Source organism: Numenius arquata, chromosome 9, assembly GCF_964106895.1.
Source record: "Numenius arquata chromosome 9, bNumArq3.hap1.1, whole genome shotgun sequence".
Lineage (NCBI taxonomy): Eukaryota > Metazoa > Chordata > Aves > Charadriiformes > Scolopacidae > Numenius > Numenius arquata.
In genome coordinates this window covers 22,821,571-22,893,659 of record NC_133584.1, presented here as the reverse complement: position 1 = coordinate 22,893,659, position 72,089 = coordinate 22,821,571, and the positions used below count along the sequence as shown (strand labels likewise).

Here is a 72,089-nt window from a genome sequence, read left to right as displayed (position 1 = left end):
AGAGTCTAAACTTCTCTCTGTAAATCCCACATTAACACCATACCCTGTGGACAGGGAAAGAAGACCCCTAATCTTCACTACACCCCATGAAGATGGGGAAGTTGAGGTATTCACCAGCTTCATTAAGTCAGTAAGAGAGGATTACAAAAGAATTGTTTCCTCACTTTAAAAGGACATTAGAAAACCTCACACCAAAGGCAGCTAGTGGGAACAAGCGGATACAGAAATGCACATACTTTCCTAGTTTTCTCAAGCCAAGGAGTAACGCTGTATTTCCTGATACAGGCCCTACACAGCAAAAGTGTCAGAATGGGATCCTTTTCAAAAAGGTTGTTCGAGTCCAACAAACATGAGAGTGACAATCTGCTTCATGCAACAGAACAGTGCATTATATATTCTCTTAAATGTAGACATCACATAAATTCTGGAGAACATCAAAATGGAATTCTCTGTGCACTGTTATGAAATGCGACAGTAGCAATAGTGAAGTGTTACATTTTTGTTGGGGTTAAGCGAATGCTTATAAAATAAACCCCTTTAGTTACTAGCATCACGTCTGTATACAAGCTTGTAGTTTTCATAAGGTTTCTTGCCAAAAATTTGTGACAAACTATGCCTCTGATGCCATTTTAGGCATAAATATGAATATTTTTATTAAACTGCATTGCTTCCTCCTACATCTGTTGGAATACTGTTACAGACTCATGGCCGTGTAGTAATGAAAGGTCTCAAAGTTCAGTTATATTGTTTTTAACACTTTTGCTGTCAACATAATGTTATTATCACACTTGCCTATCTGTGCAGCATTCATTGCTGGATTAGGGAGTACTCTATATCCATACACTGAGATAAGTTTCTTTATCAGAAATGCAGTTTTTTTCCCAGTTTCCTTTTCATTTTGATATTTCTTTAAAACACAGAAAAATACTCTTCCTCCACAAGTATCCCAAGCTTGCTCCTCAGAAAGAAAATGCCTGGAAACAAAGCAAGTATAATCAGATGTTTTTAGGCCACAATTCCACTCACCCTGAGATAGACGTGAAACAGATGAACTGCTCTCCCTGTTTCTGCACACTGACTGTAAGGAATACACAGATGCAAAAGAAATGGAGCCGAATCGGGGTCTTCGTTTCCTACATTCAAACACAGATCAGATGAATCTCACCTTGCCCGGACACTAGTTCTACCTTTCTTTGTGATGGCCAGCTCTGCAGTGAGATGCATCTGGAGCTCAGCAAGTGCTTACAGCACATGGAAAGACTGAGGGGAAAGCAATCTGCAGTGTACATTTACACATTATCATAAGACAAACCTTTCGGGATTCCCAGAATTTTACACCGGATACAGAACACCTGTCCTGGCTTGGGCAGAGGCTATGGGACATCTACATTGCAGTGAAGTCTGAGATTATTCTGAATATTAATAATTTGCTAAGTGCTACAGGTATATGCAACTGGTTCCCATCCCTGAAGGATTTACAATCAGACTCAGTCCTGCTGAAACTTTTTTGAGTCTTTGCATTAATTGCCATAGGATTTTATGGGAGGCCACCAGTAAAACCATCTAAGATACTTCAAAACTGCTTTTGTACTTTTTATGTACAAGCATGTACAAATAAAAAATCCATGCAAGACTTTTAAGTAATTTAAAAATCCATGCTCTCTGCAGTCCTTCCAAACTTATACTTGTTTACACTATGTATAGCACAGGTTTAGAAATAAGACCAATAATATAATTCAAAAGAAGAAAAAAATTAAAAAAGCCAGAGAGAATGGCTCCATATCCCAAAGTAGTCTGTGTGGCCTTTGCTCATCAGGGAAGGTACTGCAGATACAAACATGCAGCCCAAAGCATTTTTGAATAGCACGTTCCTGTGAATGCATTTTAAAAATACACATTAAAAAAGCCACTCAGAATGATTCTCTTTCACAATAAAAATAATTTTGCTCACAAGGGAAAAAAAGTATTCATGACCAATTTTACTGCTAATTGTTAAGTGTCCAGCTGTTTATCTTTATTGCCTTTTGTTTCAGATCTAGTTAACTGCGTGTTTTACAAATGAGTGGGTGGACTGGATTCAAGCAAATATTTTTTTTCAAGTCTTGTCACAGGCCACTACTGACCTCTCTTTTTTAAACCTGCATCTATTACTTTCCACAAGAAAGTCTTCACAGAAAGAGGAACTTCCTTATAATTAAAAAGATTTCTTTTATTTACTACTTATTATTTTATTCTACGTGGCAAGAACAGAAGATTTTTTTTCCTTAAGTAAGCCAATTTGAGTTGTACATTCCAGTTCATGAGGCAATTACGACTAAGTTAAGAGGAAGTTAATAGCAATGTTGTATTTGGTGTGTCTCCAAGCATGCTTTCACAGTTTTGATAGCTGACAGAGAGATGGTCATTTTGTGCAAGACAAAATCCACTTACCACTGAAGTTACTTAGCCAGATTTTTCACACTGTCTCCAGTAATAACCAAATGTATAAATGAATCCCATTTCTAAACAATAAGCCTTGATTAAATAAATGTATTTAGTATGTCCATTCTCCAACAGAAAGCACATTATTCTTGCACCGTTCTGGTGCACATAAGACAACATCTTATACTATGTCGTGCTAAGTTTGATGGCAACTCTCTCAAGCAAAGCAGTGGACAGGGAAATACTTCTCATTCATGCACTTGCCTGCTCCCAACCAAGTATGCAGAACAGCTCTGGAGCCAATGTTTCCAGGAGAATCTTTCCTTCAAGCCATTCTATCAAATGCACCAGTTTCAGTAGATTAGGGTGGACTTTGAATTAGACACATAATGGGACCAAAAAGCTTTGTTAGTTATAATACCTGAAAGAGCTGTAAGGCAACAGTCCAAGCATTGGTTCCAGAGTAATTTTTATTAGGATGAAATCTCTTACTGGAATGAATCATTACATATGGTTGCCTTTACTGCTTCTACTGATCCTCTTTCCCATGCACTCACTGACCTCTCTGACTTTCTGAATAAAACTAATACTGGAGCTATCCAAAGATATCCTTGGAAACTTGCAATCTAGTGACACAAGAGGGATATGTTTCCAAATATTGAGACAGTTATCCCCAAGGATATTTCCTATGGCAGGCCTGGCAAGTATGGAAGCTGCTATAGTCTTATTTTATGCTTAAAAAATGTCCAAGAAGTGAAGGAACTGGTGCCAAAAATATGCCCTAAAATATTAGAGGATGACAGAGCTAATAATAAGTTTTGAAGCTAGTGAAAAAACAGCTGAGAATCTATTGCTCAATGTGGTAGCTGGAAGGCAGGTTGTGTTGATCAGGAGAAAATCTGAAAACACACCTGAAAGACTTTTCATTGTCCACCTAAATACAGACTCTCAGTCACTAACAGAACTAAGGTTGACACACAAGACCTCAGAATCTCTCTTAATTTCTACGTAACTCTAACTTTAGAAAAACTTAATTTTGACTGATATGTATACACTCAATGCAAATCAATTTTGCTCTTCTATTCTAGGTTTCTAAATTTGCTTTAAACACAAGTTTTGGCATAAACAGTCCATGAAGAGTTGAAGGGAAACTGAGGCACGTAGCAGCCATGTGATTTCTCATGATCTCAGAGGGAACCAGTGGCCAAGTGTTCGAACCCACCAGTTATCCCAGTTATCACTTACAATGTAGAAAAAATAACCAGGATCATAATTTAAACTGATTTATCATGGAAAGTTATTTTTCAAAGTTAATATCAGTGGACTTGCACGACTTTTAACACGAACAGGGCAAAAGATGTCAAACAAACTTGCAGCAAAATGTTGCAAGCTTAATAATGTGCACTGAAATGTGACACAGTCCATGATGTCTAATCTGATTTTTCAGTCAACTTCAAGAAAACCGTTACAACAACACACAGCATTTGTCTCCGAGTTCCTGTCTTATGGAATGGCATACTGGAGCCAGGAATACCAAATAATTCCTAAGAACACTCAAAAAGGATTGAGTTTTTGAGCAAGCATATTTCTGTAATTTGCAAGAACAGGAAGAGGATGAATCACCTTCTGAACAAAAATAAAGCAGAAGCTTTCCTAGATTTCCATTTCTAAGAAAACTGGCTTGTGTGTAGGTGAAGTCTAGGGTTGGTTGGACTGTCCAAGTGGCACTTATCCTTCCCAGGTGTTCACCATTCAGCCAATATATCTGGTTTTCTGTCCCAAAGTACCTGTATACAAGGATGATGTCCTCTCACTGTGAGGGAGAAATTGTTAACAATTAGAAAATAATGTACAACTGTGAATACTGAAGGTATTATTTCCATTCAGTGACTGAAGACCATGACATTCAAAATGCATCTACCGCAAAGTACATCCCAAATGCCTGCTCCAGTGACAAGCTGATTAAAAAAGTCTGTATTTGGATGCAGTATTCCGCTGGAATATAGTTTAAATTGCTTTGTTGCAGATCAGGGACCTTATATATTATCTGACATTGAAGACACTCAGGACACAAAAACCTTAATTTTAATTATATTGATACTTTAAATTATTATTGTTTGCAGCTTACTGGCAATGACAGAGGCAGCAATATCATGAATCTGTTCTAATCCCTGGTGCTTATTCAAACCTAAAGGTTCCTAGAACCATTCATCAACTGCAGTCAAGGGAAGCATCTTGGAACAGAAGGGGGCATTTTACTAGATGTTCACACTCAAACACTACAAACAAAATTGCTTTGGGGTAGAAGCTTTTCATTGACTTTAGTCATTGCCATATTGAGTGTCAGTTTTCTTTTTTCAACATCAGAAGATCATTATAAGCCCTAAGGAGAGAAGCAGCAGGAAGGACGGAAGCAATACACAGTCTGAATCTGACTGCTGGGACACCAGTTAGACAACATAGAACTCATCAAGCTTTCTGTGTGTATTTTCTCAGCTTGTACAAAGCCAAGGAAATTGTTTTGTGGGGAGCTGAGTATATCATCCTGCGGTATTACTGATTTGGGAATGCTTGAATTTTTGAATGCCCAAACTCTGAATAGCTCTCAGTTTTGAAGGACAGGTAAGTACTACTTCCTGAAAATAGCGCCTGTAGGCAAATGGAGATCAAACACCAAGGCATAAACAGATCAAAATCAGCATTTGTTTCAGGAAACCTCAGCCCAGGTGATCTTTGCAGAAAGGATTTCTGCATTTGCCAATATAGTTTTGTTTTTTTTTTTTTTTCATAGTCAGGTGCTGCAAAACCCTTGGAGAAGTTCAGAGGTGGAGCTCACTCTTCTACTTAGTTCTTCCCTAGAAGTCACTTATGTGTGTAACTGCTTTGCTCTACCACAATGCTGGCTTTGTATTTCTCTATCAGAAAATCCTCGTCTGCCTTAAGAATCAAGGGGAAAAGAGTGCACCTATGATTTTCCAGATGGCTTCCTGAGATATTAATGAATTAAAGTAATGATTAAAAAGACAAAAGAGCCACTGTTTGTTAATCGAGTCTGCTTACAAAATATGCAAGGATGAACATTAGCCATAAGGAGTACAATATAAACTGAAGTACTGCACTTAAGAAAAGCCAACCAACATCTTTGAAAATTTCACAAGATGTTTTCCAAGACTCCTCTCAACATGTTAGAGACATGGTTTTCCCTTTCCAATCAAAGGTCTGAGGACCTTCCGTTTCCTATGTGAAAGAGTAACGTCTAGTAAATACAGAGCAACTTCAGCCAGAGCCCGATTTAGGTATCTATTTCTAAGTTCACACCACCACTTTTTTCATGTGACTGAGTGTGCTTGGAACCTGGTCCATGCTCAAATAGGTGTTCATACTGAATCAGAGCTCTAGGCTTTACCTAATTAGGACACTTCACAAATAACAATAAAAAGGAGAAATTTAATAAATAAAAAAAGGAAGAAAAAATTGATCACTGTGATGTCCGTAGTACGAGAAAACATAATATTTAAGGAATATCTACTATGATCTGTATTTTTAGTAATTTGACATACATAGTTTGGTCTAATAAGCCAACACTTAAATAGGAAAGCTATGCTTCCTCTAAAAAACAGAAAATTGAAACTACCTTGCAGAAGTTTATGAAAAATGGAAACTGTTTTGACTCTATTTCACAAGAAAAGAATTCATTGCACGAAGCTGTCAGTCACTAACATTGAGACACTCAATTTTCCTACAAAAAAATGCACAAATGGCTTTCATTATATTTAGCTGCAGCTTTAAGAAAATTTAATCAACTTAAACTGTTTAGTCTTTTTCCCTGATGAAAATCATAAAGTCAAATTCACATTTAAACCTGTTTAAACTGAAGCTCCTGTCAGCACCTCTGTTTATATTAAATCTATAGGCATGAAATGCACTAAAATAAGAATAATGATATAATGTCTTAAGTGTATAATGTTAACATAGGTCCCAGACAGAAAAGTGGGACAGACAGGCTGAACATTGTAAATTAATTTTCAATGTGTTATATTTATAGCTGTCATCTTTTCTAAATAGTTGCTCTTGTAGCTTTTACACATTCTACTTACCCATCTGTCTCTGTTAGTCAATGTCTATCCACCAACATTAGCATTTCAATAGAAAATTGCTACCTCCAGATTTTCAGCATGGCTTGGCACACTGGATATCAAGTTCTCCTGGTACTGACTTTCAGCAACAACAATAGCAGTTACCAGGAATGGTACACCTGAGACATCCCAGCCCTTATGCTTGTGATGTGCTGTCGCTAAAAAGCCAATGCCCCTCCACCTCTTCCATAAGTATGGAATCTATAAAAACATCAGGTAACAATAAGGGAAAAAAACTGCCAGGAAAATACTGGAATTTGTGGATAATTGATCTTAGAACAACAGGTATCTTCATATGAAGTTCCATCTGATCAGAAACGAACTACCTAAGAGGTCTCAAAAACTCACCTAAGATTTGGGTTTGTTTCCATATTCCATATTTTATTAAAATACCGTAAGATTAAAAAACAGACCCTAGAAAAACCCAACAACTATCCCATTCTAAACCCACGCTGTTAATAGTAGGGCCCTTTTCCTAGGCATTACAATCACATCCTCCAATGCTTGAATCAGTGGCTCAAATTATACAGAAAGCAGCAAATCTTTCAGATATGATGGCTCTGCCAAATGGGTCATTAATACAATTTCTCCTGGTGTATCTATAGCACAATGCTGCTTCCTGGTATTTGCTGAGACGAGGGTTTAACATATCTTCAATTATGCAACCAAAAAGACCTTTCGTGTTTGAAAAATGAGGACGGTACCATGGAAATAAATTGGCCAATTACTGCATTCCAGACACATCCAACTTTCATAGCGACTTTATAAAAAGTTTTTTGAAAGACCAGTAACCCAATTTTATATTTATGGGATTACAGCAATACTTTCTGGGATTTGTAGCTCTGAGTGCTACCAAAGCCAAATATTTTATAGAGCTTGTGATAAATGAGGCTTTAGATGATTTAAATTAGAGATTCCCTGAAATCATCTTAAAGAAACCAAAGGCAAAACTCTAGGGTACTTTGGGACTGGAACCACACTGTACATATTATAAATATGTAAACAGCTCACATCCTATACAAGCTAAGAGTTTCTGATATAGGACTCTAGAAACAGTCAAATTATATCAACGAGAAAAAAATTCTAATGCAATTTTTGTTATTACTTGGCATTTTTCACAGAGCTCTTTTCTTATCAAAAAGCACTGAAAAAATATTGGAAACTAGCTTTAGTTTGTATATCTTTTTAGGCATTTTTCTACTGAGAACTGCTGCAGCAACTGCATTTTCTTCTTATGCTTATCTGCTTGTTATTGTTCTTAGGTTACTATTTCCTCACTGGCTATACATAACAAAAAGGGTAAAAATTCAGGGTTAATGAGATAAAAGTTCATGATTGTCACATAGTCAATTTGTGGGTGCAAAAGATGCAATCAGTCAATCTATTTCCTTTTCAAATTAGTCTAGCACTAATCACAGTGTGTTTGCTCTATTCTGATGACTGAATAGGGTTTTGCATTTTTTTGTGCAGAAGATAAAATATATTGGCTGTGGGTAAAAGCGCCTCCATTCTGAAGTTGATAATAAAAAGGAGCAATTCATAACCATTATTTCTGGTGTCTTAATTTTGTTTTCAGGTATGTTACTGGAAGGTGCACTTTGAACTCAATACTGTGATACTTACCGAGGATCATGGATATTACGCTATTTAGTAAGGCTTACATTTAAGTGACTTATCTCCCATAACACTGAAATTAAAGGAATTTTTGTGAAACTATAGCCAATCCTAGTATAGCCAATATTCCTAGTATAGCCAATCAGGGCAACACTTAACACTACATTTAATAATTTCAGAATGAACACCACAGGTATTTGGGAAACGGTCTTTTGTCGTATGACCATGCTTGAGATTTCAGAAATTCTCCCCATGTGAAACTGGGATAGAAATTTGAGTGAGTCTATGCAGATTTTAAGTAATTTTAATTGAATCATTAGCTATGACAGCAATTTCAAACTAAAAAGAATTTTATTTGGTTCAGAAAAATATCAAAATAGGCTATAGCAATTTTTTTTATTGAAAAGCAAACCTGCTTGCAATGGAAAATCTATTCTGTATTAATGATTTTTTTTTTTTAAAGTCAAATCATTTGACGAGCTCTGTGTTTCAAAATTATTCTCACAAAATCTCTGGAAGCCTGCAAACTTTCAATTCATTATTTTAGACAGACGCGTGTAGGCAGACACACATGAATGTTGGTGTGTACATGCCTAGTTTGGTCTGAACATAGAAATTCATCCAGATTTCAAACACACGAACCTCTCCATGAATTAAAAGCAAAATTAACTGTTTTTTTCTGGATGCACAACATTCATTACCAATGTCTGGGAAGCTACAGATTTTGTAATGAAGATTATAACACGTTTCATATAAGATACACTGTGCTTAAAGTGAAGCGCCCTTGGATTTACGTTTTGTTAAAATGCTTCCCATAAACTCCTGACTGAAAATCAAAACTTAGATTTCTGAGGCTACATAAACTAAGAGTGGTCAAAGAATAAGCCACAAAGAACCTTACCATTGATGTTAAAGCTATGTATTTACTTCTCTAAGCTTTTATACTTGTTTTCCAAGTGGTCATTATGATTTGAACTCACAAAAGTTTCACTCTGCATTCTCTGGATAACTTCTGTTAGGGCTTGTTAATGTCTTAAATTAAGTAGAAGTGAAGCAGAAGTAAATTACACATCTGACTAATATATTAAAATACAGAAAACTTAAACACACCAATAACTGCTAAAGGCTTTATTACTACTACATTATGTCACTAACTTACCAGCTATTTAATCAGTCATCACACACTCATTTGATTGATAGCATTATTACTCCAATGGTTTTCTCTGTTACATGTACTATATTTTCGTAACATTCTTTGTCCTTTTCTCCAAGAAATTTTTCTATTTTGGCATTTATATTAGGAACTGGATTTGTCTCTAGTCCCTCATACCTTCTTTTCTCTTTTGACAGCATATTCTCTGGAAAATTCCCATTTTCTTACACAGCCTGCCAATCTGACCACTAATGTGGTTAAACTTTTTCACTGGTCTTCCAGCAATAATTTTAATGCATATTAAATTTCCTTCTCAATGGTACCAGATGTGATTCTTCAGTCAACTACTCTTGAAACACAGTATGCCACATCTTCCATGTTCCTTCCCATTTTTCACTTTCCTTAACCCCTGCATCCATCAGTGTCTATGACCTTAGTGGACCAGGCCCTCAACAAACATTAAAAGCAGCGTAGCTTCATGGAAGTCACTGGAATTTAAGAGCGACTTATACCAATGTCCTCATCTTTACAGTTCAAGCTACGTGAAACTTTATCCCAGCAAAAGTACACTGAAGAGAGAGAGAAAGATGAAGCAGACCCTTACAATGCTGATTATTGTGACACAACCACAATAATCAGCAGTCAGCCACAGTTTGTGAAGTGATTTCACAAACTTCTAAGACGTCAGCAAGTTCAATGAAGGGATTAAAAGACAGTAAAAAGGCACAATATTGAGGAAACTCTTCTTTCCTTTTGAACCCACTGCCTATTTGCAAAGGAATTAAATATGGCACACACTCTACTAACTCAAACAGCACGTCCTGCACACCCTGCCACACCATTTGCAGCACAATTCTCGAGTTTGTTTTGTTCTCCCTTGCCTTCAATAAATAGAAAGGAAAAAAAGATAGCAAAGCAGCTAAGCTTTCTGGAAGAGACAAGGAGGCGAGCCCATGCCACAACAGTGGGATCAAAATTCCAAAGAGGAAGGTTGTGTCCCTTTCTTCCTACGTTATCAGTTGCTAGCTCATCCCTTTCAGATTCACATGGGACTTTGGCCCAGGTTTTATGCTGTGAATCTGACCTGCCCCAGCTGCAATTTAGTTATCTGCATTCAATTTTTGTCTTTTTTTTTTCTTTTTTTTTTTTCTTTTTTTTTTTTTTTTTAAGAATACAGTCTAATCTTCATTGCTTGCATTTTAATTGCTTGGAAATGCCAAGTTGTTTTGGTTCAGTCAAACCACAGAGGCGACATTTATCACAATTGTTACACTGCGAACCAGTTCAGTTCTCACCAAAAAGAACTGTTATTCCCATCAGTGACATTTTGTTCTGAAAACAAGGCTACTGATTTGGCTAAAGGAAACAAAACAGCCTTTCCCACTCTGAGATAGCTACAAGACTCTCATCTCAACCATGAAGCAGAGGGAGGTGCCACAGAACCAAGGATGTTACAGTTTTTGGAGGACCATTTACTGATCTAGAGGCTAAATCATAGTACGTGAAAGAAAGATATTAATTTTTCCTAAATGCCTTGTGGATCAAATATTCAAAGTAATTATTCTTTTAAAGAGAAGAGCTATTATAAAGTGCTAGTTAAGGTTAACACGACCACTCTCCAAATTACATTTGTTATTAGTGTGGTAAGAAGATATCATTTCACGTGTTGGCCAGACTAAGCAAGGATGAGAGAGATACTGATATTTTTGAATAAGCAAAATAAGTCAGTTCTCTGATCATACTGCATTACCTGTCCTGGGTCAATGACACTGTGAGCCATCAGCAGTTTGTCTTGCTTCCTGGACAGCACATTCAGGCGAAAAGCAGACTCACAGTCTCTTCAGCATAGAAAAAGTCACCAGAGTTAATGAATAAAATATCTGGATTGCGTCAATAAACGTTGACTAGTTTACTCCAGTTTCTTCTCACCTTAAAAAAACAAGAAAGTCCAGCTGTGGAAGTTCACCAACTACATGATGATCCTTATGGGTCCCTTATGACTTGAGATATTCTATATGTGAAGAGCTAGAGTAGGATTTTCTCTGGATCGGTTGTGGTCTGCCTGAAGGAATGTAGACCAAAACTGAGCAATTTTAAAACTCCAGGATTCCTTGATTAACAAAATGATATACACAGACTGTGTCAGTCACTGAAGAATCATATCCATCTCTGAAAGGAAGAGTGGCTTCTGTTGAGCAGTGAGCAACAGTTTAAAGACAACAGCTAAGGAACATCATAAGGAGCAATGTTGGAGGGGGATTAAAGGGAGGTAGCATGTAATCATCCCAGTTGGAACTCAGCCTAGAGTAGCATTTCAAACTGTTTTTCCTTTTTCAAGAATAATTACTATGAAAACACTCAACCAAGACTGTCAAAACAGATGTCAATGTTCCATTCAAAATATGTAAAGGCCTTTCATTATGAAAAGGGAATCTGTAACTCAGCTCATCAGAAGTGAAGTTACAGAGTTTTTACATATCTGTTAGCAGTTTGTCAATTGCAAGAAATAAAGGTAGTACGCCAGACCCAGAAGTCCAGAAAGAAGAGGCTAAAATCAGATGGGGTTTCAACAGTCATTTTAAAAACCAGAATAATGCGTGCTTAGAAATAAACACAGTTCTTTGCCACCATTCATGGCCTTGCTGTGCCTTTTGTGACAACTGAGGGATCAGTGATTGTGGCATGGAGCAAACTGCTGGAATTTAAAGGGTAGGAATGCCTTTCACCAGTAGCACTGACAAACACTCTGCTTGACTGAACCAAGGTTATAGACTTTTAACTTCCTGATTATGCTAGAAAATATATATAAATAAGATGGTAGGTTAAAAGTGAGCTACTAAGTGTCTTTCAGGTTGTGAGTTGATGATGCATACCTATATTACAAACAGGACTTTTCCAAGAAGCTAGTGTCCTCTAAGAGTTTAATACGAACACTACAAAAGGTTTTTCATGTTCCTTTCAAGTGAAAAGTTCTGATAGTATCTACTCCTATTGAACCTTTTATTCATTCCAAACTTTCTTTTGTTCTACAGGTTGGGTTTTTTTCTTGGCAAACACAGGCAATTTATTTGGGTACAGCAGTACATCTTGACCAAATATTTTGAAGTTAAAATATTTCTTTTTGTTGGATGGAAAAAAAAAAGTGGCATTTCGGTTATCCTGAAATTATTTCTACCCTCTTGAAAGTTCTCCTGTGCCAGAATAGTAAATAAAATATAATATATTTAGGGCATGGAAGGGGAGATATAGTTTATTTTTTTGGAAAAAGCAATGAGGCAAACATCAGTCACAGCACATAGAAAGCAAAATTTATCATAAACATTACCAATGTCTATGTGTCTAAAAAAATTAGTGCTTTTTATAGTTATAAGCAATTATATGAAGAGACCATTTGGGGACGTCTATCAGCAGTGAACCTGCTAGTGGGCTGGCATACGCAAAGCTATTTATAAAGGGACAGTTCAAAAGCTAGGTCAAATTTGCACCAGTGGAAATTTCTTGCCATCACTGGAACTTGCCCAATATAAATTTGCCTTTAGAATTCTGAGTCTTTCCAGAACCAGTTTTCCAAACAGAACTAAATGAAAGAGCTAGATGCATAGATTAGTCAACCCCTGGAAAGCTGTCTTGATTTTTAAAAGCTGAAAACAGAGAAACAACCTCTACTGTACTACTGATCCAACAGCAGTTAATTTTAGTTTTGGATGAATGAGGACTAAATTTGCCAGACTCTAAAAGCTTGCTTTTTCCCATACTGCCTGCTTTCCTATATGTAACTGACACCGTGCAATTTGTCTCACTCTAAAGCTTGGATGGATACTATTGTATGTTAGAGGAGGTTATACAGCTTGCTATCTATAAGAGAAAAGAGAATAGAACTTGTCTGTACTACTCTGAATGAGATACGGCATTCTTCAACTCCTGGATTCTAAAGTCAGTGCCTTCAAAAAAGTGATGAGGCAGGGCCAAGGTCAGGCCAAGAAATCAGTCCACAGATCAGCGTTTAGATCAGTGGGGTCTACAGCTGGACACAGGCACAGGCAGGACAGCGCATCAGACAGGCAGTCCTACAACACAGTCGAGCATGGAGGAAAGGTCCTGAGCTGAGCTGGAATAGGTCTCTTGGGCCCAGGCATGAAAAGGTGTGTGTGCGCATGCATTTAGAGTCCCTAGGGGAGGCTGATCAGGGCCATTCACACCATTAGTGCCCTCAGGACCCTGACAGTAACAGTGAACAGTATACTGTTGAGAGAAGCTGAGATTTAAGATATTCTGAAAGTGAATAGCTAAACACGATCCAGAAAAATACTCAGTTGAATTCTTGAAGCTAAATATGTGCATTAAAGCAATCTTAGTTTTCAATTAGGAGGTATATTCCAGTAGCCCAAGCATAGGATTTATTTTATACAAAAGAAAGTAAGCAAAGATTAAATCAGAATCATTTCCCTCACCTCTGCTCTAAAAGCAAGATTAGTTCCACATATCAAGGTATGTTCTTTTAGCATGTAGAAATGTTCTTACTAACCTTAACTCTGCCTTGTTCTGAAATTGAGAAGCAATTCTAAAAAAATCATCAAGCAACATTACCCCTAAGCATGTCAGTGAATGGATTTGTAGATAGTCTTACATTGTCCTGAGAATATCTGAACACTTCCTAAAAATGTATTTGACTGCTAAAAAAAAATAATCAATAAGCACTTCCTTCCACTTCCAGATTAAAACACTCAACAACAGCCTTAATTTCTTTTAGTTCAATTCAGCTATTCTGGTGAATCTTAATTTGCTAGCCAGGTAGCCCCAGTTCTTGAAACATGGGCACAATTCCCTTATCAGTTTGCAAATGCAACATGCAAATGAGATAATGAAAATCAATATATAGGATAAGTAAAAGCTAGTTATTTTTGGTCTTTGTTTTACTTAAGGGTGGCAGCTGGAAGAGGTAAGTTGATGAAACCTGACTTCTGTATGTATGATTTGTATAGAAAATTCTTTTTCTTTATATAGAATATAAAAACAAAGGATATTATTGTATATAAGCTCATACAAGATAAACTTTTTTACATCATTATTGTCTTAAATAATTCATTGTCATTCTTTTCATAAAAAACTGTTGTTTTTTCCCACTCAGTGAGAGTAGGATTTAACTGATATTAAAGTCAAAAATTGTATGTGGAAGAGTATTATAGGCCAGGTTAACTACTGTACTCCATGCTACTGTTTTCATGCTGTAGTTCATCAGTTCTGAAAAACTACATCTGCTTCTCTCTTGTTCTTCTTATTCGTGTGACTTTCAGAATCAGCAGTTACAACTTGTAAAGAAATACTAAGACTTCTGTATCTGAACACCAAATAATAAAAACCTAATACTGAAAAGTTTTTACTCTAGTATGGATTAATGTACTTACACCGGGCTTTACATGTCCTGGTATAGTCTAGAGAATTGGTCTCAAATCATTCTCAAGAGGAGAAGGCCCATTTAGATTCCTGGCCATCAGAATTAAATAAACTGTAAAGAATCCTGAAGTTGGCCACTCTTTTACCTTACATTAAAAAAAAAAAAAAAAAAAGCAGTATGACTACGGTTTAAAAGCCTAGGACAGGAAATAAAAATCCATCATTACCAGCTGAAACTACAATGGAGGTTAATATTGGCAAGTTACATTTAACCAAGATGGGTTCTGCTCAGGACACTAGGGTAAACACTCTTATGCTTTCAACAAGGTGCCAGGGGCTATAAAATGATAACGTGGTCAGACTCTTGGGCCTCCCTCTCACAGAAAACAAATGCTTCAGAACATGTGTTTCTCTACTCTTCTGTCTCACTTTGACAATTACTACTCCACTTTTTTCTAGAGTCAAGCTTGCACTCAATGAAGCCTGTTGCAGACTGTCGTTAAAGGCCATTTAGGACACAGAATAGAGCACTTCAATTGTATTCAGTCTGAAAATGTGGAAGTCAGTTATTTAACTTAATCACAGCATAAGGTCTTCCTTGTTTAATCCCACTTACAATTGCCAAACTAAGTAAAACTAAATACAGTGAAAAAAAGAAAGCTTGATCCAGTAACACAGAGACAGATCCAGTTACTAAATATTGGAAATTAAGGGAATGTTATAGGGAGTAAATGTTAGGCATGAATTCACTCTTAGTTATCTGCAAAAGCCCATTCTTAGTACATTTGGTTCTCCAGTTAGCTTCTCTGCAGCCACAGAGATAGCAGTTAATTGCTTCAGTTGATTAGAAGTCACAGCTGCATCTGCGGCAAGAAGGCTACTTTTGAAATTAACAGTGCTATCAATCAACAGAATAATTTGCTAGGGTAAAAAGCAACTTGTCAGCTGTACACTTATCAACAAAACCAGCAAAGTTTCTCTGGGAAAACTCCTAACGTTTGATAAAACAATCTTATGCTTCTCTCCAGCCCAAAACATCAATATAAATCATAGCCTAGAGCTTTCTAACTATTCTCAACACTTTTGCCAGCTTTCTTTTCAACACAGTATTGTGTTTACTGAAGAAATCTTTACAGATTTCTCTAACTTATTTTAACATGCAGCATCAGCCACTTACAAGGCATACAGGTGCATGCTTCACCCACATGAAACTTTATGATACCATTTTCTGAATGACTCCACCCAACATAATGTTATCCATGCTCTTGTTCTATTTGGTAATTAGGCAAACCTGAAGTTAATAAGGACCTTGCTAAATGTCTGATAGTAACTACCATCACAGTCAAGATTCTTAAGAAAGCAAGAATGAAAACTTACCTGTCTTGAATGTTTTTACACTAATTTTTTCAGCCATTGCAACCCACAGTGTGCTTTGAGATTTTTGGTATCTCCTGCCAGACAGCACAGTTAGTCATTGAGAGATAATTTTTTTTTTTTTTTTAAGAGAAAACTCAAGCTATATGCTAGTATAGAAAGCCTTGAATTTAACTACATAGAGTATGGTAACTCCTTCACTCTGATTCACAGCCTTCAAATATATTTTGATCAATTTTGCCATTTCCCCACAGGGATTTTATATTTTCTAATTCTGAAATATGCTTATTAGTGCAGATAACAGGCTTTATTTCTACTATGATTACTGATAGTCTCTTCTCCCCCTTCAACTTGTGGACAGCAAAACCTTAAGCTGTTATTATTCAAATACTTGAAAGTAATAAATTGCTGTTATTTATTAATAAAAGTACAAATACTTACATACTTGTAATTTTTTTTTCTCTAGCTTTATACCATGTCTCAGTGTGATAACTAATGTTAATATTCTTTTTATGTACTTTGAATGTATCCAAAACTTTACACAGGAAAAATTGCTGATATTCAAGCATCTTATAAGGGCTGAGTTATACAGTTCAATTAATACCTGAAGAATTTCTCCATGTGTAACTGCATAAATATTGGGCTTGAGTTCAAGTTTTTGTAGAATTTACCCCCAAGTGAGAAGGCATCACAAATCCTGTATAAATATTTATCAGAAAATCTAGAAGACTCATTAGAATATTGACTTGTCTTTGAATGTGCAAGGTTCAATGTTTAGATGGTTAATTAATGACAGATTAGTAAACATAAACATAGTCTTTCTGACAATAAGACCAGTGTCAAGTTCTCTCTCAATGACTGAGTACACTGTCTTGCAGTTATGTACTTTTGCAGTAACCACTTAAATGGGTTAGAGAATCCCAAAATGCTGTTGCATCAGAGCAGGAATTTGTCTAATGCAATGTAGTGACACTCTAGTGCCTGGTAGTGGTTGGCAAGTGGCTAGATACATCAGGCAGAATTCCCACAACAGAGAAAGAAACAGAATTTTCACTGCAGGACAATACATTATCTAACTCTCAGGAGCTAGAAGTCCAGCTACTACTTACTCGGCAAGAACATTATTGCCCTTCAAACTTTGGGAAGGGCAGGGATTTTATTAACTGCAATTAGAAGAGAGTTAAGCCAGAGATGAGTACATTATAAACCTCCCAGGTGTTGTTATAAATAACGTAGATATTTTTATGTCCCAGTCATATCTCATACATTATTTCTTAAAGCTATACAGCACTTCCTACTCACACAAATGAATACATACAATGTCATGATGAGTATTCTTGTTACAAGTTATCATTATCAATTAAGAATGAAAGATAAGTCACTAGATTCATTTGTTTTGGTAATTACAACTTTTAGCATGTTAGAAGGTCCTTTCTACAGCAGTGACCTTTCTTCAAGGGCTTCATGATGAAGTTTAGAGTTTACAAAAAAGACATTGCTAGGAAACAAATGCTGAAGTGCCTCTGCTTTGAAGAAATGGGAAAATGGAAGTGCAATTTCCCTTTTAATGAATGATTAACATCATACTTTCAACAGCTGGGTAGTGGGGCACCTTACAGTCAAATATCAACGTTATCAGCTGATTCTAACTTACAGCAATAAAACTGGACTACATTAAATGGGTTTAAGGTGGAGAAGAACATCAGCATCATAGTTAAGGTTATCAAGAAGCAGAACCAATCCAAGGGAAAACATCAGCTCAGTCTACTCTATATTAATATTTATATGTTGAAACAAGTCCACTAATTCTTTTGAACAAAGATGATAGTGTTATGAAACACAAATGTATTTTAAATCTTAGCTTTCTAAATTGCCTTTTAATGTGTCTTTCCTGCCACAGGACAAAAGGTTTCGGTGCTACTATTTTTCTGAAATGTTTACATTTTTCAATTTAAGCAGACTTGATTCAGGGTAGATATTATAATTAGACAGCTGCATCTACATAGGCCTACGTATTTTAAGACTGAAAATATACACCTTAATCCTCTCAAGATATTTTTTCACAAGTAAGAGAACCAAAAGAAAGAAATCCGTTCTTTACAGGGCAACTCTAGTAACAGTAAACTGATTTCAATGTTACTGCAAACTGTGTGCTGTATGCTTCAATATTCCTTCTAAAGTTAGAACTATTTCCAAGAAGGTATCTGGCAGAGGGGAAACACTGACAATAGCTGTGGGTTGACAGGACAAAGATGACATCAGAAAACCTGTTGTGCTATGAACTCCATAGGATCAGTCAGCCCACCAGGCTCACCATGTGCTTTGCTGCATTATTGATACAAATTTTATTCCTCAGTATGTTTTAGAATCTGGGTTTTTAACTAAAATAAATTAAAAAAAAATACGGCATTGAATGAAAACCCTACTGTTGTCAGCTATAGCTCTATCTAGTTGTTCATCAGGTTGAAAGCAATTGTTCGGGTTTTTTTAACTCTCATGGATCTGATTTGCATTCATTTAATTCTCCTGTCCCTTCAGTAATTAAAGTTTTAAAAATGCTTTTTGTTAGCTATGATCCAGCATCTCTGAGTGCAGCACAACTATGCTTCCTGTATGGGTACTGACCCATAACTGTGAACAGATGTGCTGCTTCGACACAGACGGAGGTTACAGATGTTCTGCTGCCAGAAAAAATGCTGTTATTTCAGTGAAGCAAGAGGAACTCAGAGCACCTTGACCCATTCTAAGGAACACCTTACCCTTTGCTTTACTGTTCTGCCAGGTTTTTCTTCTTTTCATATAATGTCGTTGATGAAGCTTTAATGTGTGGGAGACAAGGCTATTGCTGTTTATCAAGCCCTTTGAAATGTCCAAAAGCTTTGCCAGAACCGGGAAGCGCAAGTTTTATTGAACTGACTCTGCAGTGAACTCTCTAAGCCAGGGTATTTTTAATCTCTCCACCCCCCATCCCCTCTCCCCCTTTGGTTTTATAATAAGGCAGGAGCTGACTCAGCAAATATGTCCTGCTCTTTTCATTATCATTTTAAGAAACCTAGAGAAAGGGGATGCTGTATAAAGCAGCCTTTTCTTTAATAAAGGAGAATGGTGTCTTCAGGGGGAAGAATGTCTTCAAAAATAACTTTTTAGTAGCTTTGACTTGCCTTGCTTCTGATCTAGTTTCTCCTTCACACTGAGGAGATACTTATGACAGCACAGAGGGGCAAAAGGAGGATTAACGGTTGACCCTTCCAGTTAAGGGACAGTCAGAACTTACTCATGCTGCTACCATAGCTATTCCTTGTGAATACCAGTTTCTAAGTTTGCACAAATTTTGAACTTAGTTCTATATCAAGAAAGTTTCAGAAAGATTTTTAAGAGGGGGTCAGTCTGCTAGAAGCAACAAACCTTGCCAAAAGAAAACATTCACTGGAATGAAACTAAAAGTGCTCTTTGTGATTCCATAGCATTTAGTCAAGCAACACAGCATTTCTTTTAAAGTCACAAATTGGAAGAAATTTTTTTCTTACCTATTTCAAATATATGTAAGATATGCTGCTTCTATGTCTCTGAAAATTAAAAAGAGCCTAGACCAAAAAGTTCTGCAAGTGAAGTGGCCTTCTGTGGTCTGTCTAAAGTATTTTGGGATACAGCTGGTAATCTAAGCAGTTCTTCTTAATTACTTACAGTTACGTTTTACATTTATCTTTGCTCACCTTCTGGGAAAATAATTTAATTGAACTATTTTCACAAAGTGGCACAATAACAGATTATTCTAGAAGGACAGTGAATTCTTTTGCTTTCCAAAGAATACTACACTAACAATTATTAGCCTCCATTAAAACACTGAATACATGTGCTTTAATGATAAAACCCTATAAAATTATTTAAGTGCTATGAATAAAAATTCACCTTTAAAATAATTATTAGACAAAATAAAGACAACCAATCAGCAATTAAAGGACTTTAGTACATGTTAGTATTAATTGAGGAAAAGAAATCCTACCTGACAGCTTCGGATGATTGCTTTACAGAGATGGCACAACTGCATGTATTATTTGGGGACTTGAGGAATCTTAAACTGCAAATGCCGACATATGAACAAATTCACAAAGTAGTAAGCTCAAGCAATAGGAAGGCTATCAACCTTTTTGATAAAACACTGCAGCTGCACTGCCTCAAATCCTGCCTCCCTTCCTACCACCAAATACACCATATTCATCAGCTCAGAGATTGCATCCACCTGCAGAAGACAGAACCTTTACCGAGTAAAGTGGCATTCTTCCTTAATAGCTCTGTATATAGGAAAAGTATGCTCTGACAATAAAGTGGAATGGTCTTACTAGGGCTGACTCTCCAGCCAACTGCTTTATTTGTAAAGCATATATATGTTTGGTTATACAGCTCCTCACGTGATCACTTGCTATAATTTATGAATAGATTCATGTTTACTGCTGAAACCTGTTATCAATCCAGCTCCATCTTGCCTAGAAGAATTAGCTTTGCAAATCAGGAAGGTATTAAATCAAGGGCCTGTCTTCATCCCTGAAATAGCCATCCAAATGATTGAGTGCACAAGACGGATAAAGGGGTATTAGGAGAAAAAGAGCCATTTTAGCCTTTAAATTGAGAATGGCTGTGATTGTATATGTTGACCAGGTGGTGTGGTACTTCTGGTTACAACTATTATAAGGTACATGTCCTTCACTGCACATATAAAATTGAACTTCTGTGCCTGTCTTAAACATAGCTGATTACACTTATTGTTTTAATTGATACTAATTTATGATATGCGTTCTTAACACTTTATGCTTATGCCCCTATATTCCTATAAAAAGCAAATAATATTTGTGTTTTCTTTTACTTTGCAAAAGGCATATGGCTACATGACGGTGTTATTTCTATTTTTAATCCTGAAAAGCATCTCAGTGAAGATTCATTTGAGAAATTGAAATTTTAAAAATTATTTGCATCTCAGATCAATTTGGAAAGGAAATCTAAAGATAGAAACCAACCACTGTAAAGAGATGAAGAAAGAAAGTCTGGCTGTGTAACTCTCCAGATGCACCCAGCTGTTACTAGGGATATTTCTAATTCTGCAATCAGTACTGAGTCTCACAGAACTAACTGGCTTTCTGCAGATCTACGAGGTTTGTTGATTATGACTTTGAACTCAGATAGTCCAAGTAAATAACAGCTGTTCTTCAGAAAGAAATCGGACTTACCAAAAACAACAGCATAAGAAGACCTAATGGTTTATGGTAACAACACTACTGCATGTAGTTTTATTAACCAGACAGAACCACTGTAAACAACTAGATTAAATTAGGAGTACTTTATGTGAGATGTGTAACGTTCTAACTGAAGATGGTTTATATTCTCTTTAACTTGTCTTAATTGCAATCAAAATAATGACAGAAATTGCTAATCATATATATCACTTTGGATTTATAAAGCATCACAGTCTTAAGAACAATACTGCAGCTACAGAGACATGTAAGTATTTTTAAACTCCAAAGATAAAACAGAGGCTAGAGATAGCTATCAAATACAGAGCAGTTCATCTCTAAGCTGTAAGTGAAAATCCTCCATGTCTCTGAAACTTATTTATCCCTTTAAGATGATCTGTGACCAGCCTGTTATCCCCTGTTATTCCTTAATACGTTACAGGGTCTAATCAGTTGTTGGCACCACTTTGTGGGGTAATGTACTATTGCAGTGTGAGGAACAGTAGTGCTATGTCCTTACGTGAGTAAGGAGTAAAGTAATGGATCTCAGAATTGACTATTAGGGCCAGAAAAATTTATTGGTATCATCTAAATCTCCAACCTTGAACAAGCCGTGTCGTCATTCGCATATAGAGTAACAGCTTGTAAATACATTTCCATATTCAAAGTCTAAGTGAAACACTAAGTGCTATGAGGCCAAAAAGTATTTATGTCCGCTCATGTGTAACTAGTTAAGCATTATTCTGCTCCTCTTAATCTTACTTGTTAATTCATGACAATATCCTATTAATATAGTCATTTAGCAGACTGTTCCACCCCTGTGAATGTAATTACTTGATTTAGAAAAGTGAATGAACATTTTGTTGTGGACAGAGTTCAGAAGCTCAGCGTAAGCAGTGAGCTCTGCTAGTTTGGCTGCCCAGGGTCTCCGAGGCACAAGGAATCAGCAGCTGGGAGACAAATGTCTTCAGTCATTTTCAAGGCCTGGTATTGGCAAGACTGTCTTGCTTACAGCTCGAGTAGTGATTTGTCTCATGTACCAGGGGACATCATCTTGTATCTGCACTAGATGAACCCCTCCCACCCGGGGAGACCCTTGAAGATTCAGGTTGTAAGCTCCTCAGCATGCAGAACCATCTACTCGGCAGTTCTAAACTGTGCCTCCATTCAGAACTGACTTCCTCAATACCCTAACAAGAGTGACTGAAATGCTAACATGGTTATTTCCATGTCCATTAGGATTTAGACTGGTAGCTCATGTAGTCCAGCATCTTCAACTGAGAAATAAACCAGCTGTGGAAAAATGTTTCAAAGGCTGGGTGCCAGTTCACACACCCCTTATTTGGAGTCTGCTGTGAACTATTAGCCGCCTGTATACACAATGAATAGCAAATACTGAGAGCAATACAAAGCACTGGTCAGGAGACGACAGGTAGGATATCAACAGATTTCTCTCTCATAAAATGAAAAGTTAAGAACCGCAGTGTGTCCTTTCTCAAAAGCATGTTCAGGCTAAAGTTTTATCTTTTCTGTGATAACTCTCTTAATGCTTTGTTACAGTCTAATAATTTGATAACCACCTGGCTTAAGAGCCTTCCACTTTACTCTGATGTAAGCTGCAGTTCAATATCTGGATCTATGCCATTTGACTTTCATGTTCATCAAAGCTCTGTGTGGAGGGGGAAAAGTGAACACCATCATCCTCCAAATTTTCATTATCCTTCTGCCTTTGTAATGGGCTCAAGCGAGCACAATCATTCCTTAATTTGATGTCTTCCATTTCATTTTGCAAGGCAGTACATTCAGATTCAGGACACACATTGCCACCAGTGGCGGCACCCATCCCAAAGAGGAACTCTTCTCACCACGAAGAGTAACCAGTCTTACACTAAAACAACTGTAATACAGCCGACTCCATTATCCATTGAAATGGGAACTAAGACAGTAAAGATCATGGAAAAAACATGGGTAAAATGGTTACCAGACTGCATAGTGCAGAGATGGCTGTGTGGAGACAGCTAGATCCAACAGAGATAATGGTGGTTGGACGTAACTAGTCTCTCTGAGTTTGAAATTACTCCTGCAAAGAATCTGCACAGCAGTGCTCATTACTCCTGGTTATAAAAGGAATCAGTTGATGCGGTAAGATCATCAGCCCTCTCGTGGAACCATGTCTACCTCACAGACAAGTTTCTTGAGACCCAGAATATTGGATAGAGTGCACAGATGCCCAGCCGGTCCTCTTTGGGTCTCTCTCTGGCTTAGGTACTAGTTAGGCTACACTTAAGAGCAGCTCCTGAGTCAGTCTTTGCACTGTTTATCATATGCTCTGGTTTAGCATTGCTGAATCCTTCCAGACCCCACCTCCCCAGAAGGCTGCTTCTGTGGCACCACAAGCCAACTCAAGTCCAGCATGATGGTCCCTTAGGACTGCTGGAAAAAACACTCTGGAGGTTTTGCATTTCCCTCCTCAGGGCTGACCATTCCAGAAAGAGTGATTAGACTTGCCCTGTGCAAAGTCAGCTCCAGTTTGCACGGTTTGATAACTCTGTAAGTTGTGCAAGTACAGCTATACTGCTTCTGGACCCCTGATCATCATGGCATAGTTTGTGGGATCTGCGAAGGCCTAGCTAATTTACACTCTTCCACTTCTCCATTTACAGTAATCTGAAAAAAACCCACAACTTGATTGCAGACTTTTACAGGAACATACAAAAACATCTAAGTTCAGATTTTCTGCCTAATACATTCACAGTCTTTGTTCATTTTTACTCTTAAGTGGGTTTAATGAATGACTTACTAGGCTAGACTTAAAGAGTAGGATATTCAATGATGCCTGTAGGAATCAATTGCCAAACTGCAGCTCACTCGCAGATACTCTCTGGCCTCTCTGAAAATCCTACGCCAACTATAGTTTTGTGTCACTTTTGGCCTATTGCAGCATGCCACCAAAACCTTTGTTTAGCGGCCACTTTTGCTGACGTTACCACAGCTTAACTGAAAAAGTGTCTTCTACATCTCGTGTATCTGTCAAATCCAGCAGCTGGGTGACGCTGTTCTCACCTGTGCATTCTAAGTTTTACATGCTAATATCATATCACTATGCTTCACGGTACAAAGAAATTTAAAATCCTATGAGAAAGGGAAAAAGGTGCCTTGTTAAAAATAAACCGGTTTTAGAAGCTACAGCTGTTTCATGTTTCTATTTATTTTAACCTCAACAGCATCCATTTTTTTTCAGAATCTTTTTACAGGCTGTTTTGTGTTAAGTACCTGTTGTTTGGCACCTGGACGTATGTGCAACTTTTATCTTGTGTACCGTATCAAGACTTCAAGTGGGCTACACATATGCTGCACGTTTGCTGCATACCTAAGGACCTTACTAAGGTGGAGCCCCTAGGACCCAGTCTTCCGCTCATCAAATTCAATAACAAAACGGACCTTGACATCACTGGGCAGAAGGAGTATTTTAAATCCTTGCTCTACTTCTAAAGACAGATACAGCTTGTGACAATGGCTGACATGGGATGACTTTTTTTTCTTTTTTGAGAAAGAAAGAGACAATGCTTACACCTAAAAATATTCTGGAAGTTACTTTTCACTTTTAAGCATTTGTAAAGCAAGAACCTTCACCTTACTGTTTGTGGAATTTCCCACTGAAATCTACAAAGGTTTTGCTTTCAAAACGATCACACATTTAATAAGTGCTCTAAATGCCATCCTTTAAATTAAGAAGAGAGTGCTTAGCAAAGCGTATTTGTTTCCATGTCTCTGTTCAGTTATTTAGATACCATTTAGAAAACAAGAAGATAGAATGAAATTCCATAGCTGCACTGCATTAGAAATGCTGTCAAGACTAGCTGAAGATTACTGATTCTGCTTCAGTTGGAATTTGTACAAGTAATGTTATCTAAAGAAGAACCATATGAGGGCAAATTGAGCAGTACAGAATGAAAACTATTAAAGTTTAACCTAGCGGCAAAGTATCTAAAAAAACATTAGACATTCAGCAATATATGAATATATGAATACATGAACATCTAAGATACCTAATAAGCTCACCAAATTCCTCTAATTTCCATTCATCAAGCCATAGCAAAAGTAATAAAAAAAACTTAAGAGCATCTCATTCAGTTATAGATCCACAATGAATTACTTTCCCTTGATAATACTTTCCCTAAAATCCCACTATTAATTTATAAATCATTAAAGAGGACTGATAGTTAAGATTGACAGAATGGGTCCATTTTCTGAAGTACGAAGTGGCATATTAAAAAATGAAAATTTATTCAAATAATTTAACTCAATAAAAATGTATTATTTTAGCACAGGCAGCTATTATCTGATACATACCCAAACTGCTTCTCTGAAAGCTAATTAGATTAGAAGTATGAGCAGTTTATTTTGAAGTGGGAATCAGACAATAAATGATCTGTACCTTCAAATACTCCATGGTTAACTTCCATTATTGAGTTTTATTTGCTTAAATGCTGAACAGTACTGATACCCAGCATTAACACTGCTCACTGTACAATATGCATGCATACCCCACAAAATACAACAAAGAAAGAGTCATAGGGATGAACTGCCACAGCATAACATATGGCAGCAACTAGTGTACTAAACTGAAGCAACAGTTTACCAGAAAAAGAAAGATAATATTGGACAACACTTTCCTCAGCTAAGAAATTATGGGCTCTGTAGTTACAGCACAAGTGGAGGAGACAGGAAATCTGGGATTTATTCTGGGATCTGTCACAGATTTCCTGTGTGGCTTTGAGAAAGTCCTGTGGGGTTAACTTCAGCCATGAGGTTTTCTTTCCTCTGAGAGCAGCTTGTACCCATACCTTGACAACCCCTCTGTAGTGTGAGCTAATTAACACAAAAGGTAAGATGTTACTAATGCAACTTTTGTACATAAGTAACAGCAAAGTCAGGATCTAATACAGGTGAAACTATGATCAAAAGCAGGCTAGGCAATGAAAGTACACATACAAAGGCAGGCAACATACTCCTCCCCAGGAGCTAGTGGAGAGAGAATAAAAAGAACGTTCACCCCAGCCATTGACTGGTGCAGTTGTTACACAGGTGGAATCAGGAAGATGCAATTTATTTTCAGTGGAAGCCATAATTCCATTTCCCTGCTTCCTTCCAAGAAGAAAAGGGGAAATACAGGTTAAACTATACTTTCTTTGCAGTTTTCACACACAGCACATTCTTCTTATGAAATCTAGCCTCCACTGGTGGGAATCCAAGATACTAATTCTTCTATAAGAGATCGTCACATACTTTACAAAATTAGCACAGAGTTTTCAGTCACACAAAGTATTAAGGTCATTTCAACAGGTCAGTTTTATTTATCAGGCCTGGGTGTCAGGCTTAATGTTTCAGATTTGAGCAAAATAGAGTAAAACCCACATGTTCCCGCTGTGAGCTCATACCCTTTCTTCTGAATAGAGAGGGTTCTGCCCATTCTCTGAGGACAAACCCAATATTAAAATAACTAACCCACCACAATAAACCATTCTGTATTTTAGGTCACTTGCCCAGTGCTCTCAGATGATCCATTTTTATCCCCTACATTCTGAGCTATTTTGTTTCTACTCAATGTTGCTACCTACAAAGGAAATAAAACCTAAAGAAGACAGCTCAATGCTATTCTCAACTTCAGTGGAACGTGTCGAACAAGGTGTTACTCAATTGAATTTCCTACCTGCTACCCACTATGGTTATTAAACCACAGTAGGTATTTTTACTTGTCTCATTGATGCCAATAGATGCTCGGATGCTAACAGAGCATTAATGCATTTTTATCTTTTGTTATTTATAATCAATAAACAAAGAAAAACCCAGTAATGTAATATGCAGTCTAGAAAAGCCTTATTTTGAATTTGATATGTGTGAAGAAGAATTTACCAAACTTCTGAAGTGATTTATTTTAGTGTACATCAAATCTTAAACTGAAGAATGACTTGGTCAAACTTTCATTTTCAGGGAAAGAGAAGGCTGGAATCAGACTCTAGGGTCATAGTATAATACTACATCCCAATCTCCTAAATCATCCTAAAAAATGAAAGACGTGACAACATACGGCTGCATCCATGTAACCCTGAATCACAACTTTGTTAACAAATTGTCTTTATAGATTGTGATTAAATTTCTAGGAGAACTGAAACCACACTTAATCACTGAAAATGATGCACCTGTTTTCTCAGAGCTATCCAGTTGCTGTTTCTCCAATATTGCTCTTGATTGGATCTGCTGGGCAATTGTGAGAAACCAATCACTTCACTGAAAGCCCTAACTGGAAACAAGTGAATGCTGGCTCTATTCTGGCCCATAAGCAGCAAGACTTTAGGAAAAACAGGAAACAAGATAAGAGCTCGTGTCCTGAGTTTCAGGCTCAGGACTAAAATCAGATTTGAATAGAGATGTAAATGCAAACCTCAAAATCAAAGCTTTAACAGGAAGCTCAGGATATAGGGCCACACATTCCTTTTGTCCACTATAAGTCTCCTCCTCCTGGTGTGGAAGCAAAACACATCCTTACAAATTCTTTTGCTGCATTGCAATGGTTGCATCTGTCTGCTTATGCTCCTCCTCTCTTCCTCCTCAGCCCTACATGCTGCCTAATCCTCCAAGAGCTCAACCAGCTTCCAGGTGGCAGTGTCACTGAACAGATTCCAATGTCATCCCAAATCAAAGAACCTTCTCCTCATTTGGGCCAAGCATTCAGCCCTCTTCCTTTTAACGAACTTCCTTTCCCTTAGCTCCTATGTATACCTACAGGGATATTCGCAGTAACAAGCCATTGTTACTTTCATCAGAAGACATTAAGCATTCCACTGATCCTAAAGAGGTACAGCATTAAACCACAACAAAATAACTGAAAATGTGCTTTTCTCTCCATAAGGGCTCTAAGGACACTAGAACAAAAATGTCCTGGACATAATTTTTCTGTTTGGATTCATAGTAACTCTAAAGAGGTGAACAATAAAGAGATTTCAGGCCCAAGGTATAAAACCAACATCTTCCTGATGTCTCCAGTTTAAGTTCTATTGCTCTTGGACATAGCAGGGATCATTTTAGAATCTGTTCCAGTAAAACATATCTGATTGCCATTTATTGTTCCATTTAGTTTTTCCCTCTGGTGTTGTATCAGAATCTTTATGAATCTTCTCAGACAGTTAGAAATTTAAGTTTATGGTAATAAACACTTGTTTTGCAGAGTGTGAGATGCAAGTCAGTAAAACCTCTACAGAAATTAACTCCTAAGTAAAATTTTATGAAATAATTCTTCTGTATGATATGCATTTTGTTTAAGTTTTTATTTTCTTTTTTTAAGAATCCAAATCCATCTGTCTTTACACAAACCTCATTCCCATATACCCATGTTTTCTAGCACTAGCATTGCTACTTCTTCTCCCTATTACTTCATATCATTGTGTGTTAAATACAATTGTAACCTACCTGAGGCTGGTCTTATTGACCTACAATAAATGGAATTTTTTTCAGTTTTATACCTTCAGAGCTTAGGGATTCAAACTGATGTGGCACACCACAGCATTTCTCCTCAACAGCAAGCACTTCCTGCCCACATGCCATTGACTCCCAGAAATACCAAAACCATGTTCCAGTTTGCAAATACAAAATGAGAAAGACTTGTCACATTTTCATTTAAGAAAAACAAAAAGCCTTTAGCTTATTGTAGTTTCAGTAATGACACAAAATTTCTAAACCAAATATTCCTTTCAGTGCTCTTCTTTTTTAGCCTTGATCGTCTTGTCTAAAGCATCTTGGGAAGGCGTCTATATGCTGTGCTAATAAGGACAATAAAAGAGTCTTTCCATTACAGTAGTATCAAATTTGCGGCACGTCTTTTTTTACTGTTTGTTTGCATAACATCCAACACAATGAGCTTCTAATTCTGACACAGATTTCTGGGAATACAGTACAACAAAACCTAAAAAAGAAGAGAGGGTGAAGGTGCCACTGCGGTTATGACTAGGGCTTTCTAAGCACGAGCATGAACCTAAACTCATCCAGAAAGGATTAGAAGACCAGACTGTTTACCATATAAGACAAAAATGCAAAGAGTTTTTAATAAATATTTTTTCATGCTGTTACTGGATTTTGACAACAATATCATTTTGTTAAAATATCATAAGAATAGTTTATTATCTCACAGCATTCCTTGAAAACCTAAACTCTCTTGAGTTCCACAGAACTGTAACAGATAATTGACATCAGAACAGTGTCCATCTGTTGTCCTTTCTAGAAAACTGGCACCTCAGAAATGAACTAATTTTAACACTCACAAACATTAAAAAAACCCCAACAAACATTTCCCCAAAACATGCTATTGCTCTACATGCATATCAGATTCCTGGGATCCTGAGGGCAGCTATTTAGGGGTGCCTGTGTCTCAGATGATATGTTCAACTCAGTCTCAGCTTTTATATTGATTCAGAGTGGCTATGGGTATAGAATGATCTTAATCATTGTAAGGAAATAAGGTCTAATCATAGGGAGGTAAGTTCTGGCCAAATTCCAGTTGGAGCAATTACACTTTGCCTTCCTGAATTCTCATCTCTTAATTATTATTTAATATAGGATTCTCTAACAAGGTTGTATGCTTTTTCTAAGCTAAGAAGAGAGGAAAGTAATTCCTGGAAGTCTACATGCTACAGGCAAGAATTTATATATATTTGTAAGATACTCTTAAAGACCACTAGGTAAAATAACAATATTCTAGAAGGAAGAATTTATTCTTATCACAAATCAGCCTAATACTTACTAACAAAAATGCAAAGTGATAAAAAGCCCACCACAGATTGATCTCTTCAATTCAGTTTGTCTACTGGGGCTTCATTACCCAACCACTGAAAAGATGCCAGGCCTGAGCAGTTTAATTTTGTTCCAGTAAATACTGACATGTAACAAGCACGTGTGTTGGTTGATCACCTAACATTTAAATGTCTTTTCTAAATCACCTGATCTTAAAAGGCTTTAATTTCTTTAATGTTCACCACCACCAGTTCTGCAAAACTTTATCCAGAGATGAAACACCATTAAACTTCTTGCAACCAATCAAAGATGAGTTACAGCAAAAGAACATGCATGAGCATACAGCTACCAACCACTTTGTCTGCTTCAGAGCCAGGACAATAACCAACAGCCACACTCAGCCAGAAGTGCTGACCATAGAGGTTCCTGCTAAAGACACATGATTTGAACTGTGACTGCTTCATGTGAAACACAAGGTCAAATTATGCGGAAGTGGGTGAAGGATGGAATAAAACAACCTTTTTTTTTTTTTTTTAAATTATAATCTCTGAATACTTTTAAGCTTCTATGACAATTACTATAAGTTCTCTTTCTTATAAGCATTTACCTTGCATTTAGATGTGGTATGTATTGCCCTTGATATATTGCTATATACAATTATTCACTGATTTGTACCATTTGTTTGATCAAAAAAAGCAGTGAGAGCTGAGGAAAGATAAGCAAGAGTTTGATCACCTAGTGACAAAGCCCAGGTACTCAGATGCCCTGTGTCAGAAGCTGTATTTTTGCTACAATAGCTAAGCAGCCCAGGAAAGCTCACTCCTGTGGCAAAGATGCCCAGGCACAGGTAATTAATGATGCCTGAGCTGGAATCCAGATATAGAATGCAAATAAAAACTTTTGAAAAACTTCATTCATGTCTTTCCCCCTTACATTTTGCAAAACATTGCTTTTTTGTGAAAAGCTATGAGCTAAAGCCAACCTCATCAATAATTGGATAACATGGTTTACCACCATTCCTGTCTAAATCACAGTACAGTAACGGTTTTGCTTTATTAAATGTGACATTTCCAGATCTTATATGTGATAGCAGATAAAACTTTAAAAATATTTTTTAATTTTTTCTTTTACTCTGTCTTTATTACCATGGAACAGGCCCTCAGCCAGAGTAGATTCTTGTATATCATAAACTTCAGCAGAGGTTTGTCATCTTTCACTATCATCTTACACTAACTATTTTTGCTATGTATTTAGGAAATTACAAAAAATATTATCTATGCCTTCTAGGAAGAAGAGAAATTATAATTCTCCCTTTCTAATTATTGCACTTTGGCTTCCTCAGAATACTTATTTAACATCAAGTTCTGTTTATGTTCATTGATACATTGCTTAAGTTTACTCTTCATTTATTTTAATTTTATGTTTCAAGGATATTTTACTGAACGCTCACTATAAGACCTTCAACTGTGGCCACCCGCATCCTGAAGTTTTCTCTCTACCTAATCCTGCCTCATTTCATAACACAGTAAATATTTTTTTTAAACAAAATACATTTCTTTCAGTAAGACATACACATCCCATAGTATTTTCTATGTAATTTTAAAAAAGCTTGTGTAGCATTGCACAGTGTGTGCGTACATAAACATGTACACATGCTACTCCCCCCACCCCCACCCCCCAGCACATACACAGAGCTATTGTTGAAAACTTTCATGAAAACTTTGTAAAGGAAGTCCATCTGCCACAGCTCAGGATGTCCTGTTTCTGTGAGGGGCTTTGGCTATTGCTTGGCCCTTTTCTGATTGAGAACATAAGTAGGAGATGACCATTAAGTCTTCCTACTATTAAACCAATCTGATTTGGAAAGGGTGCTTTGAAGGGTTTTCCCTCACCAGCTGGGAATGCTGAGGCATGGACATCTCCTCAGACAGAGCATGCTTAGTTTAGCGTCCTCTGTTCTGGTGTTGTCAATGGGATGGACAGGGGAAACCATTCTGTAAGGATAGGAGACATTCTGATCATCAAGATAATCTCAAAATACAGCTGTTGTTCCCAAGCAATATCTGTGTCCCTAGTTGTCTTTCAATACAAACCATAACACAGCCTTGCCAGGCCTTGTGGGCTCCTGGCAGTGGTGGTCCAGCAAAGAAGGTGGGCTGGAGGTCCTCCCCTGACCTGGACGGCTGCAGAAAGCAGCAGTGCTTCTGAGTGACCTGGTCAGTCAGAGCAGATGGGGCTTATCGTACACTAACCCAGCAAGGGACACACACGCTTCTCCCCTGTTGGAGGGAGGAAACAGAGATCCTTGCTTTCTAAAGTATTGGGGACATAATTTGGGGTTAGGATTTGCTCATACTATATATTTGCTTGTTTTAAGAGACTGGTTGCTTTGTAAGAGGATGGAAGCAGCTCTGTTGCTAGTTCAGATTCTGATTTTATTTTGAATTATTGAAAGACAAACAATAAGTTCAAACCTCAGGAAAATTCTTTCATGATTGATCGGTGATATTTGCTTTACTTTAGTACTGCTGTCCAATTGTTCAGTTTTAATTTTACAGTTGATCAGTCTGCAAACTGCAGAAAGTCCCAAATCTTATTTCCACTGAGCAAGAACTTTCTTTGTTTGTGTTCCTCATTTGGAAATAAAGGATTGTAGCCACCAGTTTACACTTGCACACAGTGGTTACAAGTACCTATAAAAAAAATTGTTCTCAGGAGGGACAAGTATTAGACGCAAACAAACAAAACTAAATACCACAAGGATATGCCCCTCTACCAAGGAAGGAAGAAGAGGAGAGAAAGGGACAATGGGTGGAAAAAAGAAAGCGCATGAGAGGGTCAAAAATGTCAAAATAAAGTACCAGTAGGGAACACAGAGCAGAAATCCCAACAGAAAAAAAAGAAACTGGGGGTGGAGATGGGTCATTAATAAGGGTCCTAAACATTTTATTATTCCCATGCAGGATTCCTCTTCCCCGCATTCTCCCCACCTCAATTAGCCATGTTTCCAAAATGGAATAACTGCTGGTGTTTGTCACAAGACAGCACTGGAGGCTGCAGTGGGATGGAAAAGACAATGGGGAGGAACTTGAAATAAAATGGCTGCTCCATGCTATGCCTCTCCTTTTGGGCACAGAAAGCAGCATCATAAAAGAAAGAATGAGACGGCACTACATTCATCCGACCATCACTGAGTCCTATGATCCAACAGGAACCAGCCTTTTAATCCCCCTGTCCTAAGAGGCAGACACACACCCTACCTCTTGAAGCACTAAAATAATTTTTTAAAATTAATATATTTCATTAGGCCTCACAAAAAAGAAAACAGGAATACTTACAATAATACTTCATTTTTATAATCCATCTGATCAATCTGTATTTTAAAGCTAGGGGGAATTAAGAAACACAAAATGGGAAAGTAACTGACAAAGAGTCACAAAGAAGCCTGTGGCAATTATTAACAGACCCCAGCTTCTAGCTTGGAATTGGTTTTATCTTGATGAAAAGTGACCCACACAAACTGGGGCAGAGACACCCGAAGCAGCAAAACAGAGATAGGATAGGACACGGAAAAGTAACAATATACTACATGTGATTTAATTACATTACCAAAACACAGTCTTTTTCTTAAAGACCCTGTGCAGGATTGGGCCCTTTTGAATAACATGTTAGTTGTGTGAAATGGAGTGGTTTTGAAACCACTTCTTTTGAAGTCATCCAAAACCAACCAAATACTGACAAAGTAACAACTGTTGCACTGGTTGTCTTCAAGATGACTCCTTAGCTCAAAATAAGGGTATAAGGTTGCTGTTGCTACCTAATGCCTTTTGCTTTCACTTAATTTTTAAAATGTCAGTTCTCTTGAATTGACACTTGGCATGAATTGGCACTGAGTAAAAGGTTATTTGAGGAGATAGAAGAGGGCAACACAGTTGCTGTCATTCCTTCCTTCCTGTTCTATAGTAAGGAGCACACTGATCATATCAGGAACTGAAAATTCTCCCTTTTGATAGATTAATCGATTGGAGAGCTTTACAGTGGACCAAAAAAACGAGCAAAGATACTCACCAGTTAAACTCATTAAGAAACGTTCCCCCATGTAAACATAATGCAGGAAAAAGAAGGTTTGGAATGCTTTTAGAGTGTAAAAATCGAGAATTTACACGTTTTAATTGTTTCCATAATAAAAAGGCAATATTACAAATATTTTTGAAAGATGAGGATTCTTTCATGTATCGAGAGACTTTTGCTACTGTCATTTCTGTGTATGACACACAGCCACACAGTGCCATCTAGTGTTCTGTGGACATATGGGGAATAACGTTGAGAGCTTCGACAGGATATTCCAAATCATTTCACAATAACAAACACGGATTAGTTTTGTTTTTCAGAAATACAGTACTACGTGATAAAACGATCCCATCTGATAGTTGACAAGGCAGACGCTATTCGGAACTACCATTCTTTTTTTTTGAGTCGCACTGAGGAAATTATTAGAAGAAAGCAAAAGAATGTCTGACTATAAAGTAAGCATCATTTAACTAATCAGTAGGAGACATAATCATATTTAGAGCACATAGTATATTGCACAGAATCACATATTGTACCAGTATTCAGAAGAAGTTTGATCAGATATACCATAAAAAAAGGAGGTGAGAGGAGAGGGAGAAAGAGTGAACAACTAATTAAAACAATGCTTTCAGGGCAAATATGAAATATTAAATTCGCTTTAAGGGTAAATACTTGGTCCTTAGGGCTGAAATACGCACAGCAAATGCACAGTTAATTTTGTACACAGTAATCCAAAACTATACAATACCCATCCCATATTGCTCTGTTGCTCACAGGATCAGACCTAATTTTCTGCTGCCTCAGCACTCAAATTGTCCTTTTAGGTTTTGAATTTAAACTAAACCCATCCAAGCAATTGCCTACTTAATTTGTAAGTATCAATCAAAAATTTCACTGCTTACTTACAAAGTAAATGGTACTTGGGTTGGAGCACTGGAGCATATGGGAAAAATGAAGTGATCTCAATGCTGCAGTGTTCTACTGTAAAAGATCATGTGGATTGGCTGCATCTCAATAATACCTTGTAAGGTTGAGAAAATCTTTGTGCTGTTCCAGAGACGCAAAGGGGACAGAATCCCATTTGCTTTTCCCTTTCAGAATCAGATCCTGAGTTTTTATGTGGCCCAAACTACTGTGTTTTTAATCAAAAAAGGGAAGGCTTGAATAGAGGGAGCAGGATGATGGTCAGTTTTGGCCAGTTATAAAACTGCATCTTGAGGCTATCGTTACCTGAACTGCTGTGACACAATCTGGAGGCTTGCTGCTAATGAAATGAGAAGATCCTGCTTCCATTCTTCTCCCCTCAGAGGCTCTGGCACTCATTAGTCCCCTCCGTGACTTGATTCAGCTCAATAACCTGAAAGAAAGTTATTCATTGTTTCCACTTGGATAATAAGCTGAGACTGTTTATGAAAAGATACGATGTGTGTGTACAGAGTGGGTGTAAGGGATCAGAGTCAGGCAGCCCAGAACAGGGTAAATAAAAGGGAAGACCAAGACATTCCCTTTCTTGTGTGCAATTGTTTAAAAAAAAAAAAAAAATCTAACCAGATTTGGACTTCTAGCACTTTCAGCTTTTCATCTTAATTTTCAGTCTACTTGCTTTCTGTAAGGTTGTTTTTCATCCCCTTCCCCAACAAGGAAAGAATTCCATGCTTTGACTTTGTGTCTCGTACACTCATCCCTTTGACAAATGGGGGCATGCTGCATACAGTGCACAGGGCAGAGCTTGGCCTGTGTTTTTTATGTTTCTGTCACTAATATTTCTCCTGGCATGCTGGGCCGTCTGCTGGGTTTTTTTCCCTTGAAACATTTTATAAAGCCACTACTAGATCTCTCCAGCTGCCCAGCTACATTATTTATTTAGATATGTAATATGTGCCTTCATAAAGATCCAAGCACTTATTCTAGTCCAAATGTACAAACATTGACATATGTTAATGATCATATCATGTATTGCAAAATGGCATGGCTAAGCATACTGGGATTATGGGTACACAAGAGAAAGAGTTGTGGTAACACATTGTGCAGGTTTCTGCCCATACATGTACTTTCTGAAAACCAAAAGAAGCAAAAATGCAAATAGTCATTCGGCGCACAGTTTTAAAATAGTTTGTAGAGAATATACATATATATTTTGCCCCAGATGAAACAGGTATAGCACCAGCTGAATCATTTTTGTCCATGCTGTTCTGGAAATCATCTAGTGACATCTTGTACTCTACTCAGACAGTGTGTCCAAAAATGGATGGGAGCCTTCCCATTAACTCTAGCGGGCAACCTCATAAATGTCAGGAGGTTTACTTGGAAATAAATGGGGATAATGATCTGATAACTATTTGACCAAATTAATCCTATGTCTATTTTTGTTTCTAGGATTTGCTTGGTTAGAAAGAAAGTAACAAGAATAAACACATCTGGAAACTTTCTTGTGAGATGCGCTCTTCACTAAAGAGCTGAATAACCTTGGACCTAAAGAGAACCTCCATATCAAACAGGTAAATAGAGTTGTTTGGCTAGCAAATCAAAATAATTCTACTTACAACAAATGCAAAAATGTTAGATTTTAACAGCCTAACAGAAATGACTGAGATGCAAACCGACACTAAATTCTTTTAGCTCTGCTTCTGTGAGATAAAAATATCTTTTACTTTCTGAGCCTTTTCTTTTGCTTATTTGATCATGAAGAGAAGATACTGTAGATTTATGTGTTGTTTGTACTGGAGAGCACAGCTGTTTTAGCTTTTCTGTCAGACCCCCAGGATCCTGTCTTTATAATGACTTTTTTAAACCCGCAGTGGGTTTGCCTAAGCAAATTTAATTTGTATTACATTCTGGATCCAAAGGAAAGGGAAAAAGAAAACAGAACAAAAACCCCCCAAACCCCCCACCAGCACCACCTTTAGAAGAGAGGGGATTACATCTTAAAATTTATTTATTTTAAATAATATATATAAAATAAATTTTACTTATTTTAAATACTGTAAAAAAAGTCCTTTAGTCTGGTATGGGTAAGAAATCGGTTAAAAAGAGTTGGCCCTGTCATGTAGGCTATTTAAATATTTAATAGCAAGCCAAAGGTGCACATTGCTCTTATCAACAACAACAACAAAGTAAATAAAAAGATGTATATTGTTAAATAGCAAACTACAGGAGCTTACTTCCTTGAAAAATTAATTTGGGAAAGAATAAAGAGAAAACAAGGTGACAAAACAAATCCTAATAAATCCAGTTGAAGTCAAGGTAATATAAGATGAAAATAAGAAGGTTTAGGGGTAATATGAAGAACAATTAGGAGATTTAGAGAAAAATAATTATACATAATATACATAAACCAGAAGAAGTAAATTTGTGAAAGAATCTCAGAGACAGATGGAGTATCAGAGAAAAAAGAGCATGAGAAGGCAACAACAGACAGATAAGAGGGGTTTCTTGGCATCACTAAGAAACAAGAGGGCTGGTTGCAAGCTAACTGGAAACTCTTTACTACTCTTCAAACTGGAAAAAAATAAATAAATGAAGAAAATTATGATAGAGACTGAACTAGTTTTGGGAAAAAAATAATCTATTTAACTGTAACAAGTCACCACCAGAAAAATGTATTCACCTGCTTCTGAAAGAATTGAAGAATGAAGTGGTTGTGTATGTTATTAAAAACAGCTATTATGAGAAAAGGCTAGAAGAAACAAAATTTTGCAGTTACCACTGAATTGTTATTAGAGCAGTTTATAATTAGGATGATATACTTCTGTGTCAGGAAAATGAATTGATAAAATAAATAAATGAAAAAGAATAAAATGATACAATAGCCCTGATTAAGTTTGGATTTAAAAAAAGCAGGAAAATCATATTTCCAGGATACTTTGGGACAGTGACAAAATATGACAGAGTGTACCTAGTAGAGACATCTGAGTGGATTTTTATGGAGCCTTTGACAACAGGCCAGGCAATACACATAATACACATCTAGGTTTAATCCGGACACTCTAGGTTTCAGAATATTCTGTCAGGTTTCAGTGAAAAACAGATAAAAGTACAATTATGAGAGAAAGGTATTGACTACTTGTGTTAGCAACAGGAGAGAGGGGAAAAACTATAATTAACCTCTGAATTGGAGGGTGCCATCTCCTCCAAACATTCCTGTCACCAGAGAATAAAACAAACCAACAAATCTGCCAGGATCCTTGCTCTGTCCTTCTAGTGCATTCTACTGTGGAAATAAAAGTATCAGATATGTCCCATCCTGCCCACACATAACATTTTTAGCTGGACACCAGATTTAGTTTGCAGTGCCCTGGTGAGCGCTTAGATTCAGATGGTCAAGACTTTAAATAGGGATGGAATGAGAGGGAGGTTAAAAAATGATTAAGAAGAGGGAAAACAACAATTACTCAAATCCTACCTTACTGTGAATAGTACCGAATATTTACTATTTTTTTTGCTGACAATTCATTTTTAAAATGTAACTATTACAAGAGCAGAAAGGAAGAATAAAATTTATTTGATAAATATGGACTCCTAATTCAGAGCTTGCTGAAGTCAGGGAAGGCCTTTCAATGGCTTTAATGGGCTTTGGCTCAAGCCCCTATAGTGTAGCAATGAAAACAATATAAACTGAAGTGGGATTTATATCCCTACTATAAATAATGTATGTAATCTCAATTACTGGAGACAGTATTTGTATAGATCTAATTTATCATTATTAAAGTGAGATTATGGCAGTTTTATGTGAGACAGAGGCAAATCTGGGTCATTAGCGAAAACAGTTCATTTACATTATCCCCTGTAACTACTCAGGAACTTTCACTCGTTTAAAATCTCAATCTTGCCCCCCTGTGGCACATAGGAATATAGCACACGTGCACAGTATAAATTCATCTGAAACTAGACTGAAAATTAAAGAGCATGTATAATCCTTTTTGTTTTCTCATTCTTCAAATTTGAAATACAAATATCAAATAGTCAAGGCACAAATAAAGCCTAGAGGGACATTTGCTTTTCAACCTATGCTTACTCTTAGCACTTGCTAAAACTGACAGTACCAAAGAAACAAACTTTTGCACAATGCTTTACTCATTCCCTTTCACTCAGGATATTTACTTAGGCAACAGAAGGCAGCTGTTCATCCAGGATGATAATGGCTACAGTTGAGCTCAATTACTGTAGTTTCAGTGGGGATCCCAGTTACTATTTGTAAAAATGGGCTTTGTCCACAGAACTACCCCTAACTCTGCCCTCAGAGGTAAGTTTGGCCCAGCTGCCAAGTATCAGAATGAAATTTGAAAATAAAAGAGCTTCAGATATCTATACGGTCTTTAAGATAGAAAATAGGTACTTTGATGTATTAGCAAAGGTTCATGCATCATCATCACCACTAACAAAATAATTGCTACCCAGGGCTCTGGATGGCAATGCAAATTCATGGCTACAGACCTTGACAGACAATTCCAGAGAAAATAATACTCTCTCCCTTAACCAAAAGAAACCGGCAAATAAAATGCTTGCAGGTAATATGCCTGCAAACAGACAATCGTGTTACAAATGACCACCCCAATAATTTTAGCAAAAAAATATCCCATTCCATCTATGTACATGGAGAAACAAACCAACCACATCTAATATATTATTCCTTTAAAGGCTAATTTGATGATATAATAAGGTTTGTGTCCCCTCTATTACTTCAGCACTCTCTGCCTTCTCTGTGAAAAATAACTTCTCTTCAGACTAATCCATGCAGGTTTAGTAAAAAAGAACTTCCAACCTGGTCCATTGTGTCCCTCAGAAAAATGTTCCACAGGGTTGCCAGATTCTTTCTTATCAGGAACAAGAGAGCCAAACATTATTTTTAAAGAGGTCATGTCATCAGCTACAGTCATGTATGCAGCCCGAGTTCACTGTTTCTTCTTACAGCAGCTGGATGCACAGTTACCAAACCTTATATTTTTTTTATTTTTCACTCTATTTTTTCCAAGAAAGAATTCTTCCTTCCTAACAACTTCTTACTACTAATTTGCCATATTTATTATTCAGAAAGCCTGGTAAACTACAGCCTCTTATTTTATCAATTAAATTGGCAAAGCAACAATGCAAGCTCTTAAGCTCCCCCTTTGCCTTCTCTTTCCCTAAAATATTAACCAAACCGGTTCACTCTCAGCAGCCACCTGATCCTTCTGCCCTCCTGAAACTACCAACAAAAAAGAAATTAATGCCAACTGTGGAGGTGATTTTGTATTGACACTTTTCCAATAGAATCCAGACTTAGACCACCAATGTGTTTCACAGAAGACATCCACCTGTCATCAGATGGTTTTAAATTTTCCAACAGAAACTGTCCTGGGATACATTCAAAATAGTAACAAAAGCTAAGAAAGATTCTTTATTTCATTATCAACTTTTACACCACTGGTTCTTCAAGCTGGTATTGTATTTTTAAGTATACCAATATAAAACATCCTACTTAAAATGGTTACTTCAGTACAAATATAAACCGCAAATAAAATATAACCAACCTACCCAATATAAATTGTTATTATTTTATAAATTATGTTAACCTGCTATACTTCCATCTACAGTATAGTTAGTTAATATTTACTTTCATCCCAGCAGCCAAAAGGCTAATCCTCACAGCAGCTGTTACTACTCCAGCACAGAATGAATGTGAATTTAACCTCTCCTGGATATAGCCTAATAAATTCTGTTGTTTTTCTAAGCACTTCTGTGAATTAAAATGGACGTTGGCTTGCCATCCAAATTCATGAACAGGTCTGAAGTGGCTTTTAGGCAAGTCGCCAAATAACTTCCCAATTCCCTTATAGGGTATAGCTCTCACTCCAGAGATCTTCTTAGCAAGAACTGAAAAAATCCCATCTTCTCCATTTCCTCAAAACTAATTTTCATTTTCTTAGCATTATTTAAATAACTTAAGCACAACATTGCATTAAAATAATATTAAGGGTTCATTTGCACTCTTCGGTTCTCAATGATTTCAACTTAATTGTACCAATACAAATAAGAGAAGAATATGCCCTCCTGCAAAGGGCAGGATACTGAAAAGCTTGAATGTAAAATGCAATCCAGCACATGTGTTTGGACATTGAATAAGGCTGAGGAAAATAGGAATAGTCCCCAGTACAATGAAGATCTATTAGTAGAAAGAAACATATTTTTCATCTGATGCTTAGCTTTATTCTAATGAAAACTAATATATGCTATAAAGTCTTCTTTTTCTCCAAGACTTCAATCTCCATTTTCAAAACCAACATAATTTGGACTTTGATTTGGCAAAGCAATGAATGACCCGCTAAACTTTAAAATAATTGGAAATGTACACAATACAGGCACATTACTTCTGCTTTCATATCTTCCCTCCTGTAGATGAAATATTTCCTGTTTCAATGGGAAGTCATCAGCCAGCTTGCATCAATGTGTGGCTTTCAACATTTTAAAATTTGAAGCATTCAGGACCCCTGTACAGAGACTTGCCTGCCGATAATAGGTTTTCTTTCTGCTTCACACTGCCCTAACCACAGTCTGTAAGACTGAAATTCACAATAGAAAACCAGCCAGAGAAAATAAACTTCAAGTAATAAACTTTCAACCTGTTGAAATGCACTCAGTTATAAGAAGTTATTGTTCTAATGAAATAACACACCAGTTTCAACTGCATATCCCTTCTTCACAGCCATTAGACCTGATCTGGTGTATTAATAGCACATAAAATTGAATTTTGGTTTTATGCTTGAATTCAGTTATTTATTTTCTGTCCTTTACAGAAACACTAAAGCTCCACAAACATGAGAAGACTAAACTCATCACCACCAATGGCAGTGGCTCCTTTTACCAGACTAAGGAATCCAGCGCACTGAAGAGGCACAGGTACTTCTCAGGTAGTACTTTCAGGCAGGAATACTCATGCTGTGTCCTTTGGAGCACCCCCAAATTATGGGCCAGATGGAAAACCTGCTACCTGACAACCAGACAGCCCTTTCAGTCACCATGCAAGTACCAAATTTGCAAAGAGCCAGGTGAGGTTTTTAATTTTTGTACAAATTACCACAGTGTTTCTCACTCTCAGACAGGCTGCCCAAGAACTAGGGCAGGTGGCTGCCTGCCCTACCGGCTGACTGCCTGGAGGGGCCTGAGACCAGGCAGCTGCTGACCACCCACCTACCGCCCCACACCTTTCCTCACCCCGGAGCACTTGCAGTCCACCAGTGGTTTAACCGCGGCAGCTCGCACAATGTTCTCAAATCCTCTTTCTTCTTACTACTTTGCTTACTTTGCTTCCCCACTTAAGGAAGGAAACCAGCCAGCCGGGAGCCCTGCCCCGTGCCCTTGCCTCCTGGGGGAGCCGACGGTCCCTTCTGCTCTCGCCAACAGCATTGTCCCTGCTCTGACAGGAACGGCAAAACGCACCATAACCCTGCCCTCACCTCCGCCTCACCGGCGTTTTAATAACACAAACGCATTGGATGCAGGTTTTTTTTTTTTTGCCCTTTCGCTTCCCGAGAAAGCGTTTCTCTCTCCCTGAGGCGGACTCCCCCCGGCGGCGCCGCCGCTCGGACAGGCCGCTGAGGCGAAGGAGAGACTCCATTTCCCGGCGTGCCTCGGGGGACGGCCGGCTCGCGGCGGCGGCGGGGCGGGAAGGGAAGGGGCGTGTGTAAGATGGCGGCGCTCGGGGCGTGGGGATCCGCGGCGGCGCCCGCGAGATTGTCGCGCGTGGCGCGGGCGCTGTGGGGCTGGCGCGCGCGGCGGGGGCTCGGGCAGGACGCGGGGGCCGCGGACGGTACGTGGGGGATCTCCCGTCCCGGTCTCACAGCCTGCAGGGGCCCGCTTAGCCCGCCCATGCCCTTCGTGGTGGGCGCCTGCGGTCCCCAGGGGGGGGCCGGGCAGGGGAGAGGGAAGAGGGGATAGTGCGGGTGTGCGGCGCGGCGGGGCCTGGCGAGGGCGGAAGGAGGTGTGGGGGGAGCCCAGCGTGCCCAGGTGGCCAAGAAGGCCAATGGCATCCTGGCTTGTATCAGTAGTAGTGTGGCCACCAGGACTAGGGCAATGATCGTCCCCCTGTACTCGGCACCGGTGAGGCCCCACCTCAAGGGCTGTGTCCAGTTTTGGGCCCCTCACTACAGAAAAGACATTGAGGGGCTGGAGCGGGTCCAGAGAAGGGCAAGGAAGCTGGTGAAGGGCCTAGAGGGCAAGTCCTATGAGGAGCGGCTGAGGGAACTGGGGGTGTTCATCCTGGAGAAAAGGAGGCTGAGGGGACACCTTCTCGCTCTCTACAACTCCCTGAAAGGAGGATGTAGAGAGGCGGAGGTCAGTCTCTTCTCCCAAGTCACAAGTGATAAGACAAGAGGAAATGGCCTCAAGTTGTGCCAGAGGAGGTTTAGATTGGATATTAGGAAAAATTTCTTCACAGAAAGGGTTATCAAGCATTGTAACAGGCTGCCCAGGGAAGTGGTGGAATCACCATCTCTGGAGGTATTTAAAGGATGGGTTGACATGGCATTGAGGGACATGGTTTTGTCAGTGCTAGGTTGATGGTTGGACTCGATGATCTTAAAGGTCCCTTTCAACCTAGACAATTCCATGATTCTATGACCGTGGCCTCCCTGCCAACCAGGTTAACAGCCTGTGAAATCCCCCCGCAGAGGGAAAAGCTGCTAAGCCTTCCTTTGAGGATGAAACCGTTCAGAATCTGCTTTACAAAATGACGGGGCTCAATCTGCAGAAGGTTTTTAGGCCAGTGAAAAAGGAGCTTAAACCACCCAAGTACAAGCTGATGACAGAAGCTCAGCTGGAAGAGGTAGGCTGCTCTGCTTTGTTTTGGCATAAGTTTTGGTTTTAGCAAAAAGTCTGTAACAGTCCTCATTTCTGCTGCCTTTAATGCTGCTATTGAAAACACTTTGGTTTCTTTCTTTTGTTTCAGTTCATTTCCTAAAGTAGTGTAAGTCAGTGTTTCTTCATTTTAAATGATCAGTTCTGTTTATCCAATTGTTTCTGATTTTTATGGAGAATATAGAAGGAGATTGGATTTTTTTTTTTTCTTCCCGAGTGAAAGGTTCTATTATCCTCTTCCCTTATGCTTCCTAATTGTGTTAAATGGGTTTATCTGATGTTTAAATTATAGCCCTGGGAATCCTTTGACTACCTGTTTTTCCTGTTGTCTGACCATGGTCCAGGATGACAAATGGACCTGACTTAAACCAGTTCTTATGTCACCACAATCACAGCAATATATAAACTGTTTTTCACAGTTTGTCCTGTGCGGGAATTTTGCCTTGGCAAAATACCTGAAATAAACAAATAAAACAAATAAACTTGGTGTTTGCAGTACTATACATAGATTTTAGTTTTGGAACTTCTTGCAGCAATTTGCCCAAGTTGCAGTAGTGGTATATTGTTCACATGCAATTCATATAGTTGGATTTTGAATTAGTCAATTAGTCTCACTTCTTCTCGACCACAGAAGGTAAAAAACGGTTTTTAAAATTTCTCTATAAATAAAAATATTTGTCCCAAAGTTGTATGTTAGCTTTCCAAAAGGATGGGGTTTTTAACTACCTTTTTTTTTTTTTTTTATTTAAGGCCACAAGAAAAGCCATCGAGGAAGCTAAAGAAAAACTAATTATGCCCCCTGTTTTGAAAGAACGAGAGCCAATTGATGATGTCTTAGCGGAAGACAAATTCCTTGAAGGAACTGAAACTACAAAATACGTGTTTACAGATTTAACTTATTCCGTTCCACATCGTGTAAGTAACAATATATTAAATTATTGTAAGAGCTTTTCATTCTTAATTTCAAAATAAGGCTTAAGGTTTAAAAAAACGTAGTTACAGCAGTCTGCAAAAAGGCTGAAGAGTTGTAAATTCAGTCTGGTACAAGGCAATACAAAGACATATTTCCAAATGCTTGCTTCTAACTTAATAATGATAAATTAATTCCAGTGCTCAAAAGCAGGTGTGTGTGTGAGAGCTGTGGGATAGTTAATTGTTTTAAAAGCATATGCTTGTGATTTGCTACAAGTGCTGATTTCTTCCATACTTCTAGAGGCTTTCTGTGGAATTAGGTTGCTCAGTACAGTGCATAGACCAAAAGATGGAGCTGCTTGGATCTGGTGGAAAGCTGAGTAAATGATAAAAGAATTCTTGTGAAAGCTGTGGAGAAACAGTTGTTAAATGAAATTGTGGAGTATACGGATAAAGATGACAGCTAGATTTCTTTGTCTAATGAAAAATCTAGGTTGTCTTCAGTACCAGTAATAAGAGGCTGGAAAAATCCTTAATGATAGTTAAGGATTTCAAGTCGTCTCCATGGTTCAAACGTGCATATAGTGATGATCCTGTGAAATGAGTTGCCAAGTCTTCCATCTATTACTCCATCTGAGAGCTTTCTTCAGGAACCTGCTATTTATTTTTCTGCCTCAATGTATTGAAAACTTCCTCTTTCCTGTCTGCAGCCTTAAATCAAATGGGCTTGCGAACAAATCTGAGTATATTGTTTTATTTGTTGTACTATTTGTTTTCTTGATTCTAGCACCTACCTCTGAAACAAAGTTTAAAAAGTACAAGATACTTGCATTCATAATTAAGTAGGTGTTACTAAAAGCATAAAATCAGGCCAGCAGCAACATTATCTTCATTCTCTGGCTATTATGTTGTGTCTAAACTTCACAGAGCTGTAGGTTTTAATGTAGGCAGGTGCACAGCTGTATCATAAAGTAAAATTAAGATACAAGTGTAGGACTCCATTAGCAGGTACCAAGGGAGAAATTATGAATTTAGCATGTAGCAAGGATCAGAAAGAAACTGGTACTTTTAGTGTGGGTTGAGGTATAGAGGGACTTTGCCAAATATGAATATTTTTACAATGGTTCTGGCTATGAAGAGAGAAGTCTTTGGGAGATAATGCCTTTTTTTTTTTAACTTTCTTTTCAGGAGCGTTTCATTGTAGTTAGAGAACCAAATGGTGTATTACGCAAAGCAACCTGGGAAGAACGAGACAGAATGATACAGATATTCTTCCCAAAAGAAGGGCGCAGAGTTATTCCCCCAGTGGTATTCAAGGATGAACACCTTGGGGTAGGAGCTTCCTGGTTTTCAAAACTGGTCGTTTTTCCTTCCTTGTACTCTGTTAGTGAAACTGTGCTATTCGGACAGAGGAGCTCTGAATAAGCCAGTCTGCTTGTATGTTTTAAGTGGCTTGACTTCTGTTTTGAACAGTTGCTTATCATTGTAGCTCAACTTAAAATACTTACTATAAAGTTCCAGGTTGGGACCAGGTGAATCCTGGGTAGGTGTAAATATTCCGTCATATTATAAATCCAAACTTGATTGTTATGCATTGATGAAATTGTATGCTTCATCTGAAAATGTGAACTGGTGGTTCAGAAACAAAAAGTCGAGAAACATTGTATTAGTGTCATCAAGGCAGCTACTGCACTTCTGTCCATTTTGCCTTGTGATTAAGGGGATACTCTGTCAATGTTGCCCAGAGCAGACATATTGTGGCTGCTGTTTTTTATTTTGGATAGTTAGAATGGTGCAATATAGAATCTATTCCTGAATTTGAACTGTTGTTCTAGACTGTATTTCAGCAAGACCGCCATGAGGATATCCTTAACATGTGCATTGCGCAGTTTGAGCCAGATTCACCTGACTATATCAGAGTGAGTTGATTTTTCAGTTTTCTCATAAATAATGAATATTAGTGAAGAACTTCAGGGTTTGTTTTGTAAATGTGAGTGTTACCTGGTGATCAAAATTTTTTTTTTTTGATTGTCATTCATATGTGTTCTTCACCCCTCCATAGATTACCTGTTATCCTTGAGCTTCTTTTTTTTTTTTTCTTGACTTACTGAGAACATAACTTCTACTGGGCAATTTTTCAAGTACCTTTACTTCATGGTAAAGCAAAGAGGTGAAATCTTACTATTTCTCTCCTTCAAAAATAGATTACAACTTGACAGCAGTGAAATGAAGGTTCAGAGGTTATGTCATGTCCCTCCCTCCCCAAATTTTCAGTACATAGCAACTATTTGGCTTTCTCTTAACATAAAGATGTCTATGCCCAGGTACTAAGAACTGGGTTATTGGGGTGTTCCCCTGAATTATAACATGTATAAAGCTTTAAGGTAGCGTGGTTCAACCTGTGGCTTACTCCTGCACTTTAGGGAGGTCTGAACATCGATTAAAAGCGAGAGATAGAGGGGAGAAACTGTCATCAAGCTCCAGTTATGCTAATGAGACTGAAACCTTTTCTGCGTGTGTATAGGTTCATCATCGGACTTACGATGACATTGAGAAACATGCCAAATACGATCTGCTCCGTTCAACAAGACACTTTGGAGGAATGGTATGGTATCTAGTCAACAGAAAGAAAACAGATGGCTTACTAATAGATATGATCCAGAGAGACTTGTAAGTGGTGTTTGTCGCTTATTAATTCTGCTTATCTAAACAAATAGAAAACAAGTACTATCGTTGGAAAATACAGTATTTCTGTAAGATGTATAAAAGTGTTCATTTGCATGAAATTTTAGGCTAGCTGTACGTTTTAGCTATATAGATGCTGGACAAGCACCAGCTACAGTCCACAAAGTTGTAGGGTGTTAAACTGGGTTTCTGGAGAAATCAGCCTTTTGTAGTTGTTGGGTTTTTCTTTTTGTTTCCCCTGTAATTGTCAGTACACTTCCAGCTCTAGGCTGTGCTGATCTTAAAGCCTAACACTTTTATACTCCTGAGCTCAATTTTGTCTTTTAAGATTGACACACTCTGGGTTTTAGAGCAATTCCGAAGTAGCTTGGAACAGATAGATACACTTTCATTTTAAATGGGTGGATTTCTGTAACGTTATGTTGCAAAACTTATTCAAAACTCCCTGAAACAAACCATATTTAATTGTTCAAAATGTGACTAGAGCTAGGAGAAACTTGTACAATTAGAACTCCAAGCTGCAGTGATGGTGGCATTCATTCATCTCCTAGTCGTGAAGTTAAAAAAGTTTCAATAGGTGGTCAGATCTTACTTTTAAACCTTAGGATATGGAGAAGGGAAGTTCCAATTTTGGAATCAAATTGTTAAAGGGAAAATTCAAATATCTGGACAATTTAAATTACCAGAGTTTGGAGTATCTTTACCTGCCACACACCTACTCTTGGCTTATTCTTACATTTATGTAAGACACCTGTTCCAGTTTTAAATTCAGCTGAGGGCTAGGTGTTACAGGATTTATACTACTACTCCTGTAGAACATGGTAGTTACTGCAGCCCGTGTCAGAAAGTTTCTCTTTGGCACAGTTGTTCCGCTAAATACTTGTTATTGGGTAATTAATTGTATTTTAGACAGAGATTTCAGCTTTATTACTGCTGAAGAGTACACCAGGCCTAACCTGCACTATGGAGAAATTTATGTACCTTACCTGGGGCACCTTGGTGTCCACGTGCTTCTGGTCTTCCTTCTCAGGAACAGGTTGTTCTTGTGATAGATGATGGGATGCCTGTTCAGTTGTATATTCTAATGACTGTGTACTCAGTGAAAGCAGAAGTTTATGAAAGTCTTTGGTGTGCAAAGTACACCACAATGTACACTTTCTCTAAGTATTAAGAGAAATAATTGCTACAAACTGGGCCTTTATTTGTTTAGGCTGGATGATGCTACAAGTTTAATTACACTGTATCATATGCTTCATCCTGAATGTCAGTCAGCAAAAGCAGCTAATGAAGGGAAACTTCAAGGTGTGGATCTGATCAAGGTATGTATTTGTTACGGTTTGAGAAACCCATAACATTTTATTCTCATTTAGACAATTACTCTCTCACCTGATGACCCCTCCCCACCTGGGAAGGAGAATTGGGGAAAACAAGGAAACACAAGGGTTGAAATACAGATTTAATAGGATAAAACTAAATAAGTGACATTAAGAATTCTAAAGAACTAGTATTGATCCTGATACCAATATAAAATATACCAGGATTATACTCAGCCCATTCTGTCAGCAGGAAGCTGTGTGCTCCCTGCAGGCGACAGCAAATGAGTGACACTGTAAGCGCTGTTCATGATATGAAATAATCCTCTTGGCCAGCTTAGGTCAAGTGTCCAGGTCTTGCTCCTCATCATCCCTGCACCTGGCAAGGCTTGAAAACACTGAGACTTTGAATCCTGCATAGCGTAGCTGGCTATAAAGTAAATATTTTCACAAATTCAGATGCTAGAGTCTTCTAAAAGTGCACTTTTCCCAAGCATTAGAAGAGAAATCAGTCCTGTGTCACTCAAACCAGGACAGCTTTTTTACTTTAAGGCTACTTAACTACATAAGAGAAAGCTTCTATACAGCAGAAGCCTATGTAATATTCTAAGTGTCTCCTTCCCTTAAGCAGCAGATACTTAACTAGAACTGTTGCACAGGCCAGGTTGTGTTTTGGGTAGGTTTTTGTTTTTAACTACATGTAGCTGCAGCAGGATTGTGCCTGTAGCTGGTCGATGCACCACTGGGATCATGAAATCCCATTATGCAACTATGTTCTTAATTGTATATTAATCTCTCTCCTGCCACGTTTGCAGGTATTTGTGAAAACTGAATCACAGAAAGAAGGCTACATACAACTGGCCCTCCAGGCTTATGAGGAAGCAATGGCTACTTCTACAGCTTCATGAAATAAACTTTAGTTCATCATGAGTTTATAAACATTCTCTGTACAGGATTCCACAATAAAGACTTTAAACAACTGACAGCTCTAGAATCTTATTTTTACTGAAATATCTAAGAACCACTACAGGAGCTTGTTATTTTCAGAAGTTCCGTAAATGAACTTAGAGGAGTCGTGATGACTTGTTTCGAGGTGACAACAGACCCTGAGTTGAATTCCTTTACTGTTGCATCTTGAATCTAAAGAATTGCCCACAATTCGTTTTACTTAAGTGAGTGTAGGGTCTGGACAGCTTTGCTTAGGAATACGTGTAACACCACATCTGTACCTTAAAAGACATATTACTGTTCTGTTAAATCCTTTGGCAAAAAGTGTTGTTTGGAAGAGTAATTGAGCTACTCCTCATTAACAGATATAAACTAAATGGCACAGTAAAAAAAATGACCATATACCTAAGTGTATATGCTACGAGAAGTCAGGTTAAAATACTAATGCTTGGCTACTGTGTTCCTGTTTCAAATATTTGCAATACAAACTACTGAAGCTGGGATAAAAACAGTAGAATTACTAGCAAATGGAGAACTCAGAAATAGAATGTTTAAAAGGGTTTATTGAATTGCTTGATAAATGCAGACATGTTTTAGTATGCACTGGAGCAGCCTACATCTTCAATTTCAACATAGTGGAAGCTGATTCCTTTCGTACAGTTCCTGGGTCTACCCTTCTTTCTACATGTACATGGTCCACTTGCAGTATAAAAATCAAATTAACTTGGAGCACATAGTCCACAGAACTTCATTCCTTTGTTTGGAGTAATTGATTTGGTCATCTAAAAAGCACGGTCACTCATCTAAGATCTCTTCATCCAGATTGATATCTGTGGTATCAATATCTTCCAGATCCAAGTTATCCAAGTCATCTTCCAAATCCAGCAGCGTCTAGGAAAAGACAAGACTAGATTAAGGGGACACTAATATGGTCACATGTTGGCCAGCTTATGTGATCTATGATTCTGTGTGATCTATTTGCACATTCTGCAAAACACCAATGTTACGGTCAGCTGCGTTAGGACTTCACCCTTTGCTCCTTGTAAATCCACAGGGTTGTAGAAAATGCCTATGTTACTGTGTACAGTTTCTGCATACAACATGAAGGGATCCACATACCATCCTGTCCTAAGTTTTCTGGGTCTATTAATATGATGTTTTCCAGTAGCTTGGTTTAATCGCATTATTAGTTGAAGCCTTTAACACAAAATTAATGTAGTGCTAACCCTTCATAAAAAAAAAAATAAATATATATTTCAGTACCTTTTGATCTCTTGTTGGAAGTATATCAGAATTCTGCAAAACTGTCTTCATCACTTCTGGTTTGGGAGATGGAACTGGTTCTTCAGCCTTTTTCTAATGAAAAAGAGATTCCTTAAGTTCTTTTGAATTTAAATTCTTTCAACAAAAGCAAGTAAACAGGAGACATTTAATCCCTCTCCCAGTGGTTCTTTCAGAGTCTCCCTCAGTAATTCTTGAGCCACATCTCCACAGCCAGTCAGTGTTCTAGTCCTCACTCTGCTGGAGACTGCTTCACCCTCCAGTTTATTTAAAACAGTTCCTGATAGAACTGATACAATGAAAATAGCCTTCAGAAAGTATCAGTTAATCTCAAATACTGAAGTGCTGTTAGAAAGTAAGAGGTTCTCAAAGTCCTCAGCAGGAAAGAGATGAGGTTACTTGAGATGGTCACAAGTTTTGGCAAGTACTGTTGTCTATAAACTCTCTAACAGTTTAACACTCGTCCTTCTTCACTGCTTCACAAGTTTTATATTAAGATAATTCATCAGCTAATACCATTACTGAAGCAATGGTACTATTCTGTTAATCACATTTAGATTAAATTACATAATTATCCCCTACAAAACTTCCCTTATTCAGTCTCAGTTGTAAGAGAGAATTGTTGTTGAAGGAATTCTATGCAATCATTAACAGAAAGCAAAGATACACTTCTAACAGTGGTCTTGGTTTCAGTTTGTAATGCAAGCTACTTCTAATTTATTTAGGTAACTTTTGCAATGCTATTCCTTTCTCTTTAACAAATGTGCACACAAGCTTGATTTTCCTTTAATGAGACTTGCTTTGATACACAAGAAGCAAATAGTCACTAAAGCTACTTGAAAGTAAGCTGAATTCTCAGAACTGGAAATGAAGTTTTGTAGTGCATCTATGAGGAAAAAAACCAGGCAGATGGGGAGTTGGGATCTGTTTCTCCCTCACTTCCCATTGCAGTTCTTTAGAAGTTTATAGCCTCAAACATCTGTGCCAACATTGTCTTTAAGAAACTTTTACGTTCCAATTTTCATGTTGAAATGTAAAGCGTATTTGACATGAGCAAGAATTAGAAGTTGTCAGCTCCTGTCTAATCTCTGAAAAGCATTTTAAGTGTTCATTTCTATCTGTATGCTTATATTCAAGTCATGTGTTTTCTGCATAACAGTCGGACAGCTAAGGTGGTAAAAAAAAAATAAATCAGTTAGAGTTACTTCATGTATTGATTAGAACATATTTTCAGATAATTGAGCAGGATTCCTTGTCAATTAGTTATAGAATAGTCTTATCCCACTACCATGCACGCTAGCAAAGAATATAACACATTTTTAATTACTGTAATATGCAAGAGTTTCCACATTTCCAACTACTGAGCTTTTAGAAAAGTAGCAGCAGTTGAGGCAGTGTTCGTATGTGCAACTGAAATTGGTTTTCTGCAGGATGAGTTTCACGGTAAGACTCTACCATTGCTCACGTACACTAAAAAAAAAGATGAACCGAGAGAAGTAACCGCACAAAAGAAATAATTTCACAGTCAAGAAGTCATTAGTAGTTACAGAAGTAGATTAAGAAGAGTCTGAGGAAGAACATGGAACTCAGCTGCACTGCTTACACAGTCAGGCCAGTCAGAGCAATTAATTTGTCCATTATTGGTGAAATACCATGCAGGGTAGATGTTCCCATACAATGGCAAAGCTGCCTCTTTCAAAGAGTTGATCATTTAGTGGTAACACTGACCTGAGGTGCCATTACTCCAGAAGGCTCAAAGCCTTTTGCTTCTTCGAGTAAGTTTCTTTCTTCATTTGGCTAAGTTAAAAAATAAAAACACCAAAACAGATGTTCATGAAATGTTTAAGTGGTTGCACCGACTTGTTTAAAACTGAATTTACGCAGCACCAAATGTTTTTCTTCTAGAGACAATCAGAGCTCCCACTTCTTACTTACAGTGACAAGAGGATATTCCCTGGCTGGCCGCAAGTCAGCAAGACTTTGTTTAACATATTCTTCAGCAACAAAAGCTTCCTTTAATCCAGGGAAAAGATTTTCATATTCTGTAGGATCAGCAAGGGACTCAGCAGCTTTTTGATTGACTTTAGAGAGGTTCTCCCGCCACAGTTTAACAACCCTGGAGATGCAAACCATCTCTGTTAGATACAGCTGATTTTAACAACACTCTTCATGCTCTGCATATGCTTTGAAGTTACCTTGAAACTTGGCTTGGCAAATACGTCCGTGCAAGGAAAGCAGCTTCTGGGAGACGCCCGGTTTTAATCAGGAGTTCCAAACATGAATCAAGCCTAAAAGATTTTAAAATGAGATTTTAACCAGTGAATTTAATAAAGAAAAATCTTTTGTATAGGATTAGTTGTTTATTCTATTCCATTAAAGTGCTTTCATTTCAGATTTTAAAAATAGTAGCCATCATAAAATAGAATCAGCTTTCTGAAAAGGCACACGCCACAATCTTTCTCCATGAAATTTTAAGTGAACCGTTGTTAACCACATGACAAACGTGAGCTTCTTTGCATTTCTGAAAGCAGAACAGAACAACCTGAATCTTTTGCTTGCTACTTACTTTCCCTGCAGGAAGTAGCTCATAAACGCAACGTTGTTCTTGCCATCTTTTTCTGCTCCTTCAGCTAACTTATTCACCATGTTAGCATTTCCTGATGCCGTTGCCAGCAGCAGTAGCCCTCCGTAGTCTTGGGCATGATGGAGACACTCCTGGGCTAAGCCAAACTGGCATTTACTAATGGCAAGCTCAGCAAGCTGCTTCCATTTCTGTTCTGACTAAAAAGGGGAAAGGAAGGGAAAGAAAAACCAAAATGTAACCCTCATATTCTTGAGCAGCTTTTAAAAATTTTCAAAGCATTCAATAGCAAAATATAAGTTTACTTGTGAAGGGTACTATATCCCATCATTACACTTGTCTTCCCTTTGAGATACTGTGATTACTGCAGCTTCACAGCACAACACAGGAAGTGATACACACAGATCATTACACAGCTATACCATCACATCAAATAAACAGTTTTTCATTAAACGTGGAGGGAGGAGGTAGAAATAACTTTGGAAATTTAAACAGTAACGATCGCTTAAAGAAAGCTCTAAAGCTCTCCTTTAGAATGAAAACAAGGTATTTGTGTCTGGAACTAACTTCACATTCCTTATCACTAACTTCATTATTGTACAACAGGAACCATGAGATCAGTTCTCTGAATAACGGCTATGGGACAAACCACTGCCTGTCAGTCTTCCTACTGCATCAGTCTAAGTTTGCCAAGGCTGGAACAAAGGCCCAGAGGCTTCAGTCCTGCCATTCCTCCTCATTCTTAAATACTGGAGATTAAGGCTTGGTTCCATTTCGTTATTCTCCAGGAGTTTCTGCAGCTTTCTGAGCAGACAACATTCTTTTATCCCAGTCTCACAGCTTAGATTCCTTTGAATTACAGGCAGAAGAGCATCATCAAGGAAGTTGGAGGCATTTATATAGTGTTCAGAGAGCTGTACTGCATCTCCATATCACTGCCTTTTCTTACAGGGCCTCTCAGATTTATGCCAATACTCAGAATTAGTATGACACACCAAAATGAAATGTTTACCTCGGCTTCCACTGCAAGTTGATATGCTATTTTTAATTCTCCAAGTTGAAGAGCAAGTTCAAAACGGTGCTCTGGATCTGTAGATACTGCAAGAGCTTGTTGTTTGAAGCCCTAAAATAAAAAAAACCTGGAAGTAAGCCTGTCATCTGTCAGGACAAAGAGCATCCTAGATGTTCTAACAAAAACCCTCTAAGCAGAAGGTTACGGTATTCTCACATAAATACAGATAATTAACAAGAACTTATGCTTACAGATAACATGACTGGGTTTTGCTTAGAAATACAAATTCATAGATGTGAATAAATTGATTTATTAAGCTTTTGATAACTAAGAAGTAGTTTTCTTGCCTGTTTCTCAAGAAAATGTGCAACTCTGGTTCTCTGTTCTTTTGGAATTGTGGGAAGAACTTTGTCAGCCATACTGAAATCTCTTCTCATCACAGCAGTTTGATATTCGAGCACTGAGACCAGCAAGGAGTAGCTAACAATGTTTAGCTCCTTATCACCCAAATACAGTCGGTTGTCCTTAGGGATATAACCCAAGAGATACATTGTCCTGAAACAAAGCAAAGAATATTCACCTTGAATAGATCCACCAAAAACCACTCCAATAGGTCTTAACGGTGGTAAGAATACTCACGTGAAAGATTCCACTTTTACAGTATGTACACTTTCACATAATGCTGTTTATTCCCTCCAAGATTACATTACTGCCTCAGAACATACATTAGCACGATATGTAAGAAAGTAATAATGCCAGCAAGCAGGTGACAAGGTGAACTGAAAGAACTTCACTGAAAGAACCTTTAACACTTGCTCATAACCCAGTGCAAGAACTTACCTGTCTAAATGGGCAATAGTGACAATTTCTCCTCCAACATAGTAGTTGAGTCTGTTCACAGAACTGGTGTAAATAAAGCAGTCTCCTACCCACAAGCCTGTTTTCACAATCTCCTGAATCTCACCAAGAACCTGCAAATTAAGTTTGATTTAATTAGATACATAAAAAGGTACTTTCAGGTACCAGTAAGACTATTGCATTTTCAAATTAAATTTAATATTCTACACTTCATAGTTTGGCAAGTTGCAAAAATAAGTTTAGATACATATTGGAAGTACTTAAATAATGCTTTTAGTTTTACAGAAATCCTGTAACATAAGAAATGTCTCCTTAATTTTTAACTAAACCAATCAGAAATCTAGGAGACAAGCACCAAACTAAATGTTAAGCAAGACAATTAACTAAACATTAAATCAAAGACAACCTTCCTTATGAAATTTTTGTTTCTGACATTTCACAGCACGAGGTTTCCCCCCCCCACACACACCTGTTCTCAAACTTCAATAAACATTTCAAAACTTGAAAGTTTTGCAGAAAAAGTTCAAACTACATAAACATGGCATCCAAACGTGCGTTTGAAAAATGACCTCTATGACTCTGTGAGAAGAGTAACGTATGAAGAGAAAGATAAACATCAAGGTCTGTCATGCCAGGATTCAAACCAGGATACTCTCCCCAGGGAAGCCAAATAAAATGGTTAACTGTTCCTCAGACAGATGGATACTCTGTGGTACTCAATGTTCTGGAAACTAAAATGTAATAGGACTATAATAAGGACTAAATTTGCTATACTCTGGGAAGACTTGCTTCAATGATCTCTAATCCTATTCCATTTTTAAAATAGAAGGTACCTCAAAAGCATCTTCAATTCCATCTTCAGTGACACCTTCATGTGTTTCTTGGGCTGCTGCAACCTTCTCTGATAGGTATTTCAGAATGAAGAATGACTCTTCTGTAGCAATGCAGACAAGCTCACCCGAGTCAGACCAGAAGATCTGTATCATCAGAATCAATAAAGGCACTGTTTTAGATACCCCAGAGTTAGTAAGGAGGATGTATAAATTAATGTTAGAAAATACTAATTCTGACAGAAGCTTTAGGACCTGAGAAGCCAACACATGCAGGGAATGTTTTCCCCCTTCTGCTACAAGATTGAGATAAATTTATGAAGTTCTTACTTTATGATTGACAGCTTGGCTTCATTCAAGAAAATCAGTAGTCTAGTAAAATTAAGTCAGTAAACACAGACAAGTAAATATCTTCAGTCCCATCTAGAAACTTACGTGTTTGGGCTGAATTTCAATTCTGCGAATCAATTCTGTGTTTTCCCAATCATAGAATGCCAAACCATTAACAGATCTGACCCCCAACAGGAAGCCACCGTAGATGCCTGCAAGACAATAAAGGTGGAAGAAATCCACACTGCACAAAAAATGTGCTAACGTATCTATTTTAAAACTAAATATTTACCTTCTGCTCCAAAATCAGGTTTGAATGACTTCTTCTCTTTGAAATTTTTAAATATCTTTACAACACTGTTGCTCTCCCTGATCGCGTATCTAAACAGAGATAGCATTGTAAAAATTATTCGGCTTCCTAGATAGAAGATGACTAAAATCATAGGCTGCTACAAAACAACTGCATTTAATTTATCTTCAAAAATTAGTGGAGTGCTACAAATGGAAAATTTTAAAGCAGGACAGTTACCGAAAGTTTATTATCCACACAGGTTTTAGTCTTCAGGCCGGTTTACTGTTTGTACAGCCTGAAAACTAGCAGCAGTAAATTTAAGTTAATAACTGAGGAAAAAAAAAAATAAATCTCCAACACTTACTCTGAAGAATCGTGTGCCCACACAAACTCCTGCGCCGAACCAAAGCTCTTGTTTCTCAAAGCCATAGCTGTGTAGATGATGTATTCACCATCACCACACACCACTACAAACCTAGAGCAGGAGAAAGATGCATTTGTCAGATATCTGTGTTCAGTTCAATAGGCATGATCAAGCACACAAATGATCTGAAAAGTTAAAGGCCCCTAGTTTAATACAATCACTGCAAACGCAGACAGAATAAGAGAGCTTTGTGTATGCCAGAATTCCACAGAAATGGATTTCTCTCTGCATGGTGTTTCTAGGTACTCACTAATCCCTCTTTCTTCTGGTCTCCACTAAGCAGGTCTTGTACCTTGCATCTCTTCACCTTTTATTTAAATTTAGCTCATCTGTTACCAAAAACCAATTCAACATAAGTGATAAAATGATGTGGTTTGCTGCTATTACCTTACAAATTTTGTTTGCATACTTGGTCCCCTACCTAGAGTGTCCAACTCGTCTGTTTAAGCTCTGAGCTCTTTGAGGTAAAGCGCATCTATTACTCTGATTTTACAGTGCCTGGCTCTAATACATTGGTTCTCCATAGACTCTCATTATCAGCACACACGCAATTCATTTTTTTCATTCAGAAAGCTTTCCAATATGAAATAAATTAAAAAAAGACAAAACAGAAACGTTCAAGTATTTTGTTCTAAAAATCTATTACCGTCCATTAGGGTTGTGCTGAATTGTCTGAGGATAGATTTCACAGCTCCCCATATCCTTTACAGCCAGCGGTAATCTTTCTCCATCTTTGATTTCAGCATCTCCCATAGCTTTCAAGTTAGCCTGTTGGACTTCTGAATGTTTAGCCCAAATAATTTTTCCATTTGCATCCATGGACATGGCAGGTTCTTCACGACCAAGCTAGGAAGCGTAGCGTAAGAATTTAGCAGGTGGAAAAAATACATACTTCATTTTCTTTTCAGTTGAATATATCTAGTGAAATACGCTGGTTCTATCTAAAAATGCCAACTAAAATGCCAATTTTTCAGTATTTTACATATTATCACAGAATCAGAAATTAGTTGCTCTGTGCACAGGACAGTGATGAATCACCATTTCTCATTTCAAATCATTAATTGTACCTTAACAATAATGCTGCCTTCATCATATCCCAAAGCCACGTTATTGGATCCTCTTAAACTGGCCACACACCACACTCTCTCCATCCCATAGTTGAGGGTACTTTCCAGGCGGTAAGTGCTTGAATGCCAAATGCGCACAGTTCCTAGAGGAAAAAAAGAAATAAATACATGCCTTTTACCTCTTCTTTCAATGTGATGGCAGGAGGTGTGTAGCCACACCACAAGAAGAGTTCTCCCATAAGCTCTTCCCCTGCCCTTTATATATCAGAAAAAAAACCAAAATTACCATCTTCTGAGCCTGTGATAATGATGGGCAATTCAGGATGGAAGCTGACACATGACACATTCTGAGCATGCCCTTCCAGTGTTTGTACACATGTTTTATTCTGAAAAAAAGAAGAGTCAGAAGTCCAGGTACAGATAATAAACACATTGCTACATTTTTACCTTTAGTTCTTAAAAGAACATCTCCCCCCAAATCCAAAATTTATCTCAAAATGTATTTCTCTACATTTCTTCGAGCAACATTTATTTCCAAAATTCTCAAAGAACATAAGACATATTAAAAGCTATGATAGTATTGAGTCAATTCCTCCTCCCCAGAAGAAAATATTTGTTTTTCTTGATGTAGTTGTTGTCCTCTATTTTCAGATGGGTTTCTGCCTAGAAGATGTGCTTTCTCAGAGCCAGGTAGCATAGATTAAAGCAAGACGGAAAGCTAAGTTCACTGCAAAAAAAAAATTAGAGCAAAACATCATTCTGAATCTAATTACAGGTGAAGACAGATCTAATACTGTCTTTGTTAAGAATGCTCATTCGCACAGTTGTGAAAGAAAAGTCTACTCTGCTTGAGGTAACTAAGATTAGAGTAGGGAACTGATGTATACAACTGTGCATGGGGGCAAAATTTTAAGCACAGTTATGTAACAGTGATTAGTGCAGTCCATACTTAAATTAATCACACCAGCTTTAACTTCTGAGCTTGGAATTACCCTAGGGCAATATGTTTTAACAATGCGAGAGTACTATCTAACAAATTTTATCTTGCCCTTCTGGCCATTCATAAACTTGTATGCAGGAAGAACTTATGAGCTCTACATTCCAGCAACAGTCCCTGGGTTCTATCTCTTTTTCCCTCCTGTAGAACATTTAAACGAGTCGCCTCATGACCCCTGCAAGCTGTGAAGTACAAACACACGTGTGTGAGCGTACACACATGGGTCTGGGTAAACATACACAGGATGAAAAAGAAGAGAGGGAAGGGGATAAAGAAAAAAGTGAACCAGAAGTGAAAGGATGGAAAGAGTCGATACATGGAGAATATTTACAGCTGAAGATAGGAGAGGATGACTTCAATCCACAAAAAAAAGAGATGTCTGAAAGGCAGGGATTACTAACTTACAAGAAAAAAAAAATGCTAATAACTGCTAATAATATAAACCTCATGTCAAATTTAATTCTACGAATTACCTTTGAGGTTATTTAATTTCACAGCAGGTTTTCACAAGGGTTAACAAAGTTGGGTTTTTTTAATGAAGTATTTATTTACATGAAATATTTCCCCCACACTTCCTTCTTTCCAAAGACAAGGGAAGAAAATCTGTTGGTGTATTCAAGTACTTGCCCTCTTTTTCCATTTCTTCACTAATGGTTTTGCTATGGCAGTCTGCACAAAAGATTATGAGGATATCAACACATACCTGGTAGTCCCAGATCTTAACCAACCGGTCATCTGCACCTGAAATGAGATAGGGCTTGTCTCCTCCACTATAATAGTCAATGCAGTTTACTCCTTTCTCATGGCCTTCCAAAGTGAAGTTGGGTGAGGAAGAGCCAAGCTGCCACACCTTCCCAGAAAAAACAAACACACAACAAAACTCTCAACAATAAAACACACAATCGCATGTAGTTATTAGCCTTTTGCATCCAGGTCAACCTTGTCAAACAGAGTAAGTATTCAAATGCACATTTACAATTCCAAAGATATGGAATATGAAATTCAAAAGATACATGTTTTTCTTCAGTGAAAAATTTGAAGAACTGTTTATCAAACTACCAACCCCCCAGCATTAAACAGAAATAAAATGCTAAAATGCACAGACTGGGGTCACACCTCAGAACAATGGAATTGGTTTCTTTCATTTATTTCTTTATGGACATAAGGCCATATAAGACACTGTTTTTAAGAACAAGTATCTGCTTATGAAATTAAATACACCTAGAAAATGCAATCAACTGTTTCTGCATATACGGGTTGCCCCCAACTGTATCCACAATTTTATTTTTTCCAGTTACATTAAATGAATGACAAATTTAATCTAAATGAGGGCTCCAAATGAATCAAGTCAAGTTGTAGATATACTTCTACTTTCCCATGATCATCATATCAAACCAACATTTATACACACAATATCTGACGATGTATGAAATCAAAACTGGCTTTTTATAGCCAGTATACTCAAAATTTATAGGGAACATGCGGAAGTCTCACTGCTCAGACAGCTGTAAATCTCTAGATCTTCATATTTTGTAATAGTTTCACAGCAAATAAAACTCAGTCTACCACGAGAAGGCTGAAGACACCTTGGAAACAATTCAAGTGACAGACAACCAAGGACAAGAAAATAATGGGAGAAATGCCTTTAGTTGCTTTTTGTTTGGTTGGTTTTTTTAATACACACAAGCTTTACCCACTATATATATACATGTACGTTTCAATTCTCCCAAACTACTCATTGACAGTATAATGACTACACCTCCCCGGTATTTCTGTGTAACCCAGATGGAAACCCAGCACTTCAAATTCAGAGAACCACACTGCAGTGATTAGAGGTGGACAGATCATCTTGTAAGTTTACTGAATTACTTAGTAGATGTATAGTAACTTTAGCAATGTTCAGGTCTTTATGCAATAAAAATTCTATTATTGCACTTACTTTTAAGAATTCTGACCCACTGTCCATACAGTATTAGTGGTTTGTGTATTCTGTCTGATACTTACTTAATGACCACCCACCCCCAAACACAGTTTATCTACCTTGATTGTCCTGTCCAAGGAGGCGCTGGCAAACTGATTATTGTCTTTTGGGTTTATGACAATCTGCATGACATAATGGGTGTGTCCTTCAAACACCTGAGAACAAGACCATTTTTTATCCCAGTCCCAGAGTTTAATAAGCATGTCATCTGAAAAACAAAACAAAACACCAAACTTTAGTTTAACATTCTCAACATTCTCACACCTACCTTCTTAAACTACATAATTCTTACTAGCTTCAAGTTAAAGGCTCATTCATCCCTTCTCCTTCAAAGGAGGAATTGCTAATACTTGCTATATTTTTCATTTCTAACATTACTTCTGCAAGGAAGGGAGCTCAAATTTATCAAAAAGACTGTCCCGCGAAATGGTCATAAAAACTGAAACAAGTAATTTTGCCCAGCTCAGCTAAATATTCTTTTCAAACCACAAATCTGTCTTAAAAAGGCAGATTAATATAAGAATTTATATTAATATATATATATCTTCTTCTTAATATAAGAATTGATATTAAGGTATTGTATTATTAATCTTAAAATACTGGGCAGATATGAAAGAATTGGACCTGTGCTTTCTTCTGTAGCATCTACTCTGATGAGCACTAAGGAATAGGCAGCAGAGACAACCAAGCTGGCTTCCCAGTACCTTTATTTCAGGTGCAAGCACATTAGCTCCAACAGCAAAACAAAGAAATAGACCGTACTTTTGACTCAAAGACTCTCTGCATTCCTGCAGAGCTCTGACTGCATTACTGAGGTTTCCAGGAATGAAAAGGATGAAGGAGCACAACGTAGATATTCTTGGGCCAGGTTGTTGGGATTCTGTGATCTTCCAATGCTGAGTAACATAGGTCACCCCAGATAATAGAGAACTCAGTAGTATTTTGGGAAAAACAGATTAATGGTATCTGATGCTTCTAGTCAGACTGTCAGCTGAAAACATACTCCAAACCATTTTTTTTTGCCTTTTTTTTTTTTTTTGAAAACCAGAACTTTAGCATGACAAACTCAAACAACAGCTAATTAGCATGTATATGAACTTTTCCTCTGGCAGGTATTAAGCAACAAGGTTGTTTGGTCTTCTCTGACAAGAACATAAGCTATTATATTTTAAATTGCAAATACAGTTGACAGTCCATTAAAAACATGAATGCATATGGCAAAGAAATAACATGAAGTGGCAACTGTCATGTTGGCTACTTGCTCAAGAATTCCTGTTGCAGTAGAAAAAGGAAAAAAACATATAATCCCTCAGTAGACAGAAAACAGAAGCCCAAAAATAGCTGGTTAGCAAATACAAAACTATACCAAAGAACTCTTACCGCTGCTTGTCAGTATGAAGGGCTGTGTGGGATGCACAGCGATACAACGAATGTAATCTGAATGTGCTTCAAACATGTGAACTCTTTCCAAGGTGTTATAATTAAAAACTCTTATTTGCATGTCATCCTATGAAAGAGATGAAAAGCAACCACTAAAAAAGGACTCTGTGTATAGTACACCTTATATTCAACGCAGAGTAGCTAGGAAAAAAAACAACCCACAACAAAAAACCCCATCCCACCATTGAAGATCCTCTAACAACAAAATGCTTAAGAAAATACATTTTCTGTTCATCGCTACAAGTAGATGCAAATCAGAATTAGATTACCAATCCTATTCCAAAGCATTTATAAAATGAAGAAAACTTCAACTAAAATTTCATTTTTAAAAGTTGTACTTAATAGTATTTCGATTTAAAATTAAAGGAAGTGCAAAAATGCTTTGAAAATTATTAATGCTTCTTAGAAAATGTAAAGCAAGGTTCTCCAACATTAAACTTACAATGATCTTAATGCTGTGGGGTCAGGAAGAAAGAAATTGTAGCTCTAAATAAAGTAGAAAGATGATTTCAACTTGATTTTTTAAAATCAAATTTTTTTTGGGAAAAAAAAAGGGTATCTTTATTTCAGATACAGTATTCTGAAAAGCAGCATTCCACACCTTTTAAAAAAAAAATGACCAACCAAAAAACCCTCCAAAACCAAGAAAAACCCAAGCAAACACACCACCACCCCCCCCCCCAATTTTGAAGAACTATCTGAGAAGGAATAAGACATCAGGTAAAACCTTCAAAAGTGACCATGACTTACAAGGCCAACAGAGTAAATGAAACTTCAGTGCTGTGATAAACTCTACACTACCTTTTTTATCCAAAGCATTTACTTTTCCACTCTTTCTTTTCCTCTTTCACACACGTGCCTGCTTAAGCAGCAACACCTATAGAAAACACCCCTTGGAATGGCAGAAAAGGACGAGCATGTTCTTTTGAGGACAGTCTATCAGTGTAATTAACATGGAACACACAGAATAAGAAATGACTAACATCACATTTTCACAGTCACTAAGACTTGGCCCTGTTGCTGAAAGCAGCTGTCTTGCCCTTTCTTTACGATTTCTTGCTACTGCACTGCAGCCTCCCTTGGGAGAGCTAGGACAAATACAGCTGCACACTGAATCTGATCAACAAACTGATCCAGGTGAAATTAAATGGATAAACACGGAGACTTTAACTTTCATCAGTTCCTAGTCTAGTGTATGGAGCACCTCTCCTATGAAGACAGGCTGAGAGAGCTGGGGTTGCTCAGCCTGGAGAAGAGAAGGCTCCGGGGAGACCTTATAGCAGCCTTCCAGTATCTGAAGGGGAGCCTACAGGAGAGCTGGAGAGGGACTCTTTGTCAGGGAATGTAGTGATAGGATGAGGGGTAATGGTTTTAAAATGATAGAAGGGAGATTTAGATTAGATACTAGAAAGAAATTCTTTACTGTGAGGGTGGTGAGACACTGGAACAGGTTGCCCAGAGAAGCTGTGGATGCCCCATCCCTGGAAATGTTCAAGGCCAGGCTGGATGGGGCTTTGAGCAACCTGGTCTAGTGGGAGGTGTCCCTGCCCATGGCAGGGGGGTTGGAACTAGATGATCTTTAAGGTCCCTTCCAACTCTATGATTCCCATATAGCTGTTTAAACTCCTGTGCTGCCAAAGAGGCACTGTCGCACTTATAGGAAAACCATGGCCACTTAAAATAACTGGGTCACAGCAGCATAAGATGACAAAATGACAAGAATCTTTTTTACTCTGTGTACAGTGCAGACGATAAGAAAAAAAAACCTGAGACCAAAAATTTGAGGCAATTTAGACAAAAAAACATTCATTCCATCAAGAAAAATGTGTTACCAAGATTAGAATAAAACTATTCCTCTCAAAGTAAACTCACTGTATAAAAAAGAGCATTTTTCTTGAAGTGAACAAGACTCTAAAAAAAAATATTTTGAATATAACCAAGAACAACAGTAGAAAGCAACTTTTAAGTTATCTTACCCAGGACAGTCAATAGTTTCATCTTAGTTAAAGTAGCACTGCTAATATTTAGTCAAAACTGGGTGCTGAGTGTGTTCCAGTTGACAGTAAAAGTTGAATCTAGATCTGCCTTGCACTACATACAGGATTAGCCACCATATTAGGATGCTCTTCTCTGAGATGAAACGTTTAAATTTCTAAGCTTACTAAAAGCAGAAAATTTCTGGGAAACTGTAGTGAAATATTCCTTTCTCTTCTACGAGTTCATATCAAGCATACTATTAGGTGATATAGAAAGTAATGGCATGAAAATAAATTACAGAACTAGCACTGCATATGGAAATCACAAGAAGATAGCTTACAGCTCCTGTAACAACCCAGTTCTTTCTTGCCACGAATTTGGCAGCTCTCACTGGTAGGTCACATACTTCAAAAGTCTTCACCAGAGTCTAAAAATAAAAATAATGAGTTTATAGCACTGGATAAAATATCAGTTTTGAAATCAGCTTTTTATCTTTTTCTTAACAGTGTCCAGTATATTGTCTTTGGCAACTCTCCAAAGAATCCTAAGACACTACATGTACATTTTTTTAAAGGAACACACCTGTCCAAGAAGGGAAAATATTTGCCTGTTCTGTTATCACCACCTTTATGTTCTCCCTTCATGCTTAACCCCAGCCCCCACAAATATTTTTGGAGCTGCTGCCCAATTTCAACTATACGTGGATAGACAGGTAGAGGTCTAGTGGTTCCTACAACATTCACAAATACAGATGGTAGGTAAAAGATAGAGGTATCCAATCTCTCAGAAGGAAAGGGATTAGTTTGCAAGAAATACACAAAGGAGACCGTTCCTGAAAAATAAATTTATAGGAAATGAAACACCATTAAAGTTATAGCTCAAGATATTCCTTCTCAGTTATTATAGTGACTTTTGTAAGACAGGGAGAATACAGTCAATTAGTGCAGTAACTTAAGATTCTTCTTGTGTATCTACTATTGAAAAATAGAGTTTGTACATCTGTCAGTTATGAAGATTTCATAATAAGGGAAAATTAAAATCAGCACCTGGGTTTCATGGTTCCAAACACAGACACTGCCATTGTAAAGGCTAGCCAACATCCATGGTTCCGTGGGATGCAAGTCTACGCTCTTCACTCGATCAGACCGAGCTGTTAGTTTCCGTTTTATATCAAGTCGGAGAGGCTAGAGAGGAAAAGAATCGAGAATACAAAGTTATTCAATGTAACTGGCACAGAAATATGATGGAAGAAGGAAATCGAAAGTTAAATCTTAAAATAAAAAGGAGTCAATTCTGCTTGTCATGCAGACAAAGTTACTATTTTATATCCATCTGCTTGTTTTTGTAGGGGTTTCTGAAAACATCACATCTCTACCAATGGCAGTGGGTCCATTTAATTTAGCTTTATGAAATTCCAAATTTTTTCATACTGTAAAAAGTATCTCCAGCACAGTCAAAATAAGAAAATGCACTGCACATCTTCCTGGTGTCCCTGAACTAATAAAGCAAAGCAAAGAGAATTTTCTTCTAATACAAATGATAGAAAATGAATGTCCCTGCTATTTCACTTGAAAGAACAGGTGGAGAAGCCAGTTATCACAAAGGAACACGACGCCCATTATAAGTTTGTTTCCTTTCACAATTCCAACATTACATTTTAGAATAGAACACTACATTGCAAAAACTGGGAGAAAGGAAAAATTTAAGTCTTTCTCTTATAAAGAGGGCTTTGACCTTCTACTTTCATCACTGGTAGCATAAAGCCAGAGTATTTAAAAGGCATGAAGTATAGCAGAGTGATTTTCTAAAATGTTTGAGGCATTATAGATTCATTTAGATACTCAAAGACTGCTGAGCCCACTTAATGCTGCTGACATTTTATCTCAGAGAGCGTAATTCCTAATATCTGATCACAGAATGCTGTATGTGTTTTGTAGCAGAATAAAACTAATACAACCTGCAGTTATATATGTTGGACACCGCAAGGAAAAAAAACGATACATAACTATCACGTAGTACCTGTAACTTATGGACATGACATCTGATGGCAGAGAACGAACTCGTGCTTTATTCCTCCTGCCATAAATACTAGAGAAGCAGGCAAGACAACTGCACATGATCCTGTGTTTGTCCTTGGAACTGCTCTTATCTACTGCTAAGGACTTGCCTATGGCTGATCCAAGAGGTTAACTGCAAGGCATACTCAAACACTTTGACAACTGTTAGCTCTGTTGGATGAATTATCCCGCAACCCCACACTGGTGGCGCAGCCCAAGGGATCTGCTCCATCGCCGCAAGCATAACGATGCCAGGGGTTTTTCAAGCGCTTTCTTCTGCATTTAGCTTCAATTACAGAATAACACTACGACCTGTCCAGGCAGCGCGGCCACAGGGAAGCCCGAGTCAAGCAACAGACTTATCCCTGACTTGCCCTGCCCGCAGCCAAACCCTACCGCCTTGGGCAGGGCCCCGAGACCTCCGGGCCCGGCGGCTGCTCAGCCCCTCGCTCCTGCGCGGCCTCTGGCAACCCTTCTGCACCGGGGGGTTGCGCGCAGCGCGCTCCGCCGGCCCCGCTGCAGCCAGCCGTTAACGGCCGCAGCCCCCCAACGCTCCCCGCCGGGCCGCCGTCCGACCCGGGCCGGGCCCCCGCGCTCCCCGGGCAAGCGGCAAACCCCGCTGGCGGAACGACCGCCGGACTCACCATGGCTCCGCGTCGCCCCGATGGCTGAGGTGTCTCCGCGCCCCGGGCGGCTCCGACCCTCCGACGTGGAGCTTCCGGCCCCGCGCGCTCTCGCGAGAGTGGCGCGAGCTTTCCCAGGTGCTCGCGCGAAAGAGCCAGTCTCCTGTGGGATGCCGGGATATGTAGTCGGCAGCTCCTGGGCAGCTTCTCGCGGGGCAGGCTGGGAGTTGTAGTTACGACGCGTAGGAGCGCGCGCGAGCGCGCGCCACCTCGCGCCACCTCACCTCAGGGAGTCTGTAACGGCCGTAACGGCCATTGGCGTGGGGTGTGGCCCTCCCTATACCCTGCCAAGATCCTTTGTGTGGCCATGGACCTCTCAGGTAGATGATGATGATGATGATGATGGTGGTGATGATGATGGCGGCGGTGGTGGTGGTGGAGAGCTACCAGGCTCTGCTGGGTTGTGGGCGAGCTGGGGAAGAGAAGGGTCCTCTGGTCCGTTTGGCCTGCTCAGTGTGGTATCTCAGTGTGCGTAATGGCGGCGTTGGTCAGAGGGGCCAAGTCCTCAGTGGTGAGTGTGGCAGGGCCCTGAAGCAAGCCCCTGAAAGGAGCCCAGCTTGCCTCTCTTACATGGCAAGAAAGATGTGAGTCGGGTCTGTCCCACAGACCTTGTAGATGTGAAAGGTTGTGACACATTGTTGCGCTTTAACTGACAACTAAGCTTGCGCACTCTCCCCCCTAGGTGTGATGTGGGAGAGAACTGGAAGAGTAAAAGTGAGAAAACTCATCGGTTGAGATAAAGAAAATTTAATAGGTAGAGCAAAAGCTGCACATGCAAGCAAAGCAAAGTAAGGAATTAATTCACTGCTTCCCATCAGCAGACAGGTGTTCAGCCATCTCCAGGAGAGCAGGGCTCCATCACGTGTAACGGTTACATGGGAAGATACACACCACCACTCCGAATGTTTTCTCCTTCCTTCTTCCCCCAGCTTTATATACTGAGCATGAGGTCATATGGCATGGAACAGTCCTTTGGTCAGTTGGGGGCAGCTGTCTCAGCTGTGTCCCCTCCCAGCTTCTTGTGCACTCCCAGCCTGCTCGCTGGTGGGGCCACGTGAGGAGCAGGAAAGGCCTTGATTCTATGTAAGCATTGCTCAGCAATAGTGAAAACCTCTTTGTATGATCGACGCTGTTTCCAGCACAAATCCAAAACTTAGCCCCAAGCCAGCTACTATGAAGAAAATTAACTCTATCCCAGTCAAAATCAGCAAACACATTTCTCCTCCTGTTAATCTTTCTGTCAACTAAAGCTACAGATACTGCAACTCCAAACAGCATCTTGTGGAAACATCATGAGGAATGTGAGATTTCGGGAAGTACCGAAGCACAAGGAACCACTGTTGAGAAATTTTTTCCTAGCACTGCTGCCAGATTGAAGTTTAATTAAAAATTGCAATCCCTACATTTCATTATATGACGGAGAGGAATATCACACGGAGGATATTGATATTCATTGGGATTCAGTTAAAGAAATTCTCCTTTTGATACAAGTGTTCACCTGGGGAATAGGAGCCCCAAGTGCTCTACCCTGCAACACAGTAAGAAGGATTACATTGCTCTGGAGTGTTTACAGTTTGAAGGACATAAACAAACAAAAGGGTGACAGAGAGATTACTTCAAATCTTGGTATTTTCACTCCAAGAGAGCAAAGACAGAAAGGACAGATACTTAAAATTCAACAAACACAAGCCTGATGACAATAAATGAGGACAGAAATGCCTGAAGCCAGAAAAGGGGCACAATGTTGTCAACTGTTACGGGTGAGTTTAGACTTTCAACTTTTTTTGCAGCTTTCTTTTCACTTTCATTATATTAATGATTGTCGAATAATGCTTGAAACATTTTAGTACAGAATTTCAGGATGTAGAATCTGGATAAGCTTGTTTAAAAGTAATGATTCGAGTAGAATTTTGAGTCTAATTCATGATTTTTAGACAACTGAGGTGGAACACTGAAAGAAGAACAGGCTGGAACACTGAAAGAAGAAATGTAGGGGAAGGATACCCATATTAGAGAATATAGGTAGTGGAGGATGAACAGTACATAGTGTATATTTTTCCTTGAAAAACTCCAAAGGTTCTGTCCAGAGAGAGATGAGAGTGTTACAGGGGAATCAAAGACAGCAGGGAAGGTAAATGAAAGATGAAGGAATAAAGCTTGTTAGTCAAGAAAATAACGGCAGGGAAAGGAAGAAATTATTTTGCTGTTAGCTTCTCCTGGGAATTTGTAATAATAGAAAAGCTATAGTGCAGAAAAGAGGCACAGGGTATAAGCTAAGGCTGACCTTACAGTAGGAGAGAAGCAATGAAATGAGGCAATGAAATGGAGAGTAAGAAGTATCCCTCACAGGTGATAAATGCAAGGGTGCCAGTTCTGAGTCAAGAAGACCAGGATCCACAAATTACTGGAAATTAAATGGGTATATACAGAGGAAAAATTATTATGTATTTGCTTTCCTTTCACATTCTTTTCTATATATCCTGTAGTAGCCACTGTTTCATCTGGGGTTATGTGCAATGTAGCTGGAACCACAGGGAGTCTCTAAGAAGACTTTCAATACAGACATTAAATACAAACAAAATCTCTAGTTTGTGTTCTTTTATGTGACCCAACAGCTAGTCTTATGCCTATTTACTGAAAGATATTTTTCAGGTAAAAAACCCCAACAAAATGTTTCTTCCAGAGTAGCAGAACAGAGGACACTTTGCTTCTTGTGGGCATTGCCCTATTCTGAAGTTCCTCATTGCCCCTTTCATACCCTTGCCTGCTTGGCTGTGCCATAGCACTTGCTGCAGCTTACCTGGAGCAACATGCAATCATGCTGGGTATTTGGCTATTTCCACCCAGGCCTGAAAAAAATCCTAGCATTTTCTTTACCTTGGAGGAAGGGCACAAACTCAAGTTTGCCTGTCTCCTGTTACTTTTGTGGCTATTTGGTATCTTTAAAACCGTAGACAGGGAAAGGGGGGAGGAAAGAATGATGTAGGGCAAATGATGAGATGGCTACAGATCAGTAGAGTGCAATCATAGGCCTTGCTTCCTTAAGAAACCAAAATAAAGCTGTATAGAATATTTACAATGCAGTGTCTAGTACCGCTCTACAGCTGCCTTGTTAGAAATACAAACATCATTTCTGTAAAGCGTGGATATATGTGTGCAATGAGATGTATAATAAAGGAACTGGTAATACAGTGTTGCAGGACATATTTCCTGTGGGTGCAAAGCTAGTTTTAAATCTCTTGAACATCCTCAACAGAAAGCATTAAAAAAGAACCTTTTTTATTACAAAAAAAATGTTCTAAACAACTGACCATCTAAGTGTTAGCAGTTGAAGCAATTGCATTCTGACACATTAAATTTTGTAAAACTAAAATATGGACTGGAGTTCTGTAATAGAAGAATTCTACGCATTTTTGTTGGTGGTGCTTTGGTTAGAAACACAGCAGCTATAATGGGATTGCAACAAGAGATACAGCAGTCATAAGGAGGAAGCAACTATGGTACTGTTTCAGCCACTATGGTACTGGTAATTTCTTCTTTACAAGGCTCTTGCTTCTCAGGAGAGCCAATACATTTGACCTTACTTTTCTGAGATTTCAGCTTACTTCCTTTTGGCTATGAAATTATTGGCAAGTTTCGAATTTGTATAGCAGTAAAAAGTTTTCTGGAAGCAGGATAGAGCATTTTAAGATAAAAAATACCACAAAATCATTCTTCTAAAGAAAAAGGTTAAAGTAGTTTGGTATACCAATCACAAGCACCTATAGTTTATCCTCAGTGTACCAAATGAATTTTAACAGAGAAGGCAAGGCTAACAATAAAGCAGGTCACCTCTCAGGTAAAGACCAGAGGTCTGGAAATAAGAGCTATATACATATAGCTCATTCCATACACTTAGAAATTCATATTCAGGCAAAAATCTAACAGATGCTGTTAGCTAGACCCATACTCATTGTAATAAATATAGTGTGTGCTGCTGCTTGTTGCGGTAGGCAGGTCAGTCGTGAGTGTCCAATATTTATTTGCCTTGATGTTCTACGCAGGACACCCCCATTGTTATGTAAATTCGTTGTTTCTCCAGACTTCAGCCATTGCTTATTTTCTTTATGGAGATATATGGTGCCTCCCAGGATCACTGCATTTTACTTTGTGTCTCAGTTTGCCAGCATCTCTGAGCTTGACTAACTTTATTATCTTGAGGTAATATTATGGATGGCTTACTAATTCCGTAAGTGTTCTGTGAGTTATCTTGTAACCTGAATTACTGTATTATTCTCATTAGATCCTTCCTTTTAGAATATACAGAGACTTTTATAAATTTAAGTAAACTCTGTAGTATTGTAATGTGTTTGTTTCATATGCAAAAGTAATGTGAAGTGCTGTTCATTGCCAGGAGTTAATACTTGCAGTGCAGT

At 38.2% G+C, this 72,089-nt stretch overlaps 2 protein-coding genes across 4 annotated transcripts; one reads left to right on the top strand and one right to left on the bottom strand.

Moving 5' to 3' along the window:
* The first annotated feature begins 42,821 nt into the window (after nt 1-42,821).
* Nucleotides 42,822-49,898, top strand: MRPS22 (mitochondrial ribosomal protein S22). 3 transcript variants are annotated; one of them, XM_074153446.1, is made up of 8 exons: nt 42,822-42,960; nt 43,820-43,974; nt 44,757-44,921; nt 46,107-46,250; nt 46,754-46,837; nt 47,443-47,588; nt 48,814-48,922; nt 49,732-49,898. In XM_074153446.1, the coding sequence occupies exons 1-8, from the start codon at nt 42,840-42,842 to the stop codon at nt 49,822-49,824; spliced, it is 1,017 nt and encodes a 338-aa protein (XP_074009547.1). In that variant the 5' UTR covers nt 42,822-42,839; the 3' UTR covers nt 49,825-49,898. The 3 variants fall into 3 exon arrangements, with proteins under 3 accessions (XP_074009547.1, XP_074009549.1, XP_074009548.1); XM_074153447.1 differs by having other exon boundaries at nt 42,840-42,953; nt 43,822-43,974; XM_074153448.1 differs by lacking the exon at nt 46,107-46,250 and having other exon boundaries at nt 42,837-42,960.
* A 510-nt stretch (nt 49,899-50,408) lies between these two features.
* On the bottom strand, nt 50,409-67,715 carry COPB2 (COPI coat complex subunit beta 2). The gene is made up of 22 exons (XM_074154218.1): nt 67,636-67,715; nt 65,981-66,118; nt 65,275-65,361; nt 62,898-63,024; nt 61,577-61,725; nt 60,240-60,386; nt 58,826-58,925; nt 58,540-58,682; nt 58,119-58,318; nt 57,413-57,523; nt 57,049-57,137; nt 56,862-56,968; nt 56,430-56,573; nt 55,579-55,709; nt 55,086-55,293; nt 54,739-54,849; nt 53,712-53,926; nt 53,341-53,433; nt 53,081-53,261; nt 52,874-52,942; nt 51,128-51,220; nt 50,409-50,755 (listed from the first exon to the last, which is right to left on the bottom strand). Exons 1-22 carry the CDS (start codon nt 67,636-67,638, stop codon nt 50,660-50,662), a joined length of 2,742 nt encoding a protein of 913 aa, XP_074010319.1. The 5' UTR covers nt 67,639-67,715; the 3' UTR covers nt 50,409-50,659.
* Between the last annotated feature and the right edge of the window lie 4,374 nt (nt 67,716-72,089).

Bases quoted from the DNA above. Each gene is read 5' to 3' on its own strand.
- MRPS22 (XM_074153446.1), top strand. From the start codon at position 42,840: ATGGCGGCGCTCGGGGCGTGGGGATCCGCGGCGGCGCCCGCGAGATTG. The intron at 46,251-46,753 runs GTAGGAGCTTCC...CTGTTGTTCTAG, and splicing joins TCAAGGATGAACACCTTGGG to ACTGTATTTCAGCAAGACCG. The intron at 48,923-49,731 runs GTATGTATTTGT...CCACGTTTGCAG, and splicing joins AAGGTGTGGATCTGATCAAG to GTATTTGTGAAAACTGAATC.
- COPB2 (XM_074154218.1), bottom strand. The intron at 56,969-57,048 runs GTAAATATTTAG...ATTGTCTTGCAG, and splicing joins ACCTGATTTTGGAGCAGAAG to GCATCTACGGTGGCTTCCTG. The intron at 55,710-56,429 runs GTACCTTCTATT...CTTAATTTGCAG, and splicing joins GAATTGAAGATGCTTTTGAG to GTTCTTGGTGAGATTCAGGA.